Here is a 72,089-nt window from a genome sequence, read left to right as displayed (position 1 = left end):
CCGATGGCTCCTTCATGAGAGTACACAATAAATAAATGTTAGAAGGCATTCCTTCATAGGCTCCAGCGTTCTCATTGGCTAGTTCTGGGGCCTCTAGTCTACTGTGTCATGAAGTCTAACCTGTTTGGAGTCCCCAGACTTCCGGTTTAGTCTTCTCATCCAGTCTTCCCAGCTCATCCCACTTCTGCTTCCCTGTGCCAACCTGGGGGTTCTCTCAGGCATTAGTTGTAGAGCCCAGATAAGTTGTTTCCCATATCTTCATCACCAATGTCCCTATTTTGAAATTGTTTTATTTACGTTGTTAATATTTCCTGTTTATTTGGAGGGGGTAATTTATATTCCCTTTATACTGGCTGAAAACAGAAGCAGTTTTTTCCCCCTCTTCATTTATATTTTAGTTTTTATTTACTGGTGCTGGAGCTTGAACCTGAGGCCTCGGGCTTGAGAAAGCCTCCTGGGGCCCTATGTCCCGTCTTCAAAGGGTTAATTCTGATTGTAGGTACCTGAACAGACAAATACGGTCTTGGAACTGTGGCCTGGAGGAAAGGGTTTCTGGTTCAAGGTTCTGGCACCGGTGGAAAGTCCACGCCCACGTCCACACAGCCTGTTTGTGTCTGGGGCATCCAGGATGGTGTATCCATGGATCCAACCCAATAAGATGGGAGCCTCAGTGTCTCATGGCTCTGCAGGCTGGAATTCTCCAGGCTTGGGCAGGGTGGACGTCTCCTGGGGCTCTGTGGCTTGTATGATGATCCCCACACACCCACCATGTCTCTGCCTTTCTTTTTTTTTTTATTGTGAGAATACCGTACAGAGGAGTTATAATTACATGGGCAAGATAACGAGTACCAGAAGTTCTTTATTAGGTTTTCTATTCCCACAATGCCTAATGTAATCTTCATTAAATGGTTTAACAAAGGAAAGAGTTTATGGGGAAGGTATGGCTGGTAGTTTCAATATTGATATTATGTTTTATTAAGCAAGGACCTATTGGAACCACAAATAGTATTCACTTGCAATAAAAACCTAAGAACTAAGATATGTTACTACCAGGGGGTGTAATATTGAGATATCACTAGGCAAAAGAACTTCAGAGAAACTTGCAGAGAATATTTCTGCATGCAAAATAAAGAGAGAGCCTTTCTCCACTGAAGAAAAAATGTATGAGAAAATGAGATGCATTTGTCTTGGCTTTTCCTCTCTGTTTTCTGTTAATAGCAGTTATACATCTAGAACAAGAAAGAAGTAGAGTTGAATGAATATTCCTAGAATCTTGCATATGAAAAATACCCAAGATTGCCAAAGAGACCTGATTTTATTCAGTTTCTGCACTATATTCTTCAGGTACACAAGGGTCAGTCTATTAACATGTTCTAGTTCTTCTATTCTCTCCCTTCTCCTAGTAACAGCCCTTCCTATCTGTGTAAAAAATTGTTTCCACTCTAATAAAACAAAAGCAATTCACCATTCTAGGTAAGCTGTCTAGCCTATATTAAAGATTATGGGCTAATCTTCTATTGAATGTTTCTGGTCATAGGAGTCTTAGGTCTGAAGAATTTTGTCCTAATATGGCTAGAGAAATAGTTGATGCGAATGCTTTGGGACAGGATTCTGTTTTTTTTTAAACTTTTTTTTTCTTACTTTGCGGTATCTCATTTCATTCTTTAAGGAAGGAAAGCACTTTATTACAATTCTTTTGGTAAGGAGCAGAGAGTCAACAGGCTATTTTAGAGCACATCAAGAGGAGGGACCTGCCCGCAGCAGGGAGGGACAGTTGTTCCTTCTATTTTTAATTTAAAATTCTGTAAACCACTCATCTTTGAAAGGCTGTTGGCTTTACATCCCTAGGAGGCATATGGTCCCTCAGCGTGACAGCCGTGGGAGTGGAGCTAGTCTGTCCATAACCACCTCTCAAATTGTCAGTTACCTTTTGGGGACCCCCTACTACTCACTCAGCTGGGAACAGCTGGTGGTTTGGACTGAAACATCAGACTCTTAACTAGTTCATTTTGTTGTACCTTCTACCGGTGAGTCATGAGAGGCGGTATTCAGAGAAAACAATTAGCCCTCACAAGGATGATCTTTTCGTGGGCTCCTGTATGCATGGGAAGATGCATCTGGGTAACTTGGGGTGGGTGAAGTTGGGATAAATGGGTGGAGGATAATGGTGGATGGGGGGACTGTTAAATAAAGAAAAATCGCTGTCCCTTGACCTTATGTCTCCCGCGTTGTCCAATTCTTTAACTCAATATGGAGAGCTGTCACGTGACTCCTAAGTGGCAGACACTTTCCTTCGTGCTGGAGACGATGGCCCTCGTGCAGCCCAAGCCCTCAACCTTCATTGAGTTGACTATCAAACAGAAGTCATTGTTTGGAAAAAAAATCATTTGTTGTGACAAGTGCAGTAATGGATGTTAGGTTGCGATGACATTGGAGAAAAAGGAAGTAGCGCAGTGCGGTAGAAAGCAGTATAAGTGACATTCACAGTCTCCCTGAGGAAGTGCCACTTTGGTTGAATTATTCTTATGGTGAATTATGACAATGAGGTCTTTCCCATCCAATGGACAGAGAAGATAGAAGTAGAGGGGCAGGTGAATTAGTCAGAATGCCTACTGTGTGCTCTCTACTCAAGCACTGCTTATAGATAGATAGATAGATAGATAGATAGATAGATAGATAGATAGATAGATAGATAGATAGATAGATAGATAGATAGATAGATAGATAGATAGATGTTATATATATGTATTCTCAGGAATAATACAGATATAGAATCAGAGGAGGTGGCCTTTAGTCAATCAATGGCAGAAGTGAGGCACAGAATTAGGACTTTGTTCCATGTTCACAGGTAGTGGGATGGATGAGATTCAAAATCAGATCTCCAGGTATCCTTATCTTGCTCTCAAGACTACAAAGGCAATAGGATATCATATCAGGTTCTGGCTTGATGTAATTACAACTCCTAAAAGAGAACAACAGTCATGCATTTGCTTAAGTATTGTGTTTTCCTACCTAGATGGTAGATCCTGTCTGGGAAGAAACTACACTTGCCTTGATTATTCTATTCCCTGGGCTAAGCATACAGAATGACAAGTAGTAGACACTCCATAAATGCTTTTCAAACAGTCTGGAACTGGAGAAACATCTGCAAACAAATAATTGTAACATAAGGTAGATTATAGTACTGACAGGAGAAATTCATCTATATTGCTGGAAGATATTATAGCAGAAACATCTCTTTTGATTGAAGAAATCAGGAAATTCTTTGCTGCATATGACTCACTCTTGAAAATAAGTCCTAGGTGAGCATTGATGGAAAAAGGGAATGTGCACAAAAGAAATAGGACTATCAAACATGGAAAGACTGGAAACAGAAGATCATGTTTAAGAACAGCACTTACTTTGACTAAAATGTAGTATGGAATGAAAGAAAATTATAGTACTTTGGACTGAAAAAGGCCCAGGCTCTTAAGTTCTCTAAAGTCTTTCTGGAGAGAGCTATGACTCTGTATTGATACAGTATGGCAGAGGAGAAGGAAAAGAGGAATTTTTTTCTGGGTGTCTATTGTAACAAACCACCCAAAATATAGCTACTTAAAAACATCATTTACTGTGATTTGTGCAGAGTTTGGGCAGAGTTCAATAGGGGAAGTCTGTTACACAGGCAATAACTGGATTGGTTCCAAGATGGCAGCCAGGCTGCTACCTGTCTGGAGGTTGCTGCAAACTCATGGCTCCTCACCAGGGGCCGGCACGCAGTGGGAACATTACCAGTGACTTCTCTGTGTGGCTCAAGCTTGCTTACAACATGGTGGCTAGATGTCAAGTGCAGGCCTCCAAAAGAGAACCAGGTGGAAACCATGTGGTCATTATATAACAAAAGGCCCAGACAGCCCACAGTGCCACTTTTAGTCTTGAACCCACCCAGATTCAGAAGGAAGGAATAAGACCTCATCTCTAAATGAGAGTAGTCTACGGTATGCAGGGCACGTGGGGAGGATATGTGGGCGGAGCCACCTTTCCCAAACACAATTTAAATCGATGTGAGATTTGTGAGTTTGCCAGGTGCTAAAGGAATAAAGGGAAAGAAAAAGATCTGCCCTTTCCTGGTGGCACAGAATAGGCCAGACACCTGTCTCTGAGGGAAGATTGAGTGGACAGGAAGTCATATATTCCAGAACAGTAAAAATTTGCCCTATCTGCTTATTCAGATTGCTGGTGAGAATAAGAATCCATTCGTGACTGTTTATTGACCTGTACAAACAAACTTGCACATTTAAGACACTCAATCTGAGATTTAGTAAACAATAAAATCTGTTGTTGAAACAAGGCATCGAGGTGAATCAGGCTCTAAGCAATGTGAGAGCAAGTGCTCCTTGCTATTCGGCAGACCAGCCCTAACCCTGCCAATCATGGCAGATGCTTGGCCAATAACGCTAAACCCATGTGCATCTCTATAGTCATATAAATAGGTTCAGCTGCTCAGAGGGGGTGTTCAAATATCTGTGCACAATGGTGCTTCGTTATATTTCCTGTAGCTTCAAATCCTACAGGTGTCCATGCATGGCTGCCTTCTTTGTGGTAGTTAAGCCCAGTCCACATGAATCCAAAATTTCTTTCTTTCTCTCTCTCAGGATCGTTCTCATTCATGCTAATGGAAGTTGAACTGACAGCCAGAGAAATCATGAGAACCCTTGCAGATCAGGTAGAAATCAAATCAATGAAAGAAAGAGATGACTGGATAAGTGTGCACGTTAGCTTCAGACCGAACTGGGGCAGAGATGGCTGTGAAGGTGAGGAGGCGGCCAAGGGGGCTGATGTAAGGAGGGGCGCGTGGGGAGGAGGCTGTGTTTAATATGGACATCCAGCTCCTGCCCTGACAGCCTGAGTCTCTGTGCACTCGAGTGGACTTCAAATAAGTTCCATGCTCTCTGGGCTCACTGCAGAGCTCAGATGGGTTCCATTTGTATTCAAGTTTGCTCTTCTTAGGCTACCAAATCATCAGAGCCTCAGTCCTGATGGGAATGGCCTGTTGTGTGGCCATGTCCAGCCAGCAATAGTACCATTTCACTGTTCTCCAGGATTTTATCCTAGACCATGCCCACATCACAGGAAACCCTATTTCTCCCACCTGATGAGAGACCAGCCGCTACCTAATGAACTCTCTTCCCTTTGCACTTGGCCTGTTTTTCACCATTGTCTATAACTTTAGTTCCAGCCCTCAGTGCCTCTCTCTCTTATGGTACCCACAAATCTCTTTGCTAAATTCACTAGTTCTTCTATTCCCATTCCCATGGATTTGATCACTTGCAATGCCTCTGATCCTCTCGAGAGAACTTGGGAAGACAAAGGAGACTTGAATGCAGAGGGATGCCTGTCCTCTTTCTAGGTAGAAACTAACTTCGAATGCAAAGGAAAGTAATGCTTGTTTTCGTCACTTTTCACCTCCACATGTGTTCTTGGCCAGATAATAATCACAGTTGGAGTGGTATCTGCATGCTCTTCCATTGTAGAGAGCATCGCTCCAGAATTGCCACTCAACCAGAAGCCTCTTACTCCAAATTAGATGATTTATTTCTCCCATTCCAGTCCTTCTCCATACTTGCAATGTCTGAATGTAATAGAAATCTCATTAATACTCAGAATTCAGACACTTGAATGGATCTCTAGTGCCCTTGAAATAAATACCTGACCACCATATTGGGGTACAGCTTCAAGCACAACGAAAAGATAAAGTCCATTTCTTGAGGACATCAACTATACCACATTTCATTGTAGTCCAGCACCAAGGACTTGGCACAGCGTAGTTTCTTAATGGATGGGTGAGTTAGTGTCTACAAAGTCATTGGTTTATATCAAGCTGAAAGGGAAGTTAGAACATGCAGGCCTGAGTTGAACAGGATGAGCCTAGAAAAAACTGCGAGTTGTATTAAAATTTGTATTTAAAATGAGACGATGAGTACATTTAAAGCCATTCCATGAGCTAGGACCAAGTCAAAGTCCAGCCACTCAAACAAGAAAAGGGTTATCTCTTCTTCATGCAATGACTCAGATTGTTTTCACCCTCAGAGAATTTGGTCTAAGATGGCATCGCACGGTTCCACCATCAGCCTTTTTTTCCCCCAGGTGGGGGCAGATTCAGTTGTGGGGCTTGAACTCTGATTTTCTGGTGGTTCATGGGAGATAAGTCTCATGGACTTTCCTGCCCGGGCTGGCTTTGAACTGGGATCCTCAGATCTCAGCCTCCTGAGTAGCTAGGATTATAGGTATGAGCCACCTGAGCCCTGCTGATCAGATTTTCATCACAGCTGGTGGCGAGAGGAAAAAGGAGATGGGTATAAAATCATATCGATGGGGAGCAAAATGAAGACAAGAAATCTGCAGATGCATCATAGTGATAAGCTTTAGGATAATAGTAAATCCTTCAAATCATACAATTTTTTTCCCAAGGCTGCTCCATCAAAGAGTAAAATAGAAAAAAACTTCCCCACAGAAATTAGGCTCCTGCTCCCTAAAACCATCACCCTTCAGTTCTCGTTGAGGCCTTAGTGTACGCCACTTCTATTAAAGAAATATAGATGCTGGAAGGGATGTGGACAGAAGGGAACCTTACTGCATTGTTGGTAGGAGTGTAAACTTGTTCAGCCACTTTGGAAAGTAGTATGGAGGTTCCTCAAAAGACTCCACATAGAGCTCCCCTATAACCCAGCAATCCCACTTTTGGGCATTTACCCAAATGATCACAAACAAGACCACACTAAAGCTACCAGCACAACTATGTTTATTGCAGCATTATTTACCATAGCTAAGATACGGAACCAACCCAGATGCCCCTCAGTAGATGAATGGATCAAAAAAATGTGGTGTATATACACAATGAAATTCTATGCCTCCATCAGAAAGAATGACATTGCCCATTTGTTAGGAAATGGAAAGGCGTGGAAAAAATTATATTAAGTGAAGTAAGCCAGGCCCAAAGAAACATAGGTCCCATGGTTTCCCTTATTTGCAATAACTAGTATATGACTTAAGACAAGCAGAAATGGTCAGATAAGTTGATTTTAGGCAAAACGAACCGCAAGATAAGGATTCAAATGTTTTTTTTCTTTCTTGCGATTGTTTCTAACATTTATAAGCTGTTTCTTTGTTGCTTTGTATGTCCCTCCCCCATGGTATAACCCCAATTTTCACTGTATTTGATGTTAGTATACTTTGTGGAGGGGAAGGGAAAAAACAACTCATTTAAATAGGGATACAGGTGGACCCACTGCAATAATGAGATGTATAAGTCGTTATGTCGAAAACAAACTTTACAACTTCAACTTTGGCTAGGGGGGGAGTTATGGGGGGGAGATGAGAAAGGATGAGAAGGGGAAACAAAGAGGAGGAGGCAACATGCTTGATAAGAAATGTACTCATTACCTTGCCCATTTAATTATAACCCATCTGTATGGTATTTTCACAATAAAAAAAGAAATATAGAACGGAGAATAGTAATTTAGACATATAGCAAAGCCAGCAGCTGTAAACCACAAAGCCCAAACTCATTATTCTGATTTGCCTAGAACTCCAGGTCTAAATTATAAAAGAAACCCAAACACCTCATCTTCATAATTCAGTGAAATCAATCAGTTCCAGACAAATTAGCTTCAATGACACTCTGCTTACCTTAAAAAGAAAGTTAAAACTGGGCACCAGTAGCTCATGCCTATAATCCTTGCTACTCAGGAGGCTGAGATCTTAGGATCGTGGTTCAAAGCCAGCCTGGGCAGGAAAGTCGAGACTTATCTCCAATGAACCACCAGAAAACTGGAAGTAGTACTGTGGCTCAAAGTGGTGGAGCACTAGCCTTGAACTAAAGAGCTCAGGGTCAGCACACAGGCCCAGAGTTCACGCTCCATGACTGAACTCCCCTCCACCCCCCAAAAAAAAGAAAGTTGATATATATATATATATATATATATATATATATACACACACACACACACACATACATACACATACCTGATTAGGAAAAAGTTATAGCATAGGTTCATACTTCTGAAACTGTGCTGTAACTGATAGAGTTGGGTCCCTTATCACTTTGGTTTGTGTTCACCACATTCCTCTGATTTTGCTTTTGATAACAATGTGACCCTGGTCAAATTAGCTCTAAGGAGCCATGTTTCAGGCCCAAATTGGGCCTATGTTGACTACAAAGGCCATGTCCTACCATTCATTAATTCATTAGGCTCTATGATCATAGAGCTAATGTCTTAGATAGCTTTCTCAAGGGGACTAGAGGCCAGAAGGAAATAGTTGGCCGCAGATGAACTGGGATGGGGGAAAGCAGAGGTGTACTTTGGAGGAAGGTTTAAGCATGTGGCATCTAACGCTGTCTCCTGTCCAGGGATGAATGGAAACCCTGCTCTCTGTGGTAGGGATGACCTTGGCAGAGTCACTTATCTGTGGATCAAAGCCACTTGAAGTCTATCAGAGATAGTCTGTAGTCTAGCCAGGGCACATCACTACTCTGAAGGTTCTCTAGACTCAATCTCTTCATTCTGGTACCTATGGCATAGGAAGCCAGACAAAGGAGTGTGGAAGATCAGTGAAATCAAAGAGGCCAGATGTGGATTCTCATCTCCTCTTTTCCAGTTACATATACATACTGAGTGGGCAATGCTGGCTGGGCTTCAGTTTCTTCTTTTGAACGATATTTTTTGAATGATAATGTTTTGGGTTTTTTTTTATACCTACTATACATATTGTCAGACTTCAGTGTTTGCTCAGGGGAAGCTTTTATAAACTATCAAATGACATGCAGGAAGAGGAATCAAGTTAACATTATCCACAAGGTGACTGAAAATCCCCCTCAAATGAAGGGGAACGGGGGATGACCTTCCCATTCTCTCATCCAATGCAAAATCCAACCCTTAATTTGAGGGAAGAAAAAGGTCTTGCCTTGATGGAGTAAAAGCTGGAAAGAGGGAAATTTGTTCTGTCAGATCTGCCTGTGCTCTTCACTAATTTCCAACTCCTGATGCAAAGCACAGTGAGTTGTTGCGTTTCATCAGTGATAAAGTACATCCTATAAAAAGGCCGCTCCCCGAAGGAGAAGCTGCTCAAACATGGTTTCCATGGCTGCCTGCTCTAACAATATTTTTTACTGAACTAAGCATTGCTAATTTTAGCCACGGATTATCTGGAAAGCGAGGAAGAAATAGATGAAAGGCAATTTCTACCTGAGCCTTCCTGAGCCCCTTGAGGACTTTCACTGGGAGAGAGTTTGCTGCTAGAAGAGGCAACTCTGTAACTGTGGGGACACACGCAGGGACATTTGTCATCTACTCCCCACCAGCCTTGGAAACAGGGAGAGGTCCTGAGGTTGTTTTTTTTTTTTTTATATTGAGAACATGATTGAAACTCAAACTCAGAAACAATGGTTTGATTTCAATCACCACAGACAAGAAACCTGAATCCCCACTCTTTCCAACTCTTTGCGCTGAGACTTACACTATTGTGGATGTTCATATGAAAGCACCTCAATAATGGAAATGGATTTGGATTATAAAGATCTGCATGAAAAGAAGTAGTAATTGCCGTAACAGGGTTACGGCAGGTTTTTAACATAGAAGGTGAAGAATTTCAATAGACAGTTCCACTCATAAAGAGGAAGGAATCATGAGAGAGAGAGATATTCTTGAGCATCTGAACCAGCGTAGCTTTAACAGGCAATACACTTAATTGTGGATTGTTCATACTGTATTTGGAATTGACCAGTGTATGCTTCTAAATGCAGTGTAAATGATACAGGATTCACCTTGTGAGCAGGTGCCCTTTGATAGCCAAATCAGAACCCTGTCTGAATATCACCTGGAAGCTCTGACTGGCAGTAAAGTAGAAGCATAGGGCTCACCTCCATGTAGTAGAAGTCTTAAGGAGACTCAGGGCAGGGGTGGGGGGTAGGGGTCCCCAGGCCAAGGATACCTGGGCTCGTTCCCCTGGGGGAGCTGATGGCTGCATCTTAGATGGTGGCATCCAGAAAATAATTGACTGAATGCAGAATGCTCTGCTTTCTTTCCCTTCTCTGAAACCTTCTTCCAGGCTCTTACTTCATACTCAGGTATAGGAAAGCAATCAAATGCAGTGTTGCCCTACAGGGAATTTTTTATTCCTCACGAATCTAAGCCAGAAGCTAGAGAGAGAACTGTTGAAATACAGCAACTGGGAGAGGGGAAGAAAGCTCTTTGGAACGTCTTTTGAGACACAGACTGGCATCTGCACCAGGAAACTTGGCAGGCCACAGAGAGGGGGCAGGGGTAAAGATGGACCATTGCCAGCTGCCACCCCAGGAATCTCTTCTGATGCAGAGAAATTCTGATCCAAGATTCCTTTGGGACTCATCAAGATCACTCAGGAGTGGAATTAGATATTCCGTAAAGAGAGCTTTGGGAGTGCTAGGCGGATATGGAAGCATTGCCCTGAATGGATTTCTTCCAAACACCTGAGGATTGTTTACATGTCTTCCTTGTCCCAAGGGGGACCATGTGATAGCCCAGACCAGGCTGAATTATTTCCATTCAGAGTGTTGTAGAGAAGCTGAAGAAATTCTCCCTGAAAAAACAAAACAAAACAATTCCCAAACATGGTTCGGAAAAAATGAACAGAGGTTCATTTGGAGAAGAAGAAAGAGGAGGCATTCCAGGGGTGGTGGTTTGTAAAATGTAGTGCTAAAATATTCTGGTGGGGACCCTAAGAGTTTTCTTAGGTATGACTTGAGGATTTAAAGTACAGGTGGAGCTTGAGCTGGTGTGTGTGTGTGTGTGTGTGTATGTGTGTGTGTGGTGTGTGTGTGTGTGTGTGTATTCACCTGTGCATGTGCTTCTAGTAAGAAGTGTTTATTTATCCTTGTAATTAAGATCTCATGCTTGAGTTGCACACAGTCACAATAGAAGGCTGGGTAAGTTTCTTTACCCTACTAGACCTTGGGTATTTCATTTACAAAATGAAGATGACAGCAGTTTCTCCTTAGATGGGTTGTTGTCAGGACTGATGAAGTTAATAAAAAACCACTTAGAGCAGTGCCTAGCATATTTATTATGTAGCAATTATTACTATTTATGCAACAAAATTTTAGGGAAAAATGCATGCTATCTCATTTTCAGTATTTAGTCTGCAGGCTGTTGGTTTTATTGCTTTCTTTTGTGGAATAATTTTTTCTAGCAATATTTTGTGTTAACAAAGCAGAGGGGAAACTCTTACTAAAACATGAAGTGGTCTAAATCGCAATGTTCCTCATCCCCCCCCATCCCCTGCTCCCACCAGTGATTGAATTTCTGGCTTAAGAACAAAGTTCCTCATCTGAAATCCCACCTCTAAGACTTTCTGGATATAACAATTTTAGGCTACCAATAGAACCTCAGTGGGCCTGAGGTTGCTCATCAGGTATTTGTGTATCATTACATCTTTTCTAACTTCCTCCCAGTGTTGGCAAGGTAACGAATATAAGAGTTACCATGAACTATAAAAACCCTATACACTTGCACGGATTTCTTAATAAAGTAATTCCCTCATTGACTCTATTTCTCCACTTTAAAATTGCAGTTACTCCATGCAAAGGATTGTGCTTGTTGATTAGGTAATTACGGTCGAATCATCAGACTTGGAAAAGCAAGTGCATCTTTAGGATGCTGTATAATTTTACCAACCAGCAGCTCTTGATTACTTAGGGAAAGTCCGTGTCATCTGGGGCTATCAGAGCCATTCACTTCTCTGTATCTCTATTCTGTTGCCTGCTTTTGCTCATTTTATTGCTTATTAGCAACTGGCTGCGAGGTAAGGAAGAAAACATACAGGAGGCTGAAAAGCAAGGCATACAACAATAAAATTTTTTATTGAAAATGGCATCAGAGAGAGATGATCCTGGAACATACTGTGAGATCCAGCTAACCTGTGATTTCCTTGCTATATCTCTAGGCAGAGGCAAAGAGTCTTCCCACACTCACAGACATGTGGTCCTGCTGCTTAAAGCTCAAGAAAATCATTAGCGAACAGAGTGTAGACTACATTTTCAAATTTGGTGAATATTTCACACTGTTCTGTTTTGAGTGAAAATACTCCTATAGAATGCCAGTGTTCCATCTATTACCCTGCATTTTTATATAAATCTGTTGGAGTATCATGACCATCTTCCATGGCAGAAAACCCTTCTCTATATCTGACCTCTGTCATCTTTCTGTGAGAGTAGACCAACATAGGCTGGATATGGAAAGGCCCATTCTCTCTAGGCTATTCATTTGGGGTTTTTTTGGGGTGGTGTCAATGGAATATGAGATACTTCTCAAGGTAACCTCAACGATGTAGAAATTTAGGAGGTTTGGGTGATGAGCACTCTGGATAGTTTTAATGACCTTAAAGAATCAGGCTTGACACCTAGAAGTAGTAAACAACACAGTCCATCTTTTTGTTATAGTCACTGAATATCTAGTCAGGGTAAATGATAAAGAATAAAGGTTAGAAGGTGGAAGTCTAATGTCAAGGGACCAGATCTGACGAGGGCCTTCTTGCTGATGGTGATAGTCCAGGGTATATTATTCTGGTCTCTGGTACTACGTAACAAAGAAGCCAACCAATGCTGTACTAATGAAAATCTAGGCTCACTGAGGGTGGATAGGAAATAATAGAACTCCAGAGTCTTGTACACCATTAGGGTATTCTCTTCTCTCATAACCCCTCTGTAGATTCCATTCCCATAGGCTAGTTGTCCTCACAAGTCTCAAGCAGTGAATGCCAATACCACACATCAGTCTTACATCTCATATTAGAAAAAGATTTCAGAGAGAAAGGGAGAAACACTTAAATTCCTGGCCAAGAAGAGTTACAGTGACTCTTGAGAAGGGAACCAATGGCCAGCAATATGGTTTGGGCGACAGCAAAAGTCCCAAGGCACAGGGGTGTCCGTCTTCGCCCTTTCTACACATTAACCACAATCACCTCAGACCCAGATTTGCAAATCCAATACAACATACATTATACTCTGAAGGGTCAATCTAACTTTTCCCCCAAAACAAGATGCCCAAGCATTCCAGCTTTAAAATAAAGTATAGGGGCTGGAACGGTGGCTCAGTGGTAGAGCGCTTGCCTTGTATGCATGAGGCCCTTGGTTCGATTCCTCAGCACCCCATAAGCAGAGAAAAAAAAGCCAGAAGTGGCGCTGTGGCTCAAGTGGTAGAGCGCTAGCCTTGAGCTGAAGAGCTGAGGGACAGCGCCCAGGCTCAGAGTTCAGGCTCCACGACTGGACCCCCCCCCAAAAAAAGAAAATGAGACAGTTAAGATAGGGATGTTGTCATTCCTTGTATCCTTCCCAGTATAATATTTTTTAAAATTTTTATAATATTTTTTAAAAAGTTAAAAAATAAAATAAAGTATAAAAGTATAAAAGATAAAGTATAAAATAAAGTATAAAAGATAAAAAATATTTGGAGAACAAATGCAATGACATTCCTGAACAAGTTAGACCTTTAACAATATTTGAGAATAATAAAGCCCTCCCCAGTCCAAGCTAATTTCAAGAACTCATCAATGTAAGATAATAAAGGAAGCTTTGGATGAGGACATCATAAACTAATAGAATCTGGAAGGTAAATATCAGATTTACATATGCTGTTGGCTTGTCGTAGCAGGATGGAAAATACAGCTCTTATTTATGCTAAAATGTTTGTGTAGTAGCTACTATAGACCAGGTCCTGGGACCATTACTGGAAATACCACATCCTGTCCAGTTCTCAGCCACTATGGAGGAGAGAGCAGTAGCCAGAATCCTGAATCAGCAAGTAGATCAAAGGGTCCAGATCAGACCCATGGATCTTACATGTAGATGCTAAGAGAAGGCAGTGGTCCAGAATGGATAGACAATGAGCAGCGTAACAATGGCTAATACTGAAGGGACAAATAGTGGCTTGAACTATCTGCATCCAAGAGCCCCAGACAACAGTTCTGGGAAATCCATAGCCTCTGAACTTGACCTCAGGCTCCAGTTCATTTTAACAGACTTTCAAAATGTGAAATCTGCAATGAAAGGAAGAGTGAAGAGTTGATGAAGATACTGATGGGTGGTTATAGGTACGCAGTCGTCTGTAATGAAGGTCCCTGGCTATGGAAACAGGGAGGTCAGAGGCCTCCAGGCTACAGAGACAGTTTTCTGGATGTCTTCTCTTCTGTATCCTGCTCTTTCTGTGTCTCCTCAGCGTCCTTCTCTCTTAGGTTATCTTTTCTCAAGTGTCTGTCTACTATAGCTGTACATATAAAGACTTGCATACATATAATTTATACATATTATAATATGTATATACATATATAAGTATATCTGTATACATAGATGTGTATTTCCTTGCACTCTTGGCTTTTCTTTCATTTTCTGTGATTATAATTGGAAACTATGCTGTACATTTCCTTAGTAGTATAGTTCCTTCGTTGTAATTCAGTTTGCACCTTGAACTTTCTTCTAAATCAAGGGAGACAGTCAAATTACTTAATTTTCTCTGAATTAAAGAAAAATCATGCAAGGATTTGGAACTGTCACCTATACAGCATCTGGCTGTTTGTTTGTTTGAAGAGGGGAGGGAAGGAAGAATGGAAAAGGAGATAAAGGGAAAGGCTGGTCTGTTTTTAAAAAGATTCATCATCTGTTTTAAAAAGCAAACAATAGCTTGTGTCTTACTCATCCATCCTAGGTCCGACCAAGGCACAGAGAGATGAAGAAATATCATAGTTATTAATTCCAAAATAGCTAGTATAACTGTATTATTATTATAGTATAGTCATTCATTTTTTTCTAAAAGTTGGTTCTAATGCTTTGGTCACTTTTTTCTCAAGAAGAAAAAATTCTTCCCATTTGTTTTATGAATTACCTAGGGATTGGCAAGTTTCCTAAAATATTCATTAAGAATTATGTGGTGGTGCTATGCATTTAAAGAAGCGATGATTGGATTCTTATAAATTCACTTGCCTTTTCTTCAATATTTAAACATAAACATTATGTTGACTAAAAGGTTATAGCCATAGATGATCAAAACAAGTAATGATTATATAAAGCCTTAGAGAACTATAACCTACACTGAATTTTAAGTAGACATCAATATTTTCTTTCTGAGGACAGCATCTGGGAAACAGTGTAGCTGCATTTCCCACTCTAAATCTCCCTTTAAAGGGGGATATGTCAAAATACATCTCACAAGCACAAGACAGAATGGGAAAGTTTCTGACCTCAAAGTTGCCAATGGTCACCAGGGCAATGGAGACATTCTGAGTGCAGCAATCTGTGGCAAGTTATCAGGATGAGAAGGTGTTCATACAACACGAATAAAGCTTTTCCGGTGTATTGACCAAAATGTCCAATGGTAAACTGAAAGGACTGGCTGTCAGAAAACTGGTTTTAGCTGCAAGTAGGAGGCACCAGCTCCAGGGTCCAACACTAGGGATCCTCCGGCATGCCACATCCGCTTGCTCCTAAATTGCTTCAGGGTTCTCCCACTGCTATCTGAAAGGAGACCACACTTCTTATTCGTATAATCAGAGCAGCAACCAGCTTCTCCTCTGACCCTGTAGCTTTGAGAGTATGTTTGCAATGGCTGATTATACCATGTGCTCCTTTTCTTGTTTGCTGGTGTTCAGCAATTTTAGAATAATGCTAATTCTTCCTCCTGCTAGGCTCCTCTCCTGAATCTCTCTCTCACCTCTGGCCCATGGCCTGGCTTGAAGATCACTTCTTCCCAAGTCCCTCCTCTGATAGCCAAAGTTGGTGTCAACTTTTCCTTACCACTTTCGGGGCACGATCACATTCTAGCACATGCTCATACTTTGGAGTTGCCAGCTTCCTTGTCAGCATCCTCCAACACACAAGAAGCCCTGTGAGGTTGATGTTTGTTGTTTGGCACCCCATTGTGTCCAAGATGACTTAAAAGAGGTACTCAAAGTCACATTGTTCTGAATGAATAAAGTTCACGGGAGACGGTACCAGTATCAGGAAATGAAAAAAATATTGACAAGTGACATATGAAGGAAGATAGGAGAGAGAGAGGTCTGGTCCAACATATAGCCTATAATATATAGATAGACTATTAGCACCAGCTTGGGGCTGCAGATAGCTGCCCTCAAGAGAAGGGAACTCTGAATTCAAGGATTGACTCTGGATTTTCAGGTATGTATAATGAGATTAGCATACAGGCTCTGGTTTTGTCCTTAGCAAGATTGTCCAACCCAGAACAAGTTCAATCCTTGAAGAATAAAAGTAAGAAGCTGAACACAGTGGGTCATGTCTATAATTCCAGTCACTCAGGAGACAGAGATTGGAAGGTTTAAAGCTAGCATGGGAAATTGTGACTGAACCCCCATCTCAACAATAAGCCAGGTGTGGTAGCATGTAGCTATGATCCTAGCTATATTGAAGGCTATTAAGTGGGAGGATTGTAATCCAAGGTCAGCCCTGGGTAAAAAGTAAACCTTTATGTTAGAAATAACCTAAATGCGTTAGGGCTGGACTTATGCCTCACCAGACCCCGATTTCAAACCCCACTATTAGAAAACAGAGAAACAATTGCCAGGATCCATGTCTATTATATCAAGGACACAATGAGATCACTGTTATGAGATGGTCAGCACCAGAGCAGAGTAGTGCCAGAGCAAAGCAGATGATACAGGACTCATGAATTCTTATATTTCCTCTCAGATTGAGGGAAACAATCCATTCTAGAGCCCAGAGAAAAGTTGGGACTATACATGGAGACGAAAAACTACTGATTATGGTAACTGGAGGATTAAAGGCCAAAGCCCAGGTAAATCATTACTCCTGTCATATAACTCAATCATTGAGAAGGCTAGACAGATTTGACTATGAGCATGCTTCCAAGGGTTCACTTGCATAGATTATTCCTATGGGCAAGTGAGCAAGGCAAGAATGGATTCCCTTGGAGGGGTCCCTACTTAGCCCGGGACAGCTATTTCCAAAGAGTTTTGGTCCTTCTTGAACATGTGAGTTGGGTACTCCTGTTCTATCCTATTCTTCTAAGATACTTGGGTCTATTCTGGGTGTGGGCAGCCACTGTGTGGTCTAAGCATGTCTTTAGGTATAGCTTTCTCAGTAGAGACAGCATTCCCATATCCACCATTTGTGCCATTCTTTCAAGTTATTACTTCCATGACAGACATTCTTGGATAAGGCAGAAAGGAATCGCCTTTATGCAACCAACAGGAAAAGACCCCAGCCTTCCGTCAAAATAGATCATACAACCCAAACTACAGTGAAAACGGTAATGAGCTTAGACAATTCATCGTGACGGTCTTACAGAGACTATGTCTTAGACATCAGTGCTTCCCATATGGGATTTACGTCCCTAGAATTCATGTCAAGTTTCATGAATGTTTCCTTAATAATGGCATTTTTATTTCAACAGAAAAGGGAAGATGACTAATAAACAGTAGGGTAGGATCAGTGTATGCTGAGAGGCTGGGACAGTAAAAGGATTCCTTGACTTAAAACATAAAATCCCAAAGGAATCTCTGCTAGATGTTGAACCATTTGAAAGTAAGCCTCGGCTTCTGTATGTTTTGTTTTGTTGATATTCTGAAGCAGCTGTGAGAAGAGGCAGATGTTTCTTACAAATGAAGCAGGAAAAGGCTATATAGAGAAAGAGGTCAGTGATGTGTTTGTTTTGTTGCTATTTTGCTTGCTAATAGCTTTCTTCATTCTGTAGCAGTCTATTCAAAGATCTTCCTCTTTCAATAAACCATGAGCTTTCTCACATTTAGGGTCCCCTTTTAACTCACCTGCTTTGCCTCCCAGAGAGCAACACAGCCAACAAATATTTGTTGAGCAATTGATGAATGATGAATCAATGAGTAAATACCAATTTCCCTAAAAGCACTGGGTCAGAAAGCCATTTTTTTTCTTTCCTAGAGGAAGAGGAAATGATGAATTAGCCTAGATGTGTTTATCTCAGCCGGGCTGAGAACAAAGCTACTAGGAAATAGACTGTGAGCCTTCTGGGTCACAGCAGATTAGAAAGCAGCTGAAGAGCCCCATGGTGGAGGGGGTGGTCTCTAGAAACCTTCCCAGATGCTTTGGCCTTCTTTTAACCCACTTACAGAAGATTTCTGAGTTTGAGTCTTCCCTCATCTGGATAATTCGATATTTCAGACCATTGGAGAGGAGGAGTGAGGACAGAGAATGATAACCCTGTAGAAGATTAAGCATGCACCAGATCCCCTGTATACCTTATGTGTGCTGTCTCTGCTGTGGTTTGAGTATGTCTTCTGTAACAAATAGTTCTTGTTAATGTGATAGCATTAAGAGGCCATTCCTGTAAAGGTGGTTACACTGAGAGTTTCTGTCTCATAAATTAGTGCCCTTATAAACATGGTTCTGGCAAAGAGAGTTTCCCAGTGTTTTCCCTTTCACCTTCTGCTCTTTGAGGACACAGCTGTCCACCCTGAGGTGCCATTTGGAAGCAGAGACCAGACCCTCACCAGATACTGAACCTGCTGGTACCTTGATCTTGGACTTTCAGGCCTCAGAACCATGAAAAATACAGTTCTCTTGTTCAAAAATTACCCAGGATATGGTGTTCTGTTACAGCAGCACAACCATGCTAATACAATCTCATGAATCCTCAATCATAAGAATTGAGAATTTGTGTTTGCTGTTTGCCAGATGAGGAAATTGGTTCTGGGTTTTGTCCACAGATCATCCAATCCTAATTCTAGGGTCCCCACCTTCAATCCGACTTAATTCTCTTCTCCACAGAATCATTAGCTCATCCCTCTGTTGCCAGAGAGGAACAAAAATATTTTCAGAATAGATGGCACTTTGGAAAACAAATTCCAATTGTTCTCTTGAATTCTGGGACTATTCTGAAGACATGTGACAATAAGTTTGCAAGGCAGAGGTGGTCAGAGGAAGATCTGGTGGTTAACCTCAAAGCATTTCTAACCTAGACAGGGCTGAACTAATGGGGCTGCCCAAGTGTGGGAAAGTCAAGCACGAGGCAGGCTGGGTGCTTGCCAGTGATGGACGAAGGCCTTTGCTTCTTTCTCTTCCTCTGTTTCCACTCAAAGACTTCACAGCCAGTTGGTTCTAACTTCAGAGTCCTTCCTCTTGTTGCTAGCTCTCTATTTGCCTGACCCTAATGAGCAATTTGTTCTAATCCATGAATAGAAATTGGAATTTAATTCATTTCAGTGGCATTTCAAGGAGGGAGATGTTTAAACAAGCTGTTTCGTGTCCTCTATATAACTATTGAAGGTGAATCACTACCCAGTACGCATCCTTAAGCTCCAAACTAAGTTCTTGAGGAAATGAAATAATTAAACCACAAGTGGCAATTACTTGCATTTTAGGAGGCTTCTTGCTGTAGCAATATTATTAAGTACTATCTTTTCTATGTTGGCATCTAGCTTTCAAATTTCTATTTTCAAATGTGTGTGCTATTAATTTCTGTTAATTCAGTTCAGTATTAAAAATAGAAAGAGGTCATGATTAGCCTGAAGCTTGAATTTGATATTTTATAATACAGTTTATTCTCCCCACCAATCTCTTTGCTTCAAAAATGTTTCTGTAATTGAAAGTATATCCTGAACATGTAAACGTTGCCTTGTTGGAAATATTCCTGAATTTGTTTGGAAATATAGCCCTGAAAAGGAAATACTTCACAGTCATTGAAGATTGCTTTTTTTCCCCTAAAAACAAAACACTTATAACATGGGGAAAATGTCTATGGTAGAAAAGTATGTTTGACCCAATGTAAAGTTAAGAGCATCAGTTAGAAATATAATTCTTCATTTGTACAAATAAATACACAATAATGGTTTAAAATACGAGCTACCAGTATATCATGAATTTAAGAGGCATTCAGTTGATTTTTAGAACTTTTTAAAGTGATGCACATTATTTTAATACTTTATTATGTTCATTAATATTTTGTATAATACAAGAAAAGTGTTTTTTGGTAGTGGTGGTGGTGGTGTGTTTGTGTGTGTGTGTGTGTGTGTGTGTGTGTGTGTGTGTGTGCATGAATGCTGTTCCTGAGATGAATTCAAGGCCTGGATGCTGACCCTGTATTTTTTTTATTTTTCTTAAGGCCAGCACTCTACCATTTGAGATTTGAGCCACAGATCCACTTCCAAATTTTTGGTAGAAAATTGGAGATAGGAGTCTCACAGGCTTTCCTGCTTGGTCTGGGTTTAAATCATAATCCTCAGATCTCAGCCTCCTGAGTAGCTAGGATTACAGGTGTGAACCACGGGCATCTGGCTCAAGAAAAGTGATTTAAAACTCAAGCACTACAAGTAGAACTGAAGAATTTCTTAAGCATCTTGCTATTCAGAACCCTCCCTAGCCATTACTATGTTGCTCATTTTGGTATGTGGCCAAGTTTCTCAACATGACGCCTGTTGACATTTTGGGCAGGATAACTCTAGTCTATTTGGGAGTGCAGGGGGAGGATGGGAAATATTTTGTGCATTGTCAACATTAAATCTTTAAATTCAAAATCAAGAGTTTAAAGACAGAAACTAAATGAATCCCTCCCTCAACCAAAAGTTAGCAGTCTTCATTGAAAAGAAATCATGCCATTGCCAGGCACTGGTGGTTCAAGCTTGTAGTCCTACACACTCAGGAGGCTGAGATCTGAGGAATGAGGTTCTAAGCCAGCCTGTTCAAAGCCAGCCTGAGTAGACAAGGTCATAATATTCTTACTTCCAATGAACCACCAAAAAGCCAGATGTGGAGGTGTGGCTCAAGTGGTAGAGCCACCAACCTTGAATGAAAAAAAGTGAGAACGTGAGGCCCTGAGTTCAAGTCCCAGTACTAACACAAAAAAAAGGAAGGAAGAAAGAAAAGGAGGGAGAGAGAAAAGAGAAGAGCTTCTCCTTTGTCCCCATTCAGTCACTCCAGAGGTAACAACTGTCCTTTCTTTGTGGCAATCATCCATTTGCTCCTTTGATGATAACTTAGCAGTTCTGTGTATATCACCAAACACTGTCAATTTTGCCTATTTTAACCTTATTTAAATCAGGTAATGTTCACCATTTCCTCTCTTTCTTGTCTGTCTTCTTTCGCTGAGTATATGTGTAAGAACTAGCTGACATGATCCTGTTTAGCACTGTAAACAGACCATTTTGTGAACAGACAAAATTTGCATGGATTCTGTGGATATTTAGATCTTTCACATTTTAGAAAGGTGGTTACTTAGAAGAACTGGGGATGGTTTTTAACAAATAATTAGAAGGAAGAAAAAGGCACTTAAATAGTGCCTCTCATTTTACTCAATCTACTAGCTCAAGAAATAGTAGTACACATTTGAGAAACTGGATTTGCTTGAGTTGGCGCACCATCCGGCTGCTTCCTCGTGGAGCTATTATCTTGTAATACATCCCTTTTAGAAGAAACCTCTAAGATTGCCTGGGTACACTCAAGTATATCCAACACGGCTATACAAAGCATATATTTGCTTCAAGTGCATGAGCAACAAGAAGTTTAGTATCTGAATTTCGAGCTCTTCCCCCCCCCCCCACATTGCTTTTCTTTGAGCCTCTCAGAAACCGTTTCTTAATGACTTAGACAAAACAACAAGGATTAAGTAGTATAAAGAAAGCAGGATAACAGGCCAGCAATTTATTATTGTACACAGTCCACGTCTCTCCAGGGTGAATTTTAAATCCTATTTAGGAGTTGATCCAAAAGCAGAAGCCATTTCATACAAATGGTCAAATACAACAAATAATTCACTTAAAAAAACACCAGAGAATACACTTTAATGTAAAAAAGAAATAGAAACAGTCATACAAGTCAATTGTGCTAATGTGAGGAATGTATAAAATGTGGCAATTAGCAATGAAAACAGTCATGTTGCTATTTGTTGCCTCCCTAATAAAATGAAACCATTCATAGCTAACATTCATTAGAAGGTTGTGCAATGTCAAACCCCCATACCAAAAGGTTCTCCATGCATTATCTCATTTAATACCCAATCCTAGTTTTGACACAAAGTTTTGTTGAAACTCCCATCTTCCAAAGAATATTCCCAAACTTTAAGTAACATGCTCCAGATTTATCAGCTTTCATTATCACAGAAACAGTGCTGGTCCTGGATCTACCTAATTTAAACCCCTGTTCATCCTCAAGAATTCAGGAATCTCACATCTGTAATCCTAGCTACTCAGGAAGCTGAGACTTGAGGATCAAGGTTTGAAACCAGCCCCAAGCAAGAACGTCCATGAGACTCTTATTTCCGGTTGACCATCAAAAAGCCAGAATTAGAGCTATGGCTCAAGTGGCAGAGTGTCAGCCTCAAGTGAAAAAGCTAAGGAACAGTGCCCAGTCTCTTGAGTTCAAGCCTCAGTACCCCCCACCCCCATCTCTCTCTCTCTCTCTCTCTCTCTCTCTCTCTCTCTCTCACACACACACACACACACACACACACACACACACATACACACCACACCCCTAAAAGCAACAAATATGAGGTTTCAATTCTAGCTCTACATTTCCTAGGTCAAGGTCTAGTTGAGGACGTTTGCTAATCTCTGTATTTCCACTGTGTGTATGTGTGTGTGTGTGTGTAAGGAGATGGTGATCTATAATCATATCTGCCTTGTTAAGTCCATATGATCAGATGAAATAAAGTATATGTCACTTAAAACCTTTACCACACTCAGTAAATGCTAAATAAATGCCACCTATTTATCTTTTGCTGTCCTTGTTGCTCATCTTTCTCAGAAAGAAAAAAATCCTTTAGGTTTTTTTTGTGTTTTCTGTTTCATTTTTCTTCCCCAAATACAGCATAATAATGATTATTTTAAACCTTAGTTATGAGTAGGGAGTTAATGAACAGACTAATAATAGCAGATGAGTTACTGTTACTCAAAAGGCCTTCTCAACCATGTTTTGAAGCACAACCCTTCCTCTGATGAAGAGACTTATATTCAAGTAGACCAGTACCATTTGTTGGGTTCATTTGAAATGGGCTACCTACCATACCAATCAACAGTTTCTTGTGTGGAGAACATTGACTAGGTGTAAAGGGAAAAGGGCAGGGAGAGGGACTAAAGAAGAAACGAGATGCTTCTAGAAGCAAGGTTGGGTGAGGCACCATTTTTTTCTTTTTATTCTAATGGTAACATTCATGTCCCTCTCTCTCCCCTCCGTCCTACCTCATTCTAGTTCTCCTTCCTATTCTCTCTCTCGCTCTCTCATATTCCTGGCTCTAGTCTCCTTTTGTTGTTTTTTTCTCCTTGTATAAAGCCTCAACTTTTGTTTATGCACAAGCTGCTGTTGAGGAAACTGAATTTAAATAGGCGAGTGACTTCTTCAGGCTCACGTAACATGGCTGTGGTGGTGATTATCACATGAATATTTAAGGTGTTCATAATCTACACATGGTGAACTGGTTGATGCAGGTGAAGAAATTAACCCATCCACTATCTCACATAGTTTTTTATTTTGTGGGTCGTGGGGCTTGAACTCTGGGTCTGAACGGTGTCCCTCAGCTCTTCAGCTCAAGGCTAGTGCTCTACCACTTGAGCTACAGCGCCACTTCCGGTTTTCTGGTGGTTTATTGGAGATAAGAGTTTCACGGACTTTCCTGCCCGGGCTATCTTTGAACCGTGATCCTCAGATCTCAGCCTCCTGAGTAGCTAGGATTACAGGCGTGAGTCACCACCGGTGCCTGGCTAGCCCCCACTTTTTTTTTTTGATGGAGTGATGGAAAGGGTGAAATTGATCAAGATGCATTGAACTCATAAATTGACGTGTTAAACTGAAACCCCTTCGTACAGCTACTTAAAAGGTAAGTGCCTAAAAGCTATTCTTTCAGCAAAAATCCTAAATATCATGTTCTTAACTGTGGTAATCATACTATACATTTGATAGAAGTTCCTTAGTTTACACGTTTGTGCTCTCTCTGTTATATTCCAATACCTGAAAAGGGATATGCAGCCTATAGGAAGAGAAGCATCTATCTCTGAAGATAACGTAGCAGGAAAAGTGACTCATTAACAGACCAGGGTTTTTTGAGTTGCACAGGACTGCTCTAGACATTTATTCATTTTTGCCTTCGACCTCTAGAAAAATACCATGATCAATATCACCAACACTACCATCTACTTTCCCTTCTTGTGTCAGCCATATCTTTCCCAGTGCTTTGACGTTCGAGTTTTTACAACAGTAATAAGCTATGCTGCTGCTTCTTTGAGGGTTGGGATTTTTCTTTCCTTCTCTGCTAAACCGTACTTTGCTATGTTTGCAAATTTTGAAGATAGAAGCAACCTCCTTTGGGACTGATTATATTTTACACCAATCTGCATTTTTTAAATTCTTAACTCTCAAGGAAGCAAATAGAGGAGGAAATAGCAGATTTTCTTTCTCTAAATACTGGTCCTGGCTTGGTAGGGCAATTGAAATTGCTTTAGTAGTAAAGTCCTTTAGGCATTTGGATAAGAAAGGATGAATTAAGATGGACAAATATAAGATGCCACCTTTACAAGAAAGAATATTCCTTATGTATGGCACTGTCTCTAGGATACATTTGCTTTATTTTTATGAAGATAATAAAGTTATTTATTAGATGCCCACAAGTTACTATCTATCCCTCACTACTGGTTTATTTCTGTTTAGTAATGGCTGCAATTATTTTGCAGCGATGGTGCTCATGCATTTAAGATGCTAAATATTTTTATACTTTGATAAAATGCTAGCCAACTTCTTACAGATATTTCTACCAGGAGATTGAGATAATTTGAGACCATCCATTAACAGTGTAAAATAGAGTAAAATTTCGAGTATACATGATTGCTCATCAAATGAACATGTAGAAGAAGGTGGTAGGAACCACTTAGTTCAAATGCTAAGCTTTCCTTTTGTGTTCACAGGCCCTTAATAGCCTTCCTGAACACTAAGAGAGGAGGCACATCTTAGTTATGGCCAAGAAAAGGGACATTTACGAAGCAATTTCTCCTGATTGATGATTCAAAAGCAGTGAGGTGTTTCTGATTTAAAAAAAAATTCAACCAATTTGTCAGTACAATGTTGGAAGGAACAAAGTTTCTCATTTGATTTCATCAGCTTAACACGTCCTGGGAATAACAAGTACCCAGCTAGTCCCCAAATGTGGAGAAAGCAGATGAATGCAGAATAGCTGTTTAACAGAAGAAATGTCATTTGTTCCAGTAAATGTCCGCTTATATTTTCTTGGGCTCCTTACAAGTGGGAATAAGGCAAGCATTAACACCATTTGTTTCTGTAAACACAGCTACAATGCCATAAACAACCAAGGTAGAAGTAAATATGTTTCTGCTTCTTAACAAGAATGCTTTGCTCTTTAGCTCCCTGTTACAAATGTATTTTCCCCCTGGTCTGGGTTTCTTAAGGACATCTTTGTCTTTTCATCTTTGTCTCAGAAAGGAAGGGGCCAGGAACGGTTCCTGAGCTGAAGACTTGCCATTTTGACCCGGCTGGATTGCTTAATTCCTACTAAGTTATGAAGGCTCAGCTCAGTCTGTTTTCTCCAGGGGTGGAATAAATGCTTCATTTACTATGATATCTCAAAGGATTCCAGAGTAAATCTTTAAAAATGAGGTTTAGGTTAACATGAAAGAGACAGAAGATAGGTAGAGGGTACTTCAAAAGGTTAATACTTCTCAACCTTGGAAGCAATTTAGAATGTCCAGGGGAAACTAAAACACTTGGTGCATGAATTCAACCAGTTGTTGGGTTTTTTTTTTTTTTTTCTGGTCCTAAGGGCTTGAACTCTGAGCCTAGGCGCTGTCCTTGACTTCTTTTGCTCAAGGCTATCTACCACTTCAACCACAGCTCCTCTTCTGGCTTTTTCTGTGATTAATTGGAGATAAGAGTCTCACAGACTTTTTCCTGCTCTGGCTGGCTTTGACCCACGGACCTCAGATGTCAGCCTCCTGAGTAGCTAGGATGAGCCACTGGTACCTGGCCAGTCAGCATTTTTGGTCGTGGAGTCATGATAGGTGTTTCTGAAAGTCCCTAAGTAAGTTGAACCCCAAACTGGAATTAGTAATCACCATTCAACGTATTTAGGCTTGTAAATAGAATTTGAAATCAGAAAAAAAAAAGAGAAAGGCCCTCATTTGGGAAATAACCTGAAGGAACAATTCACTGACGAGAATGTTCAAACAATCAATAATTTTAAAGATATATCAAACCTGAAATATTAACCAGTGAATGGCAAAATGTAAAACAAAACTGTGAACTTTCATTTTTGCCTGTTGCATTGGTGAAGTTCTAAAATTGCAAGCATTTTCTAGGAAATAAGGATATAGCAATTGTATTATGAACATGGATGACATACCTTTGTTAGGAAGAATTTGGTCATCCGGTTTGTCTGGTCTCTGTCATCATGGGGACTGGGAATTCTTGACAGAGTTACAAAGTTTTCTTCATCCTGCTGTTTTGTGATCTTGGCTCAGTATAGACAACCAGAACAGCTTTTATCAGTGGTTGGGACTGAATCTTCTTTTCTTTTCATAAGAGACGTTCCTCACTAGCAGCCATCTTTAAATACAAAGAAATCAGACCAAGGTGAAACAAATCATGGAGAACAACCATGAAGCTGTGAGTGTTCAATTGTAGGGGCCAATAAATCTCCTTTTTGTTTATATCAGGTTTTCAGGGTTTCTTACTGATTACTTTGTCTAGTAAAGCTTCAATACCAACATCCCCTAACCGGCTTAGCTGCTGGAGCTTTAAACTGGAAGTAACCCTCCTGGAGGGCAATTAGTGATGTATATCAGAAACATTTAAAGTAATCATACTTTGACTCTACAATCCCATTTATAGTTTAGCCTAAGGAGGTAATCAGAGAGAACAAAATATTGGTGTACAAAATATTTACAAGAGTTATTTTTAATAGCCCCAAATTAGATAGACCCAGAAAGATCAACTGAATAATCTTCCATAACCAAGACTGGCTGGATTTATATGATGCAGTGGTTAAAATTGGGCTTTCAATAATATTTAGTAATTATCATGAATGAAAGAAAAGTAGGAATAACTGAAAGCAAATAAAATGTAAAATAATTACTCTGGCTAGTGGGATTATAGGCAACTTTTATTTCCCTCTATAGACTTCTCTGTGTTTTCCAAATTCTTTATAATGAGCATGTATTAGTTTAAGCATCAAGAAAATAATGACTCTTAGCACATGTGATAACTACCTTCTCTTGCAATCTTTATCCTTTTTTTAAAAATCTTTTCTAGTGAGTATCCCATTTCCAAAACCACTTTTCCCACTCCAGGAGTCTGTAAAGCACTGAGGGGCAATCCTTTCTGAGATGCATAAGCTCCACCGCAGCCATGGAAACGCTGCTCCCACAATCCCCCTCGATCATCCCAGGTCACCATGAGGCAAAAGTGCTTGCTCAGCTGCCTTTTGGGGGCCTTCCAGTCAGGGTTGTGAGAGAAGGAAATAAAAGGAGGGGCCCTGGGTGTGCTAACCACTGGACGCACTTCCGCACCACAGCAGGTTTTAGGCGCAGGAGTCATCTATCAAAACGGACTGACCTGCCTGGGCCTCCTATTTCCCCCGATATAATGCAATATGAAAGCATCGTGCCAAAGAATGACTTGACATCTCTGACTCGACCAAGAGTGCCCTTCTGTTGATCCCTTAAAGAAAAGAGTTCCACATTTCCCTGACTCTTGGCTCTTAAAAAAATAAGTTTGTTTTAAGCAACAAGATGAACTGTGCCCATTGGGGTGCACCAGCAGCTGACACTGTCAGTGTGTCTGACTGCAGATGTGCACAGTTCTCATCCAGACAGCTGAGCTGAGCCCAATATGGAGAAAAGAAAGTAAAGAGAAGGCTCCATCCAGCAACTGAAGAGACATACCCTTCATGTGTTGAGCTGCCCAGCAGAGGGCCTGGCTTCTATAGGGAAGGACCCTTTACTTGGAAGTGAGGCAAAGGATTCCCCCCCCTCCCGCCTTAACTTCTTTCTTGATGACCAAATTCTGATTTCGGATTGGAGAATAAACTGTGAAAGGGCCAAGAAAAAAAGAGAGAGAAGGGATTAAAGCTGGGAGACAAGGTAGAAGACCCCAGAGCATCAATGCTTAATACGTTAAAAATTACCCAAGCCATTAAGGTAATCTGCACCCTCTGTGCTTTGCAGGCCCTGATCAGTGTTGCTGGAGTTTGACTGTGCATTTATTTGCATAGAAACAACCAGGGGAGCTTTCTCAAGTGCCATTTCCTCTTCAGTAAAGTGATGTGGGTCACTGGAGTCTGTGTTTCTAATCAACTCCCAGGTGGAGTTGCTAGTCCCAGCAGCACATCTTGAATAGAACCTGCGAGATGTGTTTCAGCTATGGGGCTGCAGCCTCTCCATGGAGCCTAGCAATGCTCAGATTTGGGGGGAGCTTGAATGTCCCTGTAGCTTTGTGAGAGTTGAGGGGAGGCAGACACAATGAAAATGGTATAGCAAGCACAAGACACTGGCAGTGAAGAGATTTTGAAGGTTTAGAAAGGAGCTCAAAGGCTACATAAAAGAGGAAAATGCTAATTACTCTGGTGTGTGTGTGTGTGTGTGTGTGTGTGTGTGTGTGTGTGTGTGTGTGTTGTTGTTGTTGTTGTTGTTCCTTGGGCTGGAACTCAGGACCTGGGTACTGCCCCTAAGCTTTTTCCACTCAAGGCTAGCACTTTAGCATTTGAGCCACAGCTTTACTTCTAGCTTTTTGGTGGTTAGTTAGAGATAAGAGTCTCATGGACTTTCCTACCCAGTCTGGTTTTGAACTGTGATCCTCAGATTTCAGCCTCGAGTAGCTAGGATCCTAGGCATGAGCCATCAGTGCCCAGCTAGTTGCTCTGATTTTATCAGTACACACTGTATGCATGTGTGAAAGTATTCCACTAATATTGTTAGTACAAGATGATAAAAATACATTTTAAACTGTGCTAGTGACTCATGCCTATAATTCTATCCATTTGTTAGGCTTAGATTGAGAAGGGACCATGGGTCCAGGCCAGCCAGGGAAGAAAAGTTTGTAAGACACCTCTCCTACCCCTTAGCCAGAGTACAGTGGTGCATGCCTATTATCTTAGCCATAGTGGGAAGGTTAAAATAGGCAGATTATAACCCAGGCATAATCCCGGGAAGCGAGACTCCCATCTCAAAATAACCAGTCAAATAAAGGGCTGTATGCCTCATAGTGCAAAAGCCACTGCTTAGTAAGTGAGGCCCCGAGGTCAAATCCCAGTAACTGCCAACATAAATATGTTTGTAAAAGCATTATGTTTAGAGCTGGAATCCATATATCTTTCAGTATAATTTTATACAGGCACATTATTGAATACCTCTGACTCCGTTTCCTTATCTTTAAAAAAAAAGGAAATCATGACTCCCAAGAATTTTCATGGGAGAAATGCGTGAAACACTTGGCATAGTAAATACAGGACTGTTGGCAAGAATGAAAGTCATTATTATGATCGTTACAATCCTGGTTAAGGTCATGCTTGAGGCTTGAGGATGCATGAGTTCATATAGTTACATGGAAGAAAAGAGGCTTCCAGGACGAATAGGTGGTTTTGTTAGAAACAAGTCCCTGGTTTCCTCTGTCCATAATGCCAGACAGATGCCTTTTAGGTCCAAATGCTTCTTTTTCTTGGAATCCCTTATTTGTCATGAAACATTGTAATCAACTTTACCTTTCTTTTTTTTCTGTTTTTCCATCTTTATTTTTTTTGTGTGTGCTGTTCCTAGGGCTTGAATTCTCAGCCTCATGTTCTGGCTTATCTTTTTTTTTTTTTTCCTCAAGGCTGGTACTCTACTACTTGAGTCACACTTCCACTTCCAGATTTTTGCTGGTTAATTGGAGATGAGTCTTAGGAATTTTTTTTCTGCCAGGGCTGGCTTCAAACCTTGATCCTCAGATCTCAGCCTCCTGTGATTACAGGCATGTAATCCTCCTGAAGTTAGTGCCTGAAGTTAGTGCCTGGTGGGTTCTGAGTTTGCAATATCATGTTAGTTAAAACATAGCTAATGTTCTGGTGCGGGGGGGGGGGAGATCAAGAGAGGGCACATGAATAGAGGGAGGAAGAGTGAACGAATGAAGTACTTATATTCAATGTATAGTATGTAAAAACGGAACTACATAACTTGAAGGTAGGGATAGAATAGAGAAAGAAGGGAGAGAACGATGGAAAGACTGACTGACCAAGATGCATTATACTCATAACCTGACTTCTGGAATTGAAGCTCCTTTGTACAACTACTCAATAATAATAAATATTCTTCAAAGTATGTAAAAAAAGAATTATATCTGGTAAAACAGATAGCTGAATAAATGAGGATCACTAAGGAGTTACAGATGGCACTGGAGGAGGTTACAATATGAGTCCTAAGAAAGTTCTGACAAAGAGAGCAAGCTGGGGTGGAGGTGGGGGTCAGAGGAGGAAGCTCTGGCTATCCAGAGGTTAGTAGATGCTCTGAAGTGTGAATATGGAGTGCAGACAGAGATCAAGGAGGAAGACAAGAATTGCTCTACTCTCTGGAATTCTAGAACCCATTGAGAATTCCAAGGATCCTAAAGGCCCAAATGAATGAGCCGTAAACTCCTGAAATTTTATAATCACAGCATGAAAGATCCTGGGTCCATCACTGTAATCTCAGATATATGAGGCCCAAGTGCAAAGCCTCCTCTTGAGAGAGAGAAGTGATAGGAGAGGATTGGCAGAGAAATGCAAAACCATGATCAGAACCCAAGGATTCATGAGCGAACCCACCTACTATTTGCTGGGTGTAGCCCATTTGAAGAGGGCTGGTCATACTCCTGTAGGGGGAAGGGTCTCCCAGACTGTGTGAGAAAAACTAAACCAAGAAACTGACCCTTTACTAAAACCAAAGAGAGGCCATAAAGGGAGACCTTAAAACGTATTTCACATGGAGTCCGGCCCTCTCTCATACCCTGCCTAATTAGAATGGCGCCTACTGTGCCACGTTGTGTGTCCTCCTGTAGCTATCTTTGTAACAAATCTCCTGTAGCTGTCTTGGTAACAACCCCCAGCTTCAAGGGTGCAGGGGGCATATGACCTTATGTTTCTGGAATGTACAGCCCCCATGAGTAAGACTATCCGCCTTTGTGTGGGGACCCCAAATTCCTGCACCAATTCAAACCAAAATGATAGGTTAGTTCAAACAGTGACTATGGGACGGACTGTAACCCCATTGGCCACTGACATAAATATGCAGTCTTTATGGGTGTGTTACAATCCTGTTGGCCACCTGTGGCCAGGCTTGACCACATGGATTTTGCCTTTAAAAACCCTAGCTTGTGGGCTGTTTGGGGTCGCAGTTTCAGCTCCCTAGTCTGTGCTGTGTCCCCAGCCGGTCAGCTCTCTACTTCCCCAATGAAGTCATCTTTTTACATGAGGCTTTCTCTGAGTGGTGGACTCTTCCCCATAACACTCCTTGCTTTGAGAATTGCTTGCAATTAGTATGTCATTTAAGCTATTTTCAGTGGGTTTCTGCTATTTGTCAGCAAGCAATTCTTGATGAAGGTCCCCATCATCTCACTGGTCCAATTTAGCCCACAAGTGTTCTTTTTGCTTCCCTGTTTTGCTTTTCATACAGAAAAAGTCATCTTCTCGGACAAAAAAAACACACAGTCTATTTCAGTTAGCTACTGCTACCTGAGCCACAGTGCTCAGCCAACGGGCTTTTCATTCGCATGCTCTATGCTGTGAAGGACAGTCATATTTGTCTGGTCAATTTTAATCAAATCCTTCGCCACAGTATCAGAAGGTTGCAGGCTCATCTTTGTCCCACTGAAATTACTCTTAGCTAATAAAAAGGCATTTTTATTTGAGTTAACTGTATACTTAGTACAAATCTATTTCAATTACAGGGAGAATTTGTAAGGAGACATTATAAGAAGAACTAGAACTATCTGCAGTAACTTCTGCTCATTAAATCAGAACTATTTACCTTTCTTTCCATGCAAGAATGTAATAATGAGATGGGAGAAAATGAAGACAATGAATGATTTAATTTAGGAGGAAAAAGCATGATAAAATTATAATTAAAATCTTCCCAGATCCTAATAACCTACTTTTGACCTTGTAGAGTGTGTATTTTACAGGTAATTTCTGGGAAAAATAAACTATAGACTTAGAACTTCATGGGTAAGATCTCAATATGTTGAGGACACTTAACACTGATTGCTTTCTTAGCACTCAGTTGCTTAGTTGCAGGTTTTTAAAGGGTCAAGGTACAATGACCTATGTTCCAAGCTCAACACATTAATCGTATGCATAAGCAGATTTTTATTAAGAATAGGTGACATGTTCCATTTGCAGTACTAAAAAGGTAGCTCTCCAAAAAATATGATCTCAATTGCAAAAGCCTATATATTCTAATAGTCATTGTTAAGTGTGAATTGGTATAAGGAAACTTGTATACGGTTGTAACCCCTCAAGATTCATACATTACTTCAATGACTTTAGTACTCTTTTTTTTTAGGTTTTAATTTTCATTTTTTTTGTGTGAAAATACTGTACAGAGGGGTTACAATTACATGGGCAAGATAATGAGTACATTTCTTATCAAGCATTGTAGCCTCCTCCTTTGTACTTTAGTACTCTTAAAAGTCAGGAATTATTTCAAGTGGCCTAAGAGATAATTGAAATTTAGGATTCGAAATCAGTCATTTTTTTGGGGGAGGGGGAAGGGGTCCGGTCATGGGGCCTGAACTCTGGGCCTGGGCACTGTCCCTCAGCTCTTCAGCTCAAGGCTAGCGCTCTACCACTTTGAGCCACAGCGCCACTTCCGGTTTTTTTCTTTTTGCTTATGTGGTGCTGAGGAATCGGACCCAGGGCCTCATGCATGCAAGGCAAGCGCTCCACCACTGAGCCACCTTCCCAAGCCCCTCGAAATCATTCAATACCAGACTTTGACTCTTAAAAGCAAGGGAATTAACTAGAGACTTTTGAATAACTCTGGTAAATTATACTATACTCAAAATGTAATATATATGACATATATATTATATTTTGTGTTCTCAAGGGCTATATCCTCATTTTTTGAAATAAAGAAACTAGGACTCAAGAGTCCGGATGTGTCTTACCTCCAGGATAGTATATAGCAGATTTAGAACCAAATCTAGGTATCCTGATTACAAGTCCTGTATATTTTCCCTTAAATATTTAAGATACATTTATGTTGGGAATTAATGGCTCATGCTTGTCATCCCAGCTACTCAGGAGGTTGAGATCTGGAGGTTATTGATTCAAAGCCAGTATGTGCAAAGAAGTCTGTAAGACTCCATCTCCAAAATAGCCAGCAAAAAGCTAGGCTGGAGACATGGCCAAGTGCTCACGTGGCTTAAGTGCCAGCCAAGTTAACAAAGCTGAGCAAATACAAGGTCTTGAGTTCAAACCCCAAGTACTGCCAAAAGAAATCCATTTACTTGAACCTATTGCTCAGTGCCTTATTAAAACCTAACTCTCCTAGGGATACAAGATCATTTGCTACAGCACATTCTAGCCTGCTTAGCACTGATTTCTTGAACAGTGTCTACAGAGTACAGTGGCTTCATGGGAACCTGTTCAGCTTCCTGGATTGGAGCAATGCAACTGAATAACTGTCAAGCGTTAGAACTCCTTCTTTTCCTCATCCACACTCCCTAGACAGAAAGAACAGCATGCTCATCCTTTACTCCAACTACTAAGTGAGGACACGTGCAAGGTCCTAAATAGCTCTTTGGTGTGGTGTTCTTTGAGAATTCTTTCTTCGTCTTTTCATTTTACTCATTCAAAGCTAGTTTCCCAGATGAGAGGCCCCTACCTTGATCTTATAAATAGAATGTCAAACTCGAGTTTCCTATTGGGCATTCAGAGAAAGAACTTAGTTTCTACCTTCATGCAGTAGAGCCCGCCCTGTATAGCTCCCACTTTTTGAGCAACTTCATTAAACTTAGTCCTTTTGAAATGGAAAGGACTTCACCATATCTCTGCAGTTAGGCTTAAGAAAGAGTTGCCTGTGAAGATAGCCAAAACATAGCCCCTTTCCTACTTCTCCATAAATGGCAAAGGTTCTAGCTAGCACAGAACTTAATCTGTCCCTCTTAGATGGCTCTGTCCAGAGTATCACAGAGCTGTTCTACAAATACAGCCATTCATTCTTTTTATCATCCCTGATGGAAGGGGGAGCAATGATCATCATTTCAGTGATACTCATTTCACATACTGATACATTGTCCCACTGCTCATAGGCATTGGTCAGGATTCCTTCTAGGTGGGGATGAAGCTGAGCCATCATAGATTGGGGCTTTACTAGGCACTAGAACAACTGAATTCCAATCGTGATCTTGTTTAATCAGCTCTGTGACTTCAGGTATGTCATTTTCATCTTCATGGTTCAAGTTACTAATTGACAAAATGTTCACATTAAATTAAATCCTCTTCAAAGTTGTTTTCAGCCCTGTACTTTGTGATTCTTCCAAGCATAATGCGTAAATTAAATGTGACGTCTCAAATGATCCAAATTTCATAGCTTGCCCACCAGATTATTATGTTATCATTATGCTGACAATGTTTTCCAAGAGTAAAGGCTGCTATAAATATCACTGTTACATCTTGGCTTTGGTTGTTGTTAAATTTAGGGATCAAGTTTTTTTTTTTTTTTTTACAGTTTGGTACATTTTCAAGCCAAGCTATTCTGATTCTTATCGTGGTTAAATGAAAGGAAAATTGCTTCTGAAGAAATCCAATCTCCTGCAATTTTTAATCTCTTACAGTTGAATGCATTTTACTCTTTCTCTTCTGCGTAGGTACTTTTTACTCTTTCAATAAAGATAATAGTGCTATGCAGGTTATAGGCATATAATATTTTTTACTATCTGAAAAATAAACAGACAAAAGAACCAATAGTATACTCTCCAACTTCATTTCTCTGATTAAAGGAAAACTTACTGAAAGAGTTGCCTAAGGCAACAGGAGAGAGGAAGCATGGGGCAAACACAATCACAATATTCAAGGTCCATAAGTGAAAATGGCACCAAGTGACTTGAAGGGATGGGTGGATTGGAAGAGACAAGAGAACGATGGGAGGGTGACACCGATCAAGATGCATGGTGCTTATAAAATGCTTTGTTGAGCCGAAACCCCTTTTACAATTATTTGGAGATCATTTCTAAAGCAGAAAGAGAAAAGCATTGTCTATACTCATTGTCTTCCATTTTTCTCTGTCATTCTCTCCTGAGCCCAGTCAACTTCCCCTTTGCTCCATCCTGAACCACTGGTCTGTCAAGTCACCGATGTTCATGGTTTTGTTAAGTACAATACTTCATTCTCTGTACTCAGCACCTTGATATTTTGTAGCATTGGATACAGATGTTCACTCCTACAATGGCTTCCTTTTTGATGGTCGTTGGTTGCAGGGCTTGTTCTCAGGGACCTAATCTTGAACTTTTTCATTCAAGACTAGTGCTTCACCCCTTTGAGCCATGGCACCACTTCCAGTTTGCTGATGGTTAATTGGAGAGGAGAGTCTCACAGGCTTTCCTGCCTGGGCTGGCTTCATACCTCGATCCTCAGATCTCAGCCTCCTTTAGTTGCCGGGCTGTGATGGCTCCCTGCACACCACACATTCCCCTCTTGCCTCTTAAAGGCCAATTAAGTGATTAACTCATCAATGGATTCGTTTATCTGTGAATCAGAACTCTCATGATTTACACACCTATTCAGGCTCTACCTCTGAACACTACTGGAGGACACTATTGTGTCTGAGCACTATTGGAGGACAACCTATTTATTCGTTCTAGGGCTTGTTTCGTGGATTACTGGGTCATTCTATGTTATATACTACTAGACTATTTGGGAGATTTTACATGGATAATCAAATGTCAACTGTAGCAGTTTTTCTTTAATTCCTGGTTCATAAACCTCTCGTTTACTTTTGTTTTGTAACCTCATTCCCTACAACTTCCCCCACTGCATTAAGCAAAAGTGTCAAGAACAGGTGTCCTTGCCATTTTCCCAGCCTTAAGGTAAAAGCATTCGGATTGTCATCGTTTGAAAACTAAGACCTTTATCTTTCAAAAGGCAGTGAGAGCCAAAGAAGGATAGTATTTTATTACAACAAATAAAGCATATGTAAATCATAGAAGAGAAGGCTAATAACACTATTAACATAATTCAAATGAGAAAGGAGATGATTACATTTGGGCCCATAAGACACTCCATTTGTTCATCCCTGCCCAGATGGCAGTAAGTTACATGCAGCCTTTTTCCTTCACATACATTGTGAGTTTTGACTTTGTTTACCTGAATATGCAAAGGTAACAATGCTACTCATGTGAGTCTGAGGAGTGTTATTGATGACTGACAGAACAAGTAATTGAAACAGTAACATCTGGGGCTGGGGAAGTGGCTCAGTGGTAGAGCGCTTGCCTTGCATGCATGAGGAGGCCCTGGATTCCATCCTCAGCGCCACATAAGCAGAAAAAGCAGAAGTGGCATTGTGGCTCAAGTGGTAGAGCACTAGCCTTGAGCTGAAGAGCTGATGTCCAGGCCCAGAGTTCAGGCCCCACAACCCACAAAAAAAAGAGAGAGAGAAGAAAAGAAAGGAAAAGAAAAGAGTAACATGGACTGAAGATCAGATATGAACACCATAGCCATTTCTCTGACCACGCTTGCTACTATACCATGTAGACCTTTATTATGCTACAAAGGACATCAGGACTAGGAGGAACATGGCAAGCTGGTGCTCTGCTAATGACGTGGCATGAGGACCCGGGAGCACTTGACACTGACCGTGGCTGGTTTATGGATTCTATATAACTGAAAGACAGTCAGTCACTCAGAACAACTTCTGGACATTTGCTCATTAGCCAGTCTAAATGCATGACAAAGTTTTCCTTCTAATCATCAGAGAGAGAGAGAGGAATGGAGGTGAGCCGTTGCTTGGTCTTCAGGGCAATTGAAGAAAAAAAAGATGAGCAGATGCCAATGTGACATTGCTGGGATCCCAGGTGGTGTAGAAAATATGGGCAGCTGACATCACAGACGTTGCTCAGAAAGGGACTGAAAACTCAGAGTTAGTTTGAATATCCTATTATTTTCAAACTAAGAACTAGAATTATTCCTAGATATAGAGAATACCTTATGACAAAAATGAATGTATCATATCATCTGTGTATATATATGTGTGTGTATTTGTATGTGTCTACCTGACGCCATGGAGTGTGTATTACAAACTATGACTAAAGAATCGTGGATGGAAGGAGAACCGTTAGCAGTGAGAAGAGATATGGGAGATATTTTAGTAGCAGAAACGATGAGTTGGCCATTAGTGAGGAAAAAAAGAGTGAACTATGACTAGAAGTGTACCCTGTAATTGTTTAAAAAGGAGATAGGAGATAATGGGGAGAGTCAGCAATGAATTGGTGTATGTTAAGAGAATAGTTAAAGTAAGGACATCCCTAATAGAAGATGTAAATTAGACCATTTTAAAGGGTGCTACATGTAGTTATTAAAATTGAATTTAGTTAAATTTAAGACTCAAAATTCAATTAATCAGCGGGGCGCCAGTGGCTCACACCTCTAATTCTAGCTACTCAGGAGGCTGAGATCTGAGGATCGTGGTTCAAAGCCAGCCTGGGCAGGAAAGTCCATGAGACTCTTATCTCCAATAAAACCACTCAAAAAAGCTGGAAGTGGTGCTGTGGCTCAAGTGGAAGAGCGCTCGCCTTGAGTTGAAGAGCTGAGGGATAACACCCAGGCCCTGAGTTCAAGCCCCACGACCGACAAAAAATTAAAAAAAAAGTCAATTAATCATAATAACCTCATTTCAAGTGATCACTGTACATGACCATGTACAGTGCAGAAAAGTATTTCCGTCTTTGCAAAATGTTTTATAAGATGGCACTCATCTAGAGCTCACAAATACAGATTTGGGGATTCTTTGCAAGTTTGTAGATTTACTAATGAAGAGGAAAAGTCCTAGGAAGAATTTGGGAAGGAAGGAAGGGTATTTTCAACAGCAAGGTGTTGCTTCAACAAAGCTCCAGTGATAGAAGAATGATAAAGAAATAATATACCAACGGTAAGACTCTCATTCAAAAGTTTCCTAGTGGTAGGGGTTGTAGAATGTAGGTGTGGGTATGCACAGAGCTAAGTGATAAATTCTCCTTAGAAGAGATTGAAGCATGCTTAGAAACTAAAGAGAAGAAACTGTAGATTTTAGATGATGGACGAATGACTAGAGAAAGTGATGGAATTAGGAGCAGAAACACCCTTTGGGAAGTTAGCCTCAGGAAGAGAGGGAGATAACTCTAAAGTTAGAGACATAAAGCTTGAAGGTGAAGAAGCCCCTGACCGTGACAGTTTGAATGTTTGTGACATTTAATGAATATCCAGGTAGGAAGACTGAAACTTTTGCAAGAGTAGAAAATGTCTTTGGTTGTCCACTTCAAGTCATGTCTGACAGCCCAGCGGGGAGCCATCCGCTCTCTAACAATGAACACAAATTTTGAGTCCATCTCATTAACACCTGAAAGCCATTGATTTCTCTGTCTACCACCAAAGACTGTCCTCATTAATACTGCATTAGCTCTGTTATCAAGCATTCAAGAAGCATAAACCAGGGCGCAAGTTGTATTTCTAGAGCCCTCCAAAAAGGAACTTTTTTTAAAAAAATGTAGAACCGAATTCTCAATTAGAGATTGTGTAAGGCATGTGGATTGTGGCTGTGAGGACAGGCAACAGCTGCTTGATTACAAATGATGAGCATAACTAGCTCTTCTTGATGTGTAGAGAGGTTAAATAAGGAAAGTGAATCACAAAATTGCCCGAGAGAAATTAGTCAGGCAGGAAATGCGAACCTCCTTAGCCTGTAATGCCAAGTCCATTCTGGAAATCCCAGTCATTTTCTCCTGCGCTATTGGAAATTCAGTAGAATGTAGAATCCACGGATTCTACAGTTTCCAAAAGCCCTGGTTCCAAAGCTTACCACCTAATGGTTATATGTCATATCCTTTTCAAAAAACTTCACAACTCTAAACATCAGTCCATATCTGCTTTGTTAGAACTCTGTCCCCCGGGTTCTTGTAGGCTGTTAAAATACAGCTTCTGACTATCCTTTTGTCTTTCCTTGGAATTTGGAGCTACTCTCTGATGCCAGAATGAACCCTTACCTTTTCTACAATCCATGTCCAACGCAAGTGTGGGACAGAGGCAGGCAGCTGAAGCTGGCCCAATATTGCCAGCTCTCAAGAGAAACAGCAGCATGCGATCCAGGCAAACAATAAGGCAATGCATGAGCTTGTTAGCTTCGCTCCTTCCCACCAAGGGACATCTATTAAATACTTTAGTATACTTGATTCTGCTGCAACTATTTAGTCCTGACATTGGAGTATAATAGGAGCCATGGACATACACAAATTCATGAGCATGGTCACAATGTATTTTTAAAACTTTATTTATAAAAACAGATGGTAGCCTGTTCACTGAACTCTGCTGACCCTTGGATCCAAAGGAGAACAACCGGGGAGGAATAATTAAATCTAGAGAACAAGGACCGAAGGCAAAGGCCACAAAGTGTATCAAGAGATCTTGACCCAGATAGTGACTAGAATGGGAATGGAGATATTTTCTGAGGCTCTGTCAAATACGGAGGGATGCAATTCCTTTTATAAGTAGAAAAGGAGCCAAAGGAGAAGACTTCATGTTGATTCAGATCATTGCTCTTACAGGCTCTTAGAATCTTCAGCCTTGAGCGATAGAGAGTCCATGTGACGTGGTCAGTGCTCCCATATGGATTCAGGATGGGAGGCCGTGACGCTCCCCCATGTGACTGTGTACAACACAGCTCCCTCTTGGAAGGCTCTGATGTTTGGCCTGTACCTGAACAAGCTCCATCATAAAGCCTCAAGGTAGAGAGTACTTGTAAACAATGCTAGTCGTTCTGTGTTATAGAGTTCTTAGGAGAACAAAACGAAAACTAAAACATTTTTAAAAATCACTTTGGAAAACAGAAAGCAGCATGTCACCATTTGGATCTATACGCTGAGTTCACCCGACTGCTTTCCTAAGCTCGAAGGCCTTATCCCGGGACATCACAATCCCCTGCTGGCTCCCATCAGTCTCATCTTCAAAATTCTTGAATGGAACCTCATCCACAGGGTGGATTCTCAAGTCTATTGAGGAGGTACCTGTCACAGTCTTGTCAGGAGTCCTCAAGACTTGCCACCATCAGACAGACTTGCAAATACTGAGCGTTTGTTCTAGACGGAACTAAACTTTGAAACTTGGGTGGTTCCCTCCCCCCCTCCAAGTTACCTGACTGCTTTTGTAATCCAGAGATTTTCTTGTATCCACACTGTGTTGACCCCTTGTCCTCCTAACTGCTCTGAACAGGTCAACCCTAGAAATATGGTTTCCTGAACACAACACATTTGTATGTTACTGCACACCTTCCACCCGTCCTAGGAGTTGCCTAGAGTTTCATGTTATAAGCTCAAGCTCTACAGAAAGTGATGCCATTCTCAATCCCAGCTGTATTAAATGCTACCTGGGTGGTATGAGTATTTTCCTTGGCCATTCCATGCTCTGATTCCTTTTTCTGGCAAATGAATATAACTAACCGTACGACTGTCAGGAATGGGAAATATTACTTCTGTGGAATTCTTAGTAAAGCCCTGCACGTTAGCTATTCTATGAAGTCAAATTAAATTATCTTTTTGTTTTCTGATTTATTGTGTTATAATAGCAGAAATACAGGGAGGAAATCTTGGAGGAATTTAAAGTGGAGTAGAGAAAGTAGCTAGATAGATGGGTAGATAAATGTAAAGCTATCTCTACGTATATAAAGTTACCCAGAGTATTATTAGCCAAAACCTTGAAAGAATTCATATACCTAAAGGTTTGATACTGTTCTTAGTTTTGATATTGTTCATAGTTTTCACTATGCCTATGAATATATTTTGAAACATACATAACTCAGATGCTAATTTTTGATAATCTGCCCTTTATTACTTGTTCTCAGAAAATATCCTGCAAAATATGATTTTTAATTATCTCATTATGTTCCTTTTTATTAACTGATTATTAGGTATTTTAGCATAATTCTACTAGAACCTAATTTTGAAAGTTAATCTGTGTTCCATGAACTATCTTGATGATCAGCAATGACATGTTGGAGAAGAACAGCATGCAATTTAAAGACACATTAATTTGACTTTCCCTCACATAGTGAAATCCTTGCCATCACAATTATTTTTCAGCCTGTGGTCAACCCTGTGAAAAGACAGTAAGAAACCAATTTGCTTTTGTGTGTCGTACTCTCTCTCCTTCACTGCCTTTTCAGACTTTGAAGCTGTAGCTTTCTTCCCTCCTCTGACAGGCATTATACAAGCAAAGTTAAGCTCCAAGTCCAGAGCCACGCACAGAATCAGCTCTGAAAAGCAAAATGTCAAATCTCTCTGTGGCATGTCTTTGTTATCCACAGAGCTCTGCACGATCCATGTAGGTTGATTTCCCCCTAACTATGCCCTATCACTGCAAATATTCCTTGTCACAGCTCCATGAAAACAACCTTGCTAATGATTTAGAGAACACACATTGGGTAAATTCTGCTTCTTTTTCCTCCCCGCACCCAGTATCTAAATAACTTTTATGAGCTTCTGAGACCAGACAGGGATATTTAATTCGCAAAGCCTGTTAGGTTCATTTCCTTCTGTTTTAATACCCAAGGTTGAGTACCTTCTTTTGCCATGAGGAGAAAGCTAAAAAAAAAATACAGCGATAAATGAGACAGGGTCTCTCTGCTCCTGAAGAGTTTAAATATCCTCTAGAAGGCAATAAGACTTGGGAACAAATAACTCCAACACAAGGCAAAATGAAATAAGATTAAACAAAGAAACATTGTGCTGAGTGGACTGCAAAGGGAAAAACGAAAAAATATTTAACCAAGAAGAGGTCATATTTGAGCTAAGTCTTGAAGGATACCTAGGATTTTAATAAGGAGAAAATGAAAGAAAAAAGTCAGAGAAGCCATTATTGAGTACCTGCAAGGCATTTGAACTGCAGAATCCTGGACAGCACCAAAGGCTTTTGTGCACTTTATTTGATTTAATCCTAACAAATGTGCTTTGACTGGGTCTCATCACTGTTTTATTGATAATAATCTAGTTGAGGCCATGCCTATAAATAATAAAACTGGGACTTGACCTGGTCTGTTTGGAGACGATCTACACAGAACAAACAAGACAAGAATGAGAACAGAAATATAAGCTGCATGGAAGATTCAGAAAATTGCCTCTGCAATCTTTAGGAATTGGTATCTATTGACTGCAGAATCTCTTACCCTAAATCAGAAGAAAGATGCATGTATTTCAGGTTAGTAGCACAATCTTAGGAGCATAGTGTGTGAAGGGTTACTTCTTGCTCATGAAAATCCACTGCAGGCCCAGTGGCAATTCTCTGCTAGGCAGGGACCCAGGCATCTGGGTGGCTTCTAGCACTGTGAAGCCCTATCACAGAACCCACAGCATTCAAAGCATCTGTATACTCCAATTAGCCACAGAAACCAAGGAAACACAGAACTCACATCTCCTTTGCTCTTCTGTGCTTAGGCCCTTGAATGGCACACATTGTAACAGCTTTCTCAATGCTGGTTAGAGTTAGGAACATGGTCCATCTCAATATAATTTTGCTTTTCTAAAGTGTTATATGGAGTTTGTGGGGGGGAGGAAGGGTGGATTATAAAAAAATATGATTTGGTGAACATAAACCATGGTTTCTAGCATATAAAACAATGGTAATTCAGAGTGTATGTAATTTTTAATATCTAATATGTAACATATAGACCTATAAATTATATAAACCTATAATATATATTATGTAATATAGTTACATTTATGCTACTGCATTACCTAACATGTATATTTTATGGTATTATACATGTATGCATATTATATACAATGTTATATACATATAATATGGTGGCATAATATGTATATTAAAATGAGTAAATTAATATATATAAATAGGAAGTAAGGGAGGTTGACAGAATTATGTCTTATGGTTTCTATTTTCTCCATGGTTATCTTTAAAATGCTCATTATAATTTCATAGAATATTGCATTAGGGTTATTATATTTTAAGTTAATAACAGAAAATAAATAGCTGTTGACTCTAACAGTCAAGACATCTGTTGAAGGTCATATAAAACTGATTTTTTGAAGACTCCAAGTTTGTTGATTTAAAAATGCATATGGCATCAATTTCTTGTTTGATGATGCTTTTCTCCACCTTTACCCAGCAAATATAAGAGGCCAGATGTTTTGAGAGTATTCAATATGCAAATTAAGAGGTCATCCAAAGATATGACATCAATGAATATGGAGCGCCAGACACTGTGTTTTATTTAAAGGGGACAGTTAGTACCTTTCGTCCATTGAAGAATAATATAGAATGCAGTATGTCAGAGCTGGGTTAGACAAGTTTCCAAGAACAGATTGTGTGTACCTCTTCCCTATTCCACTTCCATATCATCTCATTGGTAGCTTGAAATCTGTCATGGTGATAGTATTTACACCACAAAAACTGGCAAGTGCTACAAAAGGGATTTTTTTAACCTGGATGTTAAGTATCTATTAACATATTGCTGAATCTAGGCCAAGTATCCCAGATACTCTGCTATTTCAAGAAAAGAAGAAATTCAGACAGCGCTGTGAATCCTCCATTTTTAAATACTAGCAAGAGATTCAATGCTAAAATACCTTGTTGGCAAAGTAAAACATCCCTCTGGACAACCCGCATACAACTTTTGCTTTATGTCAATGCATCATAGCCTGGTTTACAGCTTTGGGTCTTTAATTTACACTTCTAAGAATCAAGCACCAAAGTCTCAAAGGAACCTGCATATACCAAATGCATTTGTTAAATCCCTAATGATTAACATTTATCACAGATGGCTTCTTTATCATCTTTGAAGGGGCATGAACATTTATTTTCATATGCTAAGAAGTTATTGTGGCAATAAGAAAGTCTATTTTAAGGCTGAATAAAGAAAAATTATACTCTTTAAACCAAAGCGAGTCATAGATCTTAATGATATTTTCCTTTTTAAAATAAGAACACAGGGCTGGGAAGGTGGCTCAGTGGTAGAGCGCTTGCCTTGCATGCTCAAGGCCCTGGGTTCGATTCCTCAGCACCACATAAGCAAAAAGAAAAAGCCGGAAGTGGTGCTGTGGCTCAAGTGGTAGAGTGCTAGCCTTGAGCTGAAGAGCTGAGGGACAGCGCCCAGGCCCAGAGTTCAGGCCCCACAACCGGACCCAAAAAAAAAAAAAAAAAAAGATAAAATAAGAACACATACAAAATTAATAAAACAATAACACACACTGTAAGACTCAAATTTACTATAATGCATATGTATGTATACATAAACAATGTAATACATATATGCATACATATACATACAAAGAAATGTTTTAAAGTTGAATGGCCCTTAAACCAGCAGTAAGGAGAGACAAAAAGTGAAACAGGATAATCTATTTTTGCCTGCATTGGATGAGATGACTAACTATAGCCTTGATGTTTCAAGGACACTGCTGGATCGAGTTGAAGTCAGGGAGTTTGACATGAAGCAGAAAAGCATCCTCTCCTCAAAATGCTCCCTGAGGTCTCCTCGCAGCCACGTGGTGGCTTAATCTCCATCTTCTGAGTGTGTCCCCAAATCTCTGGACCTTCTATTATATTAATAATAGCATGGCCACTAATATTTCAGACAATTAATTTTACATTTCCAACATTAACTTGCTGCCAACATCAATGAGGAGGATTCATCTTACACAGACTCAGGAATTGTGATCCAGCTCTGGACTATGGTATAAGCAGGTTAGAAAGATAAGAACATCCCTTCATGTAATCATTTCTACCATGAATTCCTGATGACACTGAGTGCAGAACTTATATGTAATTCAGATCTATAATCGCTTGCTTGTTTCTCTTCAGTAACTGTTCTTCAAATGAGAGACGAATTTTACGAGGTTTACCAACAAAAAAAAAATAAAGAGTGAGAAGTCACACATAGAAATGTCTGAAGCACAGAGACATTGTAAAAACTAATTTACTTGTGCTGGCTTTCCACTCTGTAGTCTGTCTTCATATGTATAGTTCTTTGAAATGCAGAGTTAATGCTTCCCATCCTTTGTTGTTTATGGTGCAGATGAGAAATACAACAGCTAGGCCACACTATAATCTGTTTTGTACACTTTTGTAAATTTTCTAGGCTTTATTACCAGCTGAACAGTGTCCTCATCAACTTTGAAATGGAAAGTAGTCCAGACAGAGAGTCTTACCATTTTACATTGTTACCCTCTTAAAATGATCTGAAAATCACCTTGACTCTGTGTCTTCTTTATTACTGGTTCAAACTCCAAAATAAAGATGACACCACATTTCTGAGTTTTAACATGTCATTGTAATTTAAGAGATGAGCATGTGAGTCCTCATTAATATTCTTTATGTATAGCTGCTCTAATAAGAAATGTGAAATACTGCTAAGGCAGATAGAAGAAGGGGCAAAAGATCTTAGTATATTAAGTACTTTGAGATGAGCAGGTCATCCAACAAGCACAGAATTTTTACATAATGCACTTACAGAGCTATTTGGAAGTCATTCATTCTAGGAGTTTTTTCAGAGAAACCAAACAATGCTAGAATTCTCATGTCACTATACTGAGGTTTCTATAAAAGTCCTACTTTATTCCAAAGTTGGAAAGTCAGGACAACAAGAAGTAGCCAGTGAAGACAAAGACTGTCGAGTTCTAGAAAGCAAGAAGAAAGAATATCCAAGAAGACAAAGTAAAAGACAGGCGATGTGCCCAGCAAAATGTGAACTATTGGTTAACTATTGGCTTTAGCATCAAAGATACCAAAAGGCATCTTTATAAAAATAGGCTCAATGGATAAGAAAGCTGTGAAAGGCTAAATGGGTGGGTTCAAGTGAGAAGGAGAGAACAAGAATTAGAGTGAGCGAATACAGGCAACTATTTGCTACGAAGGGGGGAGCAGATTGAAGATTTCAGAAAATGAAAGAAGGAATGTCCTAGAGATCCTACTTCTAGAGGTTAGCTATTAAGTCAGCCAGAGGGACACACCGCACAATTGGATTAGCAATGGCAACTGTGAATGTGATCGGATAGATTTGAAGGATAGAATTGGAAAATTAAACTCAAAGGTGAAGATAATATAGGTTTCCACTCTTGACTCCAGCCAGTCAAAGTATGGAAGCAAATGGATGCGATCTTGCTCAGAATATTCTAGTGTAAGAACTCTTACTTATTCTGGGCACATGGCTAGCTCTGGTAATGTTTTACCCACTGTTAATATATTCCACTCTTGGGCTTTTTTTTTGCTTTTTGTTTGTTTGTTTGTTGTAGTTGTTGTTGTTGTTGTTTTGCTAGACCTGGGGCTTGAACTCAGGGCCTGGGCACTGTCCCTGAGCTTCTTTTGCTTAAGGCTAACACTCTACCACTTGAGTCACAGTGCCACTTCTGACTTTTTCTGTTTATGTGGTACTGAGGAATAGAACCCAGGGCTTGCTTCATGTTAGGCAAGCACTCTCCCAGCCCAACTACTCTTGGTTCTTGTGAGACACCTTTGTAACTTAGACCTTACTGACTGCTCCAAGCCACTTTACTATTCTTTGTTGGTGTTCTGGTTTACCTCTGAATGTTGGGAGGCTCTGTCCTTGTCTCTCTTCTATCTTCCTTCTACATTATCTTCTTACATATGAGTCCAGTTCCATGGCTTTGTGTATACATCCATACTTCTGATTTTCTTATTCCTTACCTCTAAGGTAGATTCCTATGCAGAACAGCATTTGCTTGCCTGGCACTTACATTTAGATATCTAAGTAAAATGTGTAAAGCAAAACTTTCTATTTACTCTCACCTCTTCCCCTCAGGCTTTTCTAATTTTACCAGTCCTTAAGATCATTAGACCCTAAAAATCACCCTTGATTCTTCCCTGTATTTTAATCTCCAGATCAAAACCCCTAGAGTCCAGTTGATTCTCTCATTAATCTGTACTGCAAATCCAATCCCTTCCCATCTCAATTCTCCTAACAGTATAGTCAAAATTCAATCAAAGAGGATATACGTGTGTGTGTGTGTGTGTGTGTGTGTGTGTGTGTGTGTGTGTTCCACTGCAGATGTGAGAGGGAGGTGATTAATAGATCTAACACTGATGTCTTATAGCTCACAGTTCAAGTGGGCAGCACATTGTGGTTGGAGAATGGGGAAGTGCAGGGAAGCCCATGTCTAGAATCTCTGTCTCTACCTGCTGCCTCCTGTGGTGAGATGTGCAGGAATAGTGGGTTTCATTTGTCACAGGGCTAGATGGACACCTGGCCCACAGATCAGAGAGGCTGAAGGAAAACCCAGGGGCAGCTTGAGCAGTTGGAGACCTGACTTCCTGGACACCCCAACCAGATGATTCAACAGCTTCAGTAGATGGGAAATGTACAAGCCTTTGCCTCAAGCTAGTAAATCTGAAAAAGCCAAATGACTGATGTCACTTCCAAATGTCACATTAATAAAATATCCATGGCTCATCCTAACTGGAAACAAATTGGGAAGAGGATTCTGGGAAACTTAGTTCAGCCTGGGCGTGCTGATTCATTACCAGGACACCAAGGCATATCCTTGCCAAGTTGGCATTTTACACACAGCGCCTGAAAACCTAACTATTAATTTCCAAACAAAACATAATAGTGAACTCATGCTTCTATCATGAGTCCCAGTCCTACCTACCACTGAAAGTATGCTAACCTGTTTCACCTCTCTCCACCAAAAGACACAACTCCTCTTTTTTTTTAATCATTAGGTGATGTCCATTCTTCTAGTTTTTCATATTTCTTTAACTTACACCTTCAATAGAAGATTATTAGTAAAATATATCATATTAGATGGCAACAGATTGGATGAGAAGGAGCAAACAAAATATTTGCTTAATATACACATATAAATATATCTAATTGAGCAAAAATAGTCATAAATATTACAGTATTGCTTTCCGTATGTGGTCACATTGTTGTAGCTAGTATTTATAACTACCTTTCTCCATTACTCATTCCGTATCTCCCTCCTCAAGCTGCTCAGCTCAGCTCATTCTGCTTGTTTGCCTATATTCAGTATCTATTGCAGCATAACAAAATATTCCAAAACCCCAACAAATATTTATTATCTCACAGCTCTCGTGAGACAGAAATCCAAGGGTGATGAGGCCGGATGGTTACTGTTCAGGATCTCATGAGGTTGCTCCAAGACTAGAGCCCGGGGTGCACTAACGTGACCATTGCTGAGCTCTTGAGTCCATGGGAACGAACAATCCTTAGTCTGTTGTGTGAAGTGGGTGGGACACAGGCTTGAGTTCTTTGACACATGGAATTCCCTCCTAAGGCAGGAGGTTCATTCTGACACATCTCCAGCCGTCCCCTAGAGTTCAAGTGAGGGGAAAGACAAAATTCATTTATAACTTTTAGAGTTACATGGCCACTTCTATTGTAGTCTAAATACTAGACTTGACTTACTAAAATTGAACCACAGTCAAGGGAGGGGAAAATATATGAAGGGAGAAACAGTGAAGAGTTTTGTTTTTGTTTTGGTATTTTCTTTCTTTTTTTTATTGTGAAAATACCATACAGAGGGGTTACAATGACATGGGCAAGATAATGAGTACATTTCTCATCGAGCATTGTTGCCTCCTCCTTTGTTTCCCCTTAAGAGTTTTGATATCAACATAGCTTTCAAAGCACTACAATCATCAGGATGAATTCATATGTTTGTTTTTTAAAAAAAAATAGCTTTCTTGTTTTCTTTCTGGTTCTTGTGGAATAAACTACTGCTCATTCTTTTTGTTAATTTTTTTATTGATATTAGGTGATTGCATAAATTTCACAGCATTGTGGAATAGTGGTATTTAGTTAAAGTCACAAACACATTTTAACCTTCACAAGGCAAATCATCATTATCAAGGTCGATAAAGTTTGTGAATTCTATGATCTTTGACAATACAACTATTTATTCCACATCGGGTGATATGTACATTTCTCTCCTTTTTTTTTTTTTTTTTTTTCAGTCGTGGGGCTTGAACTCTGGGCCTGGGCGCTGTCCCTCAGCTCTTCAGCTCAAGGCGAGCACTTTACCACTTGAGCCACACACCATTTCCGGTTTTCTGGTGGTTTATTGGATATAAGAGTTTCACAGACTTTCCTGCCCAGGCTGGTTCAAAGCTTTGAACCGAGATCCTCAGATCTCAGCCTCCTGAGTAGCTAGGATTACAAGTGTGAGCCATGGGCGCCTGGCTCATTTCTCTCCTTTTGCTTAGTGCAAGTTGTTCCCTCCCATCCCCTCCCTCCCACGGATGCCCTTGAGTTGCTTAGTTCATTTTCATCAATGTCCAGTGCAGCTGATGGGCTCCTCCGTTGTATGTTTTCTCCTGGTTCCCTCTGATTACTACTACTCCTTTACCCAGCAGTTGAAGTGACAGTTTAAAGCTTGCCCTACTTGAAGTTTCCAGTGGCTTCCCATTACACACAGAATGAATCTAAGCGATTACTGATGCTGGTAGGCTCATAGGAGCTGGCCTCTGCCAACCTCTGTGGCTCCCGTTCCTACCAATTTCACTTGCATTCTTGAAGCTGCATCCCAGAGCTTCTTGGCCTCAACAACTAATGATACATTGAACCAGAGAACTCTGTCCTGGGAGTCTGTCCCACATACCATAGGATGCTTGGCAGCCTGCCAGACAGCTACTACTAGCTACCATAGCACCAGAGGTGCCAATCATGATTTTTGTTTCCATGAGCTGCTCAATGGGAGAAGCGTAAGAACCAGTGTTGCAGCTGTAAGGGCCATCTCTGTGTTCCAACATAGGATTATCTGCTTTATTTTATGTTTTATTATTCTACCTTTACTATTTTACCTTGACTCCACACAGACATATTTGTATGTGTTTATTTTCTCTCCCCTTTCCTGAATACAAATATCACAAAAATAGAGCTGTATGGCCCTTGTTAATTCTAGTATCTTCAGTACCTAGAAGAGTGCCAATTACATACTAAAAGGTCACAGAATCTTCATATCAAATAAAATGAACAGATGCTCATCTCCATATGGAATTAATTAGGGTCTCTGCCTTCCTTCATCTATTCAGATATTTTACCTGAGAAACTCAATTTGAATGCTATATCCCCCAGGAATCCTCTACTGTACACAAGAAAGTATAAGGTAAAGAATGACATCAATGTTCAATGTATGATTTATTTTCCCCTGCTTAGATTTCTACCTTCTCTTCTGGCCTATAAACAACACAAATCTCTGGGTATAGTGCTTAGTTTCCTACTTGTTTCTGTAAAATAAATGATTTGTATTACCATATTCCCCTATACTTGTAATTTAAGGACTAACAAATTTACAATTTGAAACCAAGAAGGCAGGGGAAGTAAATACATCACTCATGAAATTGAGACACTGCCATTATTAGGCTGCAAATATTGAAACACCAAAGAGCCATACAAATTTATATAAAATGTATCAAGAAGTTTACTACTATTTAAGGGAATTGTTTCCAAGATAAAAGTCAAAACTATTCCTCACACACAGGAATGACTCCAAAGGAGACATTACCCTCAGGGTTTACAACAAACTCAAAGGATTTCTGGAAGACCCTATGGTAGGCTAACTCATGCCCAGCAAAGATATTTACTGAAATCCACAATCATCGTCTTACATAGAAAAGGAGTAAATACTACTTTGAATGTCAAAGGAGATCCTTATATTAAGGATCTTGAAATGGGGAGATTATTCTATCCCTAGATAGATCATCTATCCCTAAATAATTATGAGTAACCTTGTAGAAGGGAGACAGGAGGATATCTCGTAACAGAAAAGAGAGCAAGAGTGAATGAGTGAAGAAGAGAGACAGAGAAAGAGACACACAGAGAGCTTGAAGATGCTACTGGCCTTGGGAAGAGCAGCCATAACCAAACTTGCAGGGAATGTAAGTTAAAACTGCAAAAGCAAGGAAAAGGGTGTCCTAACCCTGAGCCACTTAAATGGAATAGCCCTCCCTACCAAAGCTTGGGGCTTTAACCCAGTGACACTGTCTTCTGATTCCTGAATTCCAGAAGTCTAAGCTTATGATAACCTGTGTGATCTCAAATTCCTAAACTGAGGCAATGTGTCACGTCACCCAAATAAAACTAGAACTGGCTCTTTAATTACCTGTAACAAAAGCTGGTATCAAATTCAACACTGTGGAAAAGTAATTTTGAAGTGAACATTGTTTTGCAAAAGGATAAGTGATATGGCTGAATTGTGAAAGAAATTCAAACACGAGCTTTATAACCTACAAGTGAGAATTAATCAGTGACCTTTCAAGTGCCCTTCTTCATATAGATTTGGGGTGAAAGAAGCTATTTATTCAAGTGAACTTAAATGAAAAAGAGAAAGTATTATGGAAAGACTTTAACCACTAGACCCGAATCAACAAAATAACACTGTAGTCCACTCTAACTATACTTGAACTACCACAGAGAAGAAAAAAAAAGATTTTATTTTAGAAGAATAGGGGAATCATTTGACTCTCAAAAATGGAGAGATCCAGAGATTTTTCATAATTTCATCAGGATTCTGTTTACATTTTTTCAATCTGCTTTCTCTGACAAACACTTGTTACAAAACTCGCAGCACCGAAGTCCTGACAATAGATCCACAGAAACAAGACCATCAGGATAATGATTCTGCCTTTCTTAGTTGAGACTAATCGAAGTCCCACCTATTGATCTCCTTGTTCCATTGAATACAAATGCCTCTAAGGGCAGCCTCAGATTAAAGAGGAACCAGATCAAGCATGGACATCAATGACGGACATGTAAATAAAATTAGTCATTTCAGTGTCTAGACATTCTAGTTAAATATCCTCAGATTTGGGAATTCAGTCTATGACATTAATTCAGTAAAGGTATTTCTTTTCTTTCTTTTTTTTTTTTTTTACCAGTCCTGGGGCTTGAACTCTGGGTGTGGGCGCTGACCCTGAGCTCTTAAGCTCAAGGCAAGCACTCTACCACTTGAGCCACAGCTCCACTTCCGGTTTTCTAGTAGTTTATTGGAGATAAGAATCTCACGGAGTTTCCTGCCTGGGCTGGCTTTGAACCATGATCCTCAGATCTCAGCCTCCTGAGTAGCAAAGATTACAGGCATGAGCCACGGGCACCCGGCCATAAAGGCATTTCTTAATGATTACCTTAATGATTTTAGATAGTGTTTTTGATATGAAGAGGAAAATAGATTATGACATTAGAAGATGTTAAGAACGAAGATCTAGGAGTGATGAAATCTTAGGTTGGACATAAAAGATGTCATGTTTAACAAGGATGCTGGGCCCATATAAATTTCCATGAATCTAACCTGAGAGTTGCTGCCTGTACTAGCTTAGGTAAATCATTGGACCCCTTTCAGATCCATTTTTGTTAAATGAATAATAACAATAATAATATCTTTGCATTATTTGTTTGGAAAGGAAACACAGAAAAAGTGTTGAGCACCCTTTATGCTACATAACCAATATTCAGTAAACGGCCATTGTTAGTGATAGTATAGTGATAGCATGAAATAAGTCCTTTCAATTAGAAAGTAATTTGATGATGGGGGAGCAATGTGGGACTAACCCACCAAAGCTCACAGGCTCAACACTTGTAAATAAACAGAGAGGCAAAACATGGACTAAGAGAAAGAAACATATGGGGCATGAGAATGGCTGTTGAAAAGAATTTTGAATTTGGTTATTGAAAATAGAATAGAATGGACTCAAACAAATATATCTAAATTTTTTAAGAGTCTTAAGTTTTTAAGAGTCATTTTTTTCAAATGAATGATTGGCCTAACTGAAGGCAATAGAGCACTTATGACCTTCTATGGGAAAGAACTATACTAAACAATCTACTCATTCCCTAGGAGAAATTTCCCAATGCCTTTCCCCTCTACATCTGACCAAGACAAAAGATAGTGGAGATATATAGGAGAGGAAGAGAAGGGAGAAGACTGTAAAAAATTTTAATGTATATCCTTCAAAATTAAGAATATGGAGGGGATGGGTAAGGTTGGGAGGAATGGGAAGAATAATGAAAGGGGTGACACCGATCAAGATGCATTGTATTCATAAGCTGATTTGTTGTATGGTAACTCCTTTGAACAACTACGTAAAGGTAACTTAAAAGCTCAATAGATGATACTCTCCCCAAAAAGATAATGGTGGTGGTGGGGAATTGTGGAAGTGGAAGGGAAGGGATGGTAGGGGGAAAACAAAGGAGGAGGCAACAATGCTCAATAGGAAATGTCCTCATTACCTTGCTCAAGTAACTGTAACCCCTCTGTACAGCATTTTTACAATAACAAATGTACAAAAAGCCGGGTGCCAGTGGCTCACACCTGTAATCCTAGCCACTCAGGAGGCTGAGATCTGAGGATCACAGTTCAAAGCCAGCCTGGGCAGGAAACTCCGTGAAACTCTTATCTCGAATAAACCACTAGAAAACCAGAAGTGGCACTGTGGCTCAAGTGGTAGAGTGCTCACCTTGAGCTGAAGAGTTCAGGGACAGCGCCCACGACCAAAAAAAAAAAAAGTACAAAAAATGATCATGGAAAATGAGTGATACTAATCATGGAGAACCCTGGTTCATGCAGGGTAGAAACATGGAAGTTCTTCTTGGGAGCTGAATTGGAATCTTATTAAGAAATAGTTTCCTCTTGTGGAAAGTAACCCATAAGTGTCTGAACAGCAGAATATTAGAATTGCCACAAATTACTGTTACTTTGTATTTTCCATTTCAAAATGGGCTAATTTATTGCCATTATCCTATTCCTGTCTTTATCTAGTCACATAAAGGGAAAAGGAGATAGACAAGTAGCTGTGATCTTGTGTGTATTTTGCAAGGTGAGTTCAGAACATATTTGATGACCTGGAAGAAGAAATAAGCTGTGCCACTCATTACTATAACTGGGTTTTCTGGCTACCCTGTGTTTTAGAGGGGCCAAGTGACTATTTCAAATCAGTGAGCTCAACGACGTGACATGCATTGCTTTCAGACAGAATTTTCATTATTTTGGTTTTATCCTCCAAAGCTGATTTCTCTCCACACAAATATTGCCAACGTTCACCAGTCCTACGGTGAGGATGTCAATGAATGAACTATTGCCAAGGTGCGAAATATTGCCAATAGTGAGAAATATATTGGTCGTTGTTTTTAGGCTCCTGATATGTAAAAGTTGAGTGCCCACCTATGCCGCCTTGGCATTCACAATTATGATGGATGCTGACAGCTTTCTACCTCATGCACCTGCTCCATTCTGCCTGAAGGCTTTATTTTTTGATACGGTAGGACCATGGGAGACAGACCTATCAGTCAGTTGACTCCCCAAGGAGAATATAGCCAACAAAAGGGAAGAGTTGAATGACAAATGCACACATTCTTTATTCCTTCTACGAAGTGCACTCTACACTGAGAATCCCAGCAGGTTTTGAGTCCCAATTTCCTACAGTGCTAATTCACTAATCAGAGTACCTACATTGGCTTCATTCTCGCTCATGTTTTACCACTTAAATACCATTTAAGATCCATGCTTCACTATGACATAGTGAAGGTCTTAGCACTTAAAAAGTAATATGTTGTATATGGTATGTATTAATTATATAAAATAATGGAGTTCATTATGGTAATTTCATACATGCCTATAGCATACTTTGATCATATTAATTCTGATTGCCTTTTCCTACTCTCTCTCCCCTGTCCTCCTGGTCCCCTTTCTTTACCCCATCTACTACATTCAGTGTGTGAGTGTGAGTGTGAGTGTGTGTGTGTGTGTGTGTGTGTGTGTTTTATATTCTACAAATGAGGAAAATATGTGCTACTTGTCTTATTGAGTCTGGATTATTTCACTTAAAATGATGATTTCCATTTCTATTTCCCTAACAATGACATAATTTTGTCCTGTTTATGACTGAATAGTACTGTATTGAGTATATATAGCACATTTTCTTTTTCCATTCATCCATTTACAGGCACACAAACTGGTCCACAACTTAACTACCATGTTGCAGTAAATATAGGTATGCAGATATCTCTACTGGATGATGTTGATTCTTTCAGATGTATACCAAGGCTTGATATAGTTAGATAGTATAAGGATTCCAAAGAGTAATTTCATAACAAATAAAAGAATGTAGGGAGGTGGTACTTCCGTTCGGGGGAACCATCAGTAAACACAATGATACCTTTTATATTTTTGAGGGAGAAAGTGACTATGAAGGTGAGGTTCATTAGCAAATTACTTGTTCTCATTCTAGCTTTTCACACAGATGTAGGACTGGTCTGTCATTAGTTCTATTGCAATGAGCTATGTAGGATTGTATGGCTCTACTGTTGTGATTACCAGGTTTACTACTCCTTAATTGTACAATCACAGGAAATTATATGCTTTTTTATAACATTCTGTGATGAGTATTTAATATTCAGTGATTAATTGTTAATATAATTACATGTAATTATAGATTATATATTATTGTTATATATTATAATTGTGTGATTATAATATATAATTATATTGATCATTAACTATTTAACTTTTGGGGGGGGTCCGGTCATGGGGCTTGAACTCTGGGCCTGGGTGCTGTCCCTCAGCTCTTCAGCTCAAGTCTAGTGCTCTACCACTTGAGCCACAGCACCACTTCTGGCTTTTTTTTCTTTCTTTTTTTTTTTTTTTGTCAGTCATGGGTCTTGAACTCTGGGCCTGGGCGCTGTCCCTCGGCTCTTCAGCTCAAGGCGAGTGCTCTACCACTTGAGCTACAGCGCCACTTCCGGTTTTCTGGTGGTTTATTGGAGATAGGAGTCTCAAGGTCTCTCCTGCCTGGGCTGGCTTTGAACTGCGATCCTCAGATCTCAGCCTCCTGAGTAGCTAGGATTACAGGAATGGGCCACCAGTGCCCGGCTTATTGGCTTTTTTTTTTCTTTTTGCTTATGTGGTGCTGGGGAATCGAACCCAGGGCCTCATGCATGCAAGGCAACTGCTCTACCACTGAGCCACTTTCCCAGCCCCCTATTTAATGTTTAAGATTAATTTAATATATCCTATTACAGAAAAGATTAGACCGCTCCAACCAGGTTATCTTGTTTTGTAAATAACATACAAATTTAGTGGTTCCAGACAGTAAAGGTTATGCCTTTCTCTTGTAGCATATTAGTTATATTTCATATAAGGGTATGTATCACATGGACTTTATTTCTAATATCGAGGCTGAAGAAGCAGCCCATAGCAGGAAACTTCATAGCACTGAGAGATGAATAATGGAGAAAGTCAAATGGCCAAATCTGTCTCTTTCATGGAAAACAGCAAATCACCTAGTCTATGATTTAAGGGATATACTCTGTAAGATTATTTCAAGGATCAAATAAGTAACTTATAATAAAAGACCTAGCATGTCTACACTTGCTATTGTAACCCATGAAGACAGGTTAGTTTGTGTTAGGCAAATAACTCTTGGTTCCCTATCTTTTGCATAGTTATACAAATTGCAGGTAGGAAACAGACCTTGGAGAAGTTCTGTGTGATGTAGCAATCAAGACATCAAAATACTAAACATACAGCTTCCCTATGACCCAGCAATTCCACTCCTGGGCATTTATCCAAATGACTATAAACCAGGCCACACTAAAGCCTCCAGCACAACCATGTTCATTACAGCATAACTTACCACAGCTAAGATATGGAATCAACCCAGATGCCCCTCAATGGATGACTGGATCAAGAAAATATGGTATGAATACACAATGGAATCCTATGCTTCCATCAGAAAGAATGATATTGCTCTACTCATAAGGAAATGGAAAGACTTGGAAAAAAGTATATTAAGCAAAGTAGCCAGCCCCAAAGAAACAAGGTTGCATGGTTTTCCTCATTTAGAATAATTAGAATGTTCCTATAAATCTACAAGTAAACCCAATGAGAATAGTAAAAAACAAAAAAATATACTTAAGCATGATAAATTAAACAGGACTCTAAACACTTGCACACCAAAGGAGGATATTCTTAGGAGAGAATCACAAGGGCTCAATAACTATGTCTATCTGATCATATAACATGATGCTTATCAAAATGAACTCTAAGAAATGGAAACAAGAGGTTTTTTCTTTTACTTTTTGTGATTCTTTTTTTTCCTGTTTTTTCCCTTTTATCCCTGTTTTTTATTTCTGTGCCATTTGTATGTAAATTTATCTAATTTGGGGGGAGGGGAAGAGGAAAAAGAAATGGTGAGACAAAGGGTGAACTAATTCAGCAATGATACTAGACACTATATTGAAAATGAACTATAAAACTTGGGGAAAATGAGGTCAGGAAGGAAAAAACTGTAAGTAAATGAGAGAGGGGGTGACTTGTTCAAATAGAAATGTACTCATTATCTGACTTGTGTAGCTGTAACATCACCCTTAAAAAAACTGTCTTTGAGAGGCAAGTAATTAATTATGTTAAACAGCAGAATTTAAATCTTCACTGATAAAATTTGCCAAATATAGTGTGGCATATTCACTGAGAAGGTATCAAGGTCTTAAAAATATGCTTAGTTTCTGCCTTTCTACATGTGTGGCTTACAATCCTCCAAATCCATAAAAGATTTTTTTTTTCAGAGAAGAGTCTGATGTTATTTGGGACTGCTACATTTTACTGATTTTTCTTTTTCATTTCTATTATGACCTGCTCTAGTCTATTTATTTCTTTCCACCTGTCATTACAGTACTCCTATTTATGGGCTCTTGTGTCTCAATTAATATTGCCCTGTTTTCTCTTTAATCCTCTCTTCAGACATTTTCACACTATACCCTACTTAATCTAAACTTCTGTTGGTCTTTTCCTCAGCCCTGATTCATCAGTAATAATCCTGTGATTATTTCTCCTCCTAGTTCTAGGAAGCTAGAGGGTTGAATTATAGATTAGTTATATTATAGTACAGGAAAGGGAAAGTATGTGATTTGAATGAGACTGTATAGATCTTTATGCACAAAAGCTCATAATTTCCACTTTGCTGCCAAGTATACTTACTGAGAAAGTCACTCCCAGTATTATTGAAGTTTATTATACTGAGCAGTATTCTTCCATTCCACACTTTATACTATCACTAATGTGATAGGTTTGGAGCACAAGGTGGTGTGCCAGCTTGAGTCTCCTTTGTGTGCCAATATATCCCAACCTACCTTCTATCTGATCCACCTATCTTTTCCTACTCTGCCACTCTGCTTTATGGTACTGTGGCTAAGAGACCTCATTCTGACTTGTATTGCTGCAATCAGAGAGTTCAAGTCTTTTGAGAAGGAAAGACTGTTGAGAATATCTCAACATTCAAGAATTAATAATAATTTTTAAAGACTTGAAGTTAATCTAAAAACAAGTCATTTCATACAGAGGGTTATACAAGAAGGTTTCAGAAGTTAAGAACTAGAACTCCAGGTGTGGCTAGATGAGGCTTCCCCCTCCAAAAAAAAGCAGTATAATGTTATAGGAAAATAAATGAAAATGACAAACTTAGGGTTCAAAATCAACAAAAGGTGGATCACAAACTTAAAGGCATTTATTCTTGAAAAAGTAGCTATAACTTCAAATGAGAACAGTAAGTCTCACTGTGGTCTCATTGGAACACTGAAACACTCCTGCCAATATCCAGTGATCAACAAGAACAGCAGGTGAAGTTTGGGAAAGCCAGGAGCCTTGCTGAAAAAGGAGATCTAATTGGTCTAAGGATGAGATGAGTGACTGAGAGATACAGTTTCATTGCCTAAGAGCAATGAATTTGACAGAGGAAAAAAATGCTTTTCATCCTTACTATCCTAAGTTTGTGGTTCTATTTGAGAAATTTAACAGGGCGGTCTTATAAATGAGAAGGCCACGAACAGTTGCAAGAACATTCTACATCCCCCACTGAATGAGAAAATGCAGCCATGTGCAAGAGAGGCTAGAAGGAGCCTTTTAACCAAAAGTAAAACAATAAATTTTTTGTGATGCAGCTAGATTACCAATTAGAAAAAAATTTTAAATTGCTAAATGATTTTACTAGAATGAAATAAAAACTGAAATACTAGAAATGAAAGCAATGTTAATATTAGAAGTATTACAATGAAAGAATACTAGAATATAAGAAAGAACTGAAATAATTTAACTTTCATACACAGAAGCTAGAAAAAAGCCATACCCAAAATTTAAAAAGGACTGAATATCAGAGCTGAAAAATCAATGGAACAGAAAGGGAAAAATATATAGAGAAAAATCTAAGAAATCAAAAAACATTCTTTGAAATGATTGATAAAATTTGATTAAATTTCTTTGTGAAGCTAGACACCAGAAATCAAACCACGTGATTTCATTGATATAAAGTTTAAAAGTTGGTAAAAGTAAAGATAATGACTTCCTTTCTAGAGGAGGCCAGAGGGGTGATTGGAGAGGGAGCATCTTAACGCTGTGGTGGTAGATTTTGATCACCCTCCTGTGCTCATGCTTATGTTTTTAAAATTCATGTTGCTGAACACTTATGAACTATTCTGCATGTAAATTATACTTGAGTTGAGAATTTAAAATGTAAAATAAAAGATACTTAAAAAAAAGAGAAACATAAATTGAAAACAGAAGTAAAGAACTGGATGAGAAATCTGACCCAGGGATCCAGTTTCAGTTTTCTGCATATGGATATCCAATTTTCTCAACACCCCATTTGTCTTTTTTCCAATATATATTTTTGGCTCCTTTGTCAAATATTTAGATGGTGATAGGAATATGCATTTAATTCTGGATCTTCTAGTCTGTTCCATTAGTCTTTGGGCCTATATTTTGTGCCTTTACCAAGATGCTTTTGTTACTATAGCTCTGCAATTAAGTTTAAAGTTTGAGACTGTTGGATAATGTGATTAGGAACACTGTTTTTTTGTTGTCTTACTACTTCAATATTCTCAGAGGTTCTCTGTCCAATTTCTTTTCAGATAATGAAGTCCGTTTTTGCACCTTTAGCAAAAAGTTACAGAAATCATAGATACAGAAATCCTACTAGTTCCTTATGGCTTTGCTTAAGTCTTCTTGCTTTAGAATGTCTCTTCTGTAATAAATACTGATGCAGATGATTTCTTTGTTGCTTTGTATGTACTTCCCCCAGGGTATAAGCCCTGTTTTCACTGTATTTGATGTTGATATAATTTGTGGAGAGAAAGGGAAAAAAAACAAACTGTTTAAATAGGGTTAAAGGTGGACCCATTACAACAATGAGATGCATAAGACATTATGTCAAAAAACGAACTTTACAACGTTGGCAGGGTGGGGGGTGGGGAGGGTAGGGGTGGTGGTGGTAGAGGGGTGTGGGGGGGAGAGGGGAAGGGATGGTATGGGGAAACAAAGGAGGAGGCACCAATGCTTGATAAGAAATGTACTCACTATCTTGCCCATGTAATTGTAACTCCTCTGTATGGTATTTTCACAATAATAAAAATAAATAAATAAATACTGATGCATCTTAAAAATTCAGCCTAAAAGAGTATAATCTTCATATATTCACATTCTCTTTTTCACTCTCTCTTTTTCTCTGTCTCTCGGCCCCAAACATGATTTCTTTCTTTCATTGGCTCTTATAGTACCACTATCTTATCTTATATGTGTTGAGGAAGGACACCAGATTATACTCAATGTCATGCTTCAATTTCAGTGATGTGAGTGGCATCTTTGGTTTATTTGATCATCAGGTACTCAGCCACTTAAACCACACTTCCATCCCTACATTTTTCTGGCTATTTTAGAGATAGTCATGTGGAATTTTCTGTCTGAACTAGCTGCAAACTGGGATCCTCCAAAGCTCAGCCTCCTTCATAGCTAGGATTATAGGTGTGAGCTACCATGCCTGGCATTCAGTGCTGTTCTTTATCCCTTCTTTTCTTCTACAAATTTTACAGTTGTTTAATCCTTGTTCTTCTAAGACCTTGAGATTCATCATTAGGTTGCTTAATGGAGACTCTGATTTTGCAATGTAGGACCTCATAGACACCAACTTTTGTCTTAGATCTTGCTTTCATTGTATCCCATAGGTTCTAATAAGTTCTGTTTTCCTTTTCATTTGCCTGTATGAATTTTTAATTTGTCCTGTTTATTTCTGTAATGAACTGGCCATCCAAAATTGAATTGTTCCCTCACCATGTATCTATATATTTTCTGTAGTTTCTCTTGTTGTTGGTGTCTAGTTTTATTCCATTGTGACCTAATTAAACACAGAAAATCATTTCAATTTTCTTGGAATATTTTTTCCAGTTTTTTAGTTTGGACCTGTGTTTGTCTTACCACTGACGTGTATTTTTTATAGGTATCAAATAGTTGTATCTTGTTTTTCAACCCAATATGTCAGTCTTAGAGAAGTGGGTCCATCAATATTCAGCATTATTATTTAAAGATATAATAACTTAGCATTTTGTTGTTTTATAAAGCTTTATTCTTTTCCAATTCTTATCTACCCTTAAAAATCTTACCTAATGCTTTCCTACTCTTCTAGTGAGCTTATTCTTTCCTATGTCCTTACCACTGTGCTTAGCTTGCTCTTCTGTGGGTAGAATGACTTTTAATGGTCATGAATTACTTTGGTTTTGTTGTTACTGTTCTTTTGTTTCTTGAGACCCCATCTCAACCAATAATTAGGCACAAGGGTTCATGCCTACTCTCTCAGTTACAAGGAAAGCATAATGACTGGATACATGGTGCATGCCTGCCAACCCCCAGTGACTCTAGGAAGCATAAATAGGAGGATCCACAGCTCAGGCTAGTCTCAACATAAGGTAAGACCACGGAAGATGCAAATGGAATCTGGTTGCATGGTAGAGTGCCTGCTACACTGTGAGGTCCTGAGTTCAACCAGTGCTGCAAACTAAAACAAAATGGAAATATACAGAGATACTTAATTTTAAAAAAACAATGATAGATACAGAAGACCAAAAGAGGATACTCAGGAGAGAAGCAAAAAAGGCACAATGTCGACATTCCTCTTCATATTTACATAAAATTTATGTATATATACATATATATTGAAATGAACTCCAATATAGGGAAATAAGAGATCTCTCTTGTTTGTTTTAAATTATTTTTGATGATGTATTATTTTAATGTATGGTATACACACACATATATATTTGGGAAGGGGATACAGAACTTGAGGGAGAAAAAGGTAAAAAAAGTGCAGCAGTGGAGCTCACTGGACACCCAATTCATGTGTGGAGATGGGAGGGCGGGCTGGGAGATCCTGTACTAAAGGAAATGTACTCATTGCCTGATTCATGTAATTGTTATCCCTCTATACATCCCTTTTATAATAATGATAAAGCAAATTAATTAAAAAGAAAACAAGGCTAGGTTTCCAGTCTTCTATGGATGCCATTTTGTACTCTGTAGGTCACATCCTTGATCAGTGTTGAGATTGGATGTGAGCAACCAGGTATATGTTGAATAGTTGCCTTTTATTTATTTATTTTGGTGTTCTCTAATGACCGGAAGGTCGGTAGTGTGGGAAGGGGACTGGGTGGGGTAGTTTGTACACTGTTTACCCACAGTACCTATCTCTGAATCCTTCATTTTTCTGGGATGGGGAAGCACTATGGAGTCACACTATGCAAGAGAATGCTCTGTTGGGCAGATTCTCATCTCCAGTCCTCCTCCTCCTGGAGTTCTGCACAGCTGGAAGGGAGCTTCCACATGGTAACTCACACCAGATCTCATGTGGAACTTTCAGTGTCATTGAGATTCCTCTGCAGCCAGCATTCAGTGAGAATGAACCTGGTCCTTGGTGTGTATTCATTCCCATAGACTGGACACTACAAGGGCTCCTGACTACTAATACTGCTGGCCATTTTCTCATCTATACAATAATTTCTATTCAATACAGAAACAGAATATCTATGTACAACTTAACCTGTGTGTATGACCACATACTGGAGGAAGAGAAATTTCCCCATATCTATACACTATACTGATTCTCAGACTCCTATCTGACAAGACTGTAAATAAATCTGCTCCCTAGTTTGTCCAAAGTTAATTGTAGTGCTCCCTGAGTGGTGCTTTCTTTTATTTCTTTCTACTCCCTTCCTTTCTCTGCCTGGACCATTTCCTAAAGGGTTGCCTTTTCTCCTGATCTATTTTATAGTTTTGTTTTGTTTTCTAGTTAAGATTTTCTCTGCTCAAAACTGAGACTAAAGTGTCTCTTTTTATTTTTATTTTTTACATTTTTGCTCCTTTTTGTTTTCTTTAAATTTCCCCAGTCCCAGCCCTTCTGCAGCTGCTTCTTCTGCACATTTAGCACTGGAACCTTTGTCAATTCAAGAGGGGACCCAGCTACGTTTGTGTTGGTGGTTGTGGTCATGGAGCTTGAACCCAGGGTCGGGGAGGGGGGGAGTGCTGTCCCTGGAGCTTTTATGGTTAGCTCTCTACCACTTTGAGCCACAGCTCTATTTCCAGTTTTCTGGCAGTTGATTGGAAATGAGTCTCACAGACTTTCCTGCCCAGGCTGGTTTTCAGTGGCAATCCTCAGCTCTCAGCTTTCTGAATAGCTGGTACCCAGCTACCTTCTTTTCTAAAGTCTAGTTTTATTTATTCATTATTGAATCCACAGAGTGTTCTTACCTTCATTCACCTGAAAAAAAATGGTGCCCTTTGTGCTTGATCACTCCCCCAGAGCTGCTAGAAGTAGACATGTTTAATCCATCACCTGCACCAGAATGCCCAGATACTGCATATTTGACAAAATAGTACAGACTTAACATTAGAAAAAAATAGCCCATTCTTCCTTGTGTCCGTTTTCCAGATTACTTGTCTTGATTTGGTTCTCCTTTGGCTTCAAACGTGTTTATAGTCTGGTCAGTGCTTTCTGTTCTATGAGATGAGCACCAATGACTCTAACATTCTGATTGTGATTTACACTTAAGCCACCAGCTTTGTTAATCATAGGTCAGACCTCCTCTGCATTATAGCTGTGAGTTTGCCATAGAACTGAACAATTCTCATTGCTCTCCATTGGCACCATGCATTTTCTATACTTTGCAAATCTCTGGACTCTGAAGACTGAGTGTAGACTCAGTATTTCATTTATAGATCTTTTTCTTGACATGTTTTATATCTACACACATTACTGTGATGGAGACCGATATATACTGTATGCTCACTAGGTGATATGTGAAGCATTTCCCTTTTAAGAGGACTTGGCAGTCTTCAGTATACAACTATCTTGTGTATGATGGAGATTTTTTTTAATGACACAGAGGGTTCCCCCCTGCCCCCAGCTCTCCCACCATTTCTCCATGCCTTTGGTGCCCAAATCCCTAAAAGGTTTCAGAGGGATTTCTCGGGGCACATTCCCTTTTCCTCTCTTCTGCTGAGAGAGTGACTTGCAATTGTATTAAACCATGTGTTTTGGGAGATTTGTTTCCCAGTTCTGCTCTGCACTCATCCCTTGGATGATTCCTGAGAGAACTAGCTGGAGGATAGCTGTAAGGCGACTGTGTGTCTTGGGTGCCTTGGCATTGTGATCTCCCATGCTCATCTATATGCTGTTAAATTCCTTGACCTTTCTGATCATTTCTCACTTTCCCTGTCGCTGGAAGATTCTCCCATTGATCTTAGATGAGAGCAGCCATCGATCTATCTTCTGTGAAATCTGTCATTTTTCTGGAGCCTAGTTAATTTAAGTTTCTTCATATCATATCCTCAGCTCTCTGATGAGTTAAAATAATTCTGTAGCTTATCTAAATTGTTTCAATTTGATCAAAGTGTATGCATGTCTCAATAAAGCCCCTTTGAACAATTAATTATGCTAATAAAATATAAAATAAAATAAATTGTTTTGGTTGATAGAATAAAAGTGATGGGTCTCTTGTGTTCTCTACTTATAAAAATCAATGTCATAGGCAAAGATTTGCTTCTTGGAGAGATCTGTAACTCATCAATCCAGCATATTTCTTAGGTTGAAGCACCAGATATTTTGTCATGGGAGAGCATGCAAATTCATCTTAACGTTGGCCACAGATGAATTCTTATTTTCGTTTAAATATGTGAAAGGTACTGCATTTACAGATCTTTTTTTGACACATTTATATCTATATACATTACTACTGTCTGCGGGGACTGACATATTCTATATGCTCACCATATAATATGTGAAGCATTTCCTCTTTAAAAAATAATTTTCAATCTTCACAACTAGTAAAATTCTTTCTCTGCTTTTGTGTTCACAGCTCTAGCTAATGCTTATAACAGCCTGGACCAATGTCTTTATACATTCCCTGGAGATAGATTCTTAGAGCTATACCTCTAAAGGCAAGGAACTCTCTCTCTAATAAAATGCGTATTTGCATGAAATGAGACTGTTCATATTTTCACAGCTGTTTCTCTTCTACTGTCAGATGTCTGTTTGTTGCTGGCCTGTGTAAACTGTGTGACAGCCTTCTTACAGTACCATGCTGCTGTGGAGCTAGAGATGCTTGCTTGATTTCCCATTGTTTTAGAGATATCTATAGAACTATGTGTGGGCCCTGATGTAAAACAACGATCCTTCTATGCCTTGAGTTAGAGTCACTTGGGCACTGGCTGTGCATGTTTCCTCCTAAGATGAAAGACCAAGGATGTCTAAGACTAGAGTCTCCTTCAGTTTTGTGTTCTGGATTGCCCAAACTCCTACACAAAGCTGTGAAGCTTAGATGCCTCTTAGATGTGTCTGATCAAGATGGTGAGTCAGGGTTGAAAATAACTGCTATCACTAGTCAAGCTCTGTACTTTGATCCAATATTTGAAGTAAGTTGCAAAGGTTTTGGCTCTTTTTCAACCAGAAAAACATCATTTTTCTTCTGCATGTGGTGACTTATTGCAAATAGTTTTCTCTCTCTCTCTCTCTCTCTCTCTCTCACACACACACACACACACACACACTCACATATACACACAATTTTATTAATAGGTCAGATCCTACAAAAAACCTTCAAAGTTTTGCTCTCTTTGTTTGCTATTGGTTCCTGGAAATTACAACAAAAATTACTGTCAGGAGTACTTTGAATTTAATTTTCTGAAAAATTATTTCTAGAAACATAAGTGCCTCTATTGCAATTTCCACCCTAGCAGAGAATGTTCTGCCTTTTAGATATGCTAGAAAATGTTGAAGATGTAATATGTCTATCTCCATAGAGAAATTGCACATCATGAATACTATATACATTTTTCTAACTGTCTGGCATCAACTGCAAAACAAAGAAGATATCATTCACATGCCTTTTCTTATATTTTGCAGAGGAGAAAGCCTACCTGACAGAGCATAAAGAATATTTCTTATTTATTCTCACATAGCTGTGTTCTAAGAAATGCTGTAGCTGTGGTTGAGCTCATTTCCTATAGCCATCATTTGTAGAGTCTTAATACTGGATTCATGTGCCACATTGGTCCCATACTACATCACCGGAAAAAAAAATTCATTTCCCGATTGCCTATTATACTCCATTTATGATGTCATGTATGAGCATAATAAAAGAACAAGGCATCTGTTCTGGTTACAGAAATATCATAGCTTGGTTAGAATGACCACATAATATCTCCTCAAAGTCTTCGAATTTTCCATGGAATAAAATCTCTGCCCTTTTACATGGTGTACTAGATTATGACTTGATTTCATTTCCCAGCCTCTCTTTTTAATCTCCTCCCCTTGCCCATATCTGTGTACAACATGAACCTAAAGTTACTTACCAAGACATATTATCTAACCTCTCGACATTTTGTGGGACATCATCTTTCTGCATTATGTAACCTTCACTTTATAATATTCGACCAAGACATTCCATTCTCTAAGGTATCTTCTCTATTAGCTAATAATCACCTTCATCCTCATAAACTTTAATGTTTTTTTGTTCTGTGTTCCCACAGCATCTCACAGCTATCTTAATATTAAATTCAGCACCACCTAGCAATTGCCTGTGTCAGCATCTGTCTCCCTCAGACTATAAAATACTTGAAGATAGAGACTGTATCTTTTTACCTTCTTATCTCCAAGGCTTTTTGTAGAACCTGGCATAATAATAGACTCTTAATAGATTTCTGATGAAAGAACAGCTTATTTTCTACATTTTATCTGAGTCTTATTGTGTTTTCTAAAAGGTTGCTCTGTTGGTTGAACCATTCTAACTTGAGCAAAGGGATAATATTGGAAGCCTAAGTCATTTGAAAAATGAAAATGATTTTATAATCATTTGATTATAAAATTGAATAATTAGCAAACACTCACAACCATTGCCTAGACAAGCAATTGTGCACAGAGTAGCAATCAGTTACTATCATCAAGAACACAATTCTAAGAAGGCAGAGGTATACATGTCTTACTACCTTCAGTTAACCCACCCCCACACAAATTCATTTGGCACTATATTAAAACCTATTTCATCCCATGCTCTTCAACAAAAACTAATGAACATCTACAAGGTAGAGGTGTTATGCTAAGTGATATGAATAACACAATGGATGAAGAATGGACATACAATCCAGAACTATGGAATTTTAGTGCCTTCGAATGCTTTCTAGCAATATATATGACTTCATATGGATATTCAAAAATGTTTTCTTCTGCAAGTGGCTCATGGTGGCTCAGGAGGCTAAGGTCTGAGGACTGAGGTTCAAAGTCAGCCCAGGCAGAAAAGATGGGGAGAATCTTATCTTCAATTAACCACCAAAAAGCTAGAAGTGATACTGTGGCTCAAGTGGTAGAATGCTAGGTTTGAGCACAAAAGCTCAGGGACAGTGCCCAGGCCCTGAGTTCAAGCCTCAGAACTGGCACACATAGGCACCCTTTAGGAATGGGTCTAGTATTTTATGTTCTGGTTCCCAAACCTGTTGCTGTGAAAGAAGACTCGGAGATAAGTGCTCTAGCGATGGTGGTGGCAGCAAGCAACCAGAAGGCTTCTTGTCTCCTATTATGTGAATAGGACATATTATGGGACCCAGAAAGTTCTATTTGTTTCATGTGGGGGGGTCAGAGATGCTTAGAAAACAGTAAAATAGCAAAACTATAAAGACTCAGATTTCAAGGCTATTTAAAAACATGCATCATCCTAGTCTGCAGTGACAGAAAAGGCATATACCATAGCAATCTCCAGTTCCAGAAGCAGATCAGACTGGCCACACTCTCCAGCCCCACCCAGAAAGATCTCTTGAATACTGCCAACATTTAAAGAACCACACTCTCTGCCACCATGAGGTAACATAAATCATATCCAGACACCAGTGTGGAAAGGAATAGGGGAAAGAAAAAAATACTGAGAATTTGAGAATTTTCGTAAAAGAGTTATCCAGTAACATAGGTCCCCATGAAAAAGACAAGTGATGGAACATTAGAGTAGCCATATTTGCTTTGCATAGATGTATGCTAACAGAAGACATTTTCTGCCACCTCAATGTAACATTGACACCTCAGTGAGAATTATAAGAGCCGTCCTAGGATCTGAGAGGTTCCATTTGCAGAAAAATTAAGTACCCTAGGCTAAAATGAGCAATTTGGAGTTTAAAAAAAAAACATGGCTCAGGAAGATAGAAAATCGTCTAATGAACGTAGAGGATGGTCAGTAAAAGGTGAAAGAGGATAAGAAAGCTATACATCACTGCAGACCCAACTTCATGTGTAATGTTTTCAACAGTAGAGCCTTCTGAAGGAAGGAGTGGCATTGTCCAAGAAGAGCTATACTCATAACCTAACTTATAGGATTGTAACCCCTCTGTACAACTCCTTAATAATAATAAACATATGTATATGTTATATATGTATATATAAAAGCTTTATGTTGTATATGTTATATGTATATATTTTATACATGTATTTATACTTTCATATATATGTGCATATGTATATATACTTTCACAAAGAGAAACAATTCTATCTACATCAGTTCTTATTTAAAGATGGTATTTGGAAGAATAGCTACTCAGGAGGCTGAGATCTGAAGAATGCAGTTCAAAGCCAGCCTAGGCAGAAAAGTCTAGGAGATTCTTGTCTCCAACTGAGCACCAAAAAAGCTGGATGTGGAGCCGTAGCTCAAGTGGCAGAGTGTTAACCTTGTGTTCAAGCTCCAGAACCAGCACAAAAAGAAAATATATAGTTAATATTTCATAAATTAATACCATCCTAGGAAATCCACAAACTGAGGTCAGAACATAAACTGCCGGGTAGCAAAGCAGACCAAGGCTAGATACTGGGCAGCATTATGAATGCATCTGCCTTAGTAGAGATAACCAGCCATCTTTTTGTTGTTGTTGTTGTCGGTTGTGGGGCCTGAACTCAGGGTACTTCTTCCCCCCAACCCCTAGCTCCCACATTTATGCCATAAAATCACATCAGCCACATCTCTTCCTGAAATACCAGGTTATTTTAAAGACATATAAGCAGAGAAAGAAGAAATCTGACACCCTAAGCAGATCATCTCCAGAGACTGGGTCTCTGTCTAAAGAGGCTACAATGTTATTAATTGGATTCAGATAAAAATTATATACTTCCCATTCCACTTCTGAGATGGGTTTGGTTTCTGAAGACGAGCTAATGAGTTATAAAGAAAGAAAGAAGGCCGAAAATGGAGCTGTGGCTCCAAGTAGTAGAGTGCTAGCCGTGAGCAAAAAAGCTCAGGGACAGTGCCCAGGCCCTGGATTCAAGCCCCACAACCACTACTACCAACCACCACCACCACCACCACCATCATCACCACTACCAACAACAACAAAGAATGTCAATTTCTTTTCGAAGATTTTATCTGAGAGTGTAAGGATGAGTAATTTTGTAATCCTGCTTTATTATACATGAAATTAATAAGAAAATATTGTCCCAAAGGCCAATTTAACAAGAAAACTCTTTTATTGATAGAAAAGCAAAACATTTTTTCCATGAATTCTAATCTCTTTATTCTATCTGTTGGATATACTCAAGTTCAAAAATGAGTTGTTCTGTTGGTGCTGCTTGTTGTTCTTGTTAATTTCTCTGTAGAAACAACCAAATGTCGTCACATGCCTCAGGGAAAGTTTCTGCCCCAAATAGGTAAGACAACCTTGATAAGACTTAATTAAATTCTTATTCTCAGCTAAGCATGTCTAGATGACATCAACTGCATTATAAGGTTGGTGACATTAATAAGTATTTATGTCAAGCCATATAAGTTTTAAACAACAGATCATAATCAGGTTTATATTGGGTCCAATGATTAAATACCCTTCCATCACTGGGCCAATTTATTGTCACATGAACTGAAACATCTGTAAGCCACAATCGCTAGTTCCACAGAAAAGGGTAGGTGGCTTTTTAGAGTCAAGTTCAAAGGCTAGATTTACCTGGGAAAGGACTTCAGGAGCCTGGATATATTAGATAAAACCTTCTGGTTCTAATTTAGCCCCTAACTTTCATGTGATATCTATTAGCAACTGCTCAGCTGTCTTCCACAGAAAAGCATTTAGAGCCTACTTCTGCGCGCTGGAAAAATAAAATTTTAACCATCATCTATTTAACTTCAATTGATACAGATAGAAATGGTGGAAAAGCCAGATGCCAAAGAAGTTTGTTTTAAAGCTAATGTGTCTATATTTTCCCAAAAACTACTTATCAAACTAAACAAATAATTATAATATTTTCATTTTTACCTGTAGCTATGCAGATATAAGTTGTATCTCACACAAAATAAAAATTCAAGCCACAAACCAGGGTTGTGTGTGGTCTCAATCACCCTAATCCTCTTTTGCATATTTTTGCATTCCATCTAGATAGTTTGACCACATTGATATGGTCATAACTTTATTATCATTGCTACATTTGAGTCACTAACATAGGAAAGGAAGCTTATCTAATTACCAATTTCCCGAGCCAACCACAGCTCTCCCTTCTCATTAAATAAAGAGGGAGTCATTCAAATTTGACCCCAGAGAAATAAATGCATGCATATACCTGACTTTTAAGTATCCTTCCTGGATAAGAGGATGGAACAATTATTTGGTTTCCATCTCATTCTTGTAATGTCAGAAAAGAGAATACAAAAAGTCCATTGTAAATTTGTACAAAAGGTATACATATATAAATACATATCTATGAGTGTATATAAATTCTAAAGATTATATCCATTTACATCTTAAAGATTCAGAGGCCCATAGAGTTAACATAATGGCATTCTCTCCCCAATTTTCTCATTAAAAAAAAAACAATAACAAGCATGCCACCTTATTGATAATAGCAAGTGCAGAAGTTGAGCTGTAGCTATTAGGGGTTTGGAGTAATTTGTTTGACGGGACATCAGTGAATAAAATCCTTAAAAGAAATTAAGCTATTCCTATATTGCCTTTTGTTTCATAGAAATAAAAATCAAAATGCCCTATGGGTAGCATCCCAAACTCCTGGGACTGTCAACTGAGCTCCATAAGGCGTGCTTTTAGCAAGGTCTATACAAATTGCTTGGATGTGTGCTTATTCAGTAATTTGGTATGGGAACTGTCCTACTAGATTTTATTTGACACCACCAGAAGCTTAGGGTTCTGACTGTTTTGAACTCAGAGTGAATATAAATGCATCATCTTTATACGAGATGCTATTAGGAATTTTAAACGATAGTCAGTTAATGGAGAAAGTCATACACACATTCAGGTAGAAAATAACAATAGATTACAGATGTGTGCCCATGTTTAGAGGTATCAAGATTTTTTTAACAACAAAAAATCATTTTATTTCCTTTTCTTGTTCTATTCCTTCAGGGAAAAATTATATAGGACATTACCCACTAGGGTATACGGACTGCTTGTTGGAAGGGAAATATTATTGCATGCCTTGAATGTACTATGATTCATAAGGCAAGAACATATGAGTAGCTTCAGCACCAAGGAAATGGAATCATCATCTAGCACTGCTCACAACAGAATATCTTATTGCTTTAATAAAATGGGAAATTATTCACTGTAAAAATAAAGTGCACCAGATAAAGGG

The sequence above is a fragment of the Dipodomys ordii genome, unplaced genomic scaffold (genome assembly GCF_000151885.1).
Source record: "Dipodomys ordii isolate 6190 unplaced genomic scaffold, Dord_2.0 Scaffold10, whole genome shotgun sequence".
In the NCBI taxonomy this organism is placed as follows: domain Eukaryota; kingdom Metazoa; phylum Chordata; class Mammalia; order Rodentia; family Heteromyidae; genus Dipodomys; species Dipodomys ordii.
Note: the sequence above shows the minus strand (reverse complement) of the source record.